General features: G+C 39.5%; 3 protein-coding genes across 6 annotated transcripts in view; 2 read left to right on the forward strand and 1 right to left on the reverse strand.

The window, feature by feature from the left end:
- The first annotated feature begins 19,389 nt into the window (after window positions 1–19,389).
- Window positions 19,390–24,301, forward strand: LOC117500304 (cathepsin Z). Its single transcript, XM_034153125.1, has 6 exons — window positions 19,390–19,526; window positions 20,655–20,818; window positions 21,377–21,556; window positions 22,234–22,381; window positions 23,687–23,852; window positions 24,149–24,301. Exons 1-6 carry the CDS (start codon window positions 19,396–19,398, stop codon window positions 24,260–24,262), a joined length of 903 nt encoding a protein of 300 aa, XP_034009016.1. The 5' UTR covers window positions 19,390–19,395; the 3' UTR covers window positions 24,263–24,301.
- Window positions 24,302–27,443: 3,142 nt separating this feature from the next.
- mppe1 (metallophosphoesterase 1) lies at window positions 27,444–40,122 on the forward strand. Of its 3 annotated transcripts, XM_034153176.1 has the most exons (11): window positions 27,444–27,551; window positions 27,689–27,750; window positions 28,776–29,177; window positions 29,308–29,416; window positions 31,103–31,206; window positions 32,158–32,238; window positions 33,528–33,636; window positions 33,924–33,983; window positions 37,480–37,602; window positions 37,991–38,131; window positions 39,169–40,122. In XM_034153176.1, exons 3-11 carry the CDS (start codon window positions 28,924–28,926, stop codon window positions 39,346–39,348), a joined length of 1,161 nt encoding a protein of 386 aa, XP_034009067.1. In that variant the 5' UTR covers window positions 27,444–27,551; window positions 27,689–27,750; window positions 28,776–28,923; the 3' UTR covers window positions 39,349–40,122. The 3 variants fall into 3 exon arrangements, with proteins under 3 accessions (XP_034009067.1, XP_034009066.1, XP_034009065.1); XM_034153175.1 differs by lacking the exon at window positions 27,444–27,551 and having other exon boundaries at window positions 27,622–27,750; window positions 37,959–38,131; XM_034153174.1 differs by lacking the exon at window positions 27,444–27,551 and having other exon boundaries at window positions 27,626–27,750.
- Window positions 40,123–42,799: 2,677 nt separating this feature from the next.
- The window catches only part of gnal (guanine nucleotide binding protein (G protein), alpha activating activity polypeptide, olfactory type), a 48,054-nt gene continuing 18,764 nt past the window's right edge, over window positions 42,800–72,089 (reverse strand). For both annotated transcript variants that reach the window (XM_034153078.1, XM_034153079.1), the window contains exons 5-12: window positions 68,150–68,247; window positions 50,559–50,613; window positions 50,395–50,468; window positions 49,143–49,201; window positions 48,858–48,978; window positions 47,554–47,684; window positions 47,400–47,467; window positions 42,800–45,247 (exon numbers count right to left, since the gene is read on the reverse strand). In XM_034153078.1, coding sequence (XP_034008969.1) covers window positions 45,101–45,247; window positions 47,400–47,467; window positions 47,554–47,684; window positions 48,858–48,978; window positions 49,143–49,201; window positions 50,395–50,468; window positions 50,559–50,613; window positions 68,150–68,247 — 753 coding nt within the window. In that variant the 3' untranslated portion in view covers window positions 42,800–45,100. The remainder of the gene's footprint in view (window positions 45,248–47,399; window positions 47,468–47,553; window positions 47,685–48,857; window positions 48,979–49,142; window positions 49,202–50,394; window positions 50,469–50,558; window positions 50,614–68,149; window positions 68,248–72,089) is intronic.

Here is a 72,089-nt window from a genome sequence, read left to right on the forward strand (position 1 = left end):
CTTAAAATAATCAATTTAACTTTTGGTAACTTTGTTTAATTGTAAATACTGAATCTTTGACAATAATATTAACTTTAACAGACACTTGATTTATTGTTAAGCAGTCTGTTTTATCAAAAGGTGTGTGAATCTGGTGCCTTCTTGGAGATTTCAATTAAGTTAAAGGTCCCATGTCATGGCCATTTCTACTGATCATATTTCCATTGTTGAGGTATACTAAAATAGATTTATACTGTGCAATTTCCCAAACTCACATTGGTTTCTCATACAGCATCTCTGTAAAGTATGTGTATTCACCAGGTATTCACTCTCTGTCCTAAACGGCTTGTTGGAGCTCCTGCCCCCCCCTCACTGTGAGCCCAGTGTGCTCTGATTGGTCGGGACGTTGCGGGGGTCGCTGCTCAGTGAGCTGGCTTACTGGTGTGGTTTCCGGGTCGGCGATACAGCGAGACAGCGCAAAACTCATCCTGAGCACACACAAACACTCACAGCCGAAGTAAAAACAATAAGTGTGGCTTGATATTGAGTAAGAAAAAGGTTTATAAACGCTGTGAGAATGGGCCTGCGATCCCAACTCGTCTATTACCAACCAGGGAGCTCTATGCAAGTCAATGGGACTCCCTGTTAGTTGAAAATGTACGCTAAAGGTCCTGGTGTGTGAGGAGCTCCGCGGATTGGTCCATTTTGGTTCCGGGAACCGCATGACGTCACTTGGTTCCCGGAAGAAACAAATGGAAAAAGAGAAATCTCCAACGAGGCGTTCTGGGGCAGCCTAGACAGGTCTTTTCTGTGTTAGAGTTTTACTCGCTACAGGGTGTACTTTGAGGGTTTGTGACTCTGCAGACCGTTTACATGCATAAAAACCTTCATAACACACAAGGGGACGGGTAATAACCGGAAAAGCATGACATGGGACCTTTAATTTAATTCGTTTTTTTATGACATATTGAAAATGTTGTTTGCACACCAAACCATTTTAACATGGTGTAAAAAATAAAGATAAATATATATTAGTCAAATCTACCCATGAAGCAAAACCTCATGGTGCAATTGTATACGTTCAACTACTTAAATCTAAATAGTCAGTAAATGAACTGGTTTTTTAAATATTAAAGGGGACCTATCATGCGAAATGCACTTTTGTACGTCTTTTATACATGAATATGTGTCCCCGGTGTTCCAGGGAACTCACCAAGTGTCAGAAAACACAACCCTCTCTATTTTCCTCCATACCCAAATCTCTAAAAAAGGGGCTGATAAAAGACTGATCCAGATTTGAACACTTCACTGACGTCACAGAAGTGGCGCTACGGCTATTGGGCCAACTCTCCACCTATCAGGGGAATGTGGGGTTGGGCCACGGCCGGCCATTGCCGCTCGAAAGCGCTGGAGACGCTGTAGTACATATGCCAGGCCTGTAAGTGGCGCTGTAGTCTGCCACAAAAGCAGCGAAGAAGACTTCCCGCCCATAGTTACCATGGTTACCCTTCTGTTTATTCTCCGCTGTGGCTTTTTTTCTCCCTCCCCGAGGCAAGCGTTTGCTCCCGCTGCTTTAATTCAATGCAATCCCTCCCCGTCGAGGCAAGCACTGTAATTCTCTCCGGTTAGTCCACCAGCAGATGACAAACACCCACCTCTCCGCCTCTTCCAAGGAACGAGGGGACCGTGCGGCAGAGTTTCAGTTTCAGTTTCTTTCGCCGGTCAAGATGTCCATTAAAGTTTAAATCTTCCGGACAAAATTAGAAAGGTGCCGGTCAAAGGTCTTCTTTGTTATTTATTGAGCTTTAAAACAAATGAATAACGACTCTATAGGCCTATAATAATTAGAGATGTCCCGATCCGATCACGTGATCGGGGATCGGAGCCGATCACGTGATTTTCAAAAGATCGGAATCGGGAGAAAAAAATCGGGGATCGGGAATTTTTTTTTTTTTTTTTCTTTTTTTTATAAAATATTTTTATTATTTTATTTAATGTTACAAAACAAAAATGACCATGTTCATGTCTTAAAGTCATCCTGAGGCCTTAGTTTTGGTTTAAAATTACACAACATCATGTATGTGTTGCTTCTTTTGGGCTTGTTTTCATAGACCTGGTTGCTTATTTCTTTCAAATCTGGCAACAGAGTGGGCAGGGCGCAGTGTCTAATAGTAGCAGTAAGCTAACAAGAGGCTACGTTCAGCTGGTGACTCGGGAGTCGGGACAGAGAAAATGTCAGTAGTTTGGAAGTATTATAAAATTGAAAGCGAAGGCAGTGTAACAGCCAGATGCAATGTTTGCAAGGCGGAGGTTCCGCGTGGTGGAAAGAACAGAGCTACGTTCAACACGACCAATCTAATACGCCACCTGAGAAACAAACACCAACAACAACACAACGAGTACACAGCGGCCATGCAGGTAACGGCACTGAAACAACCAACACTTTCAGAGACTTTTAAAAGGAAAGAGAAACTGCCCCAGAACAGTGAAAAGGCCAAAAAAATAACAGCCAAGATAGCTGAATTCATCGCGTTGGATGACCAGCCGTTATCTGTGGTGGAGAACGTGGGGTTTAAGGGACAACTTGAATGCTTTTCTCCTTTTTTTTCTCTTAATGCATTGCATAAAGATCGGATCGGGAAAAATCGGTATCGGCAGATTGTCAAAATCAAATGATCGGAATCGGATCTGGAGCAAAAAAAGGTGATCGGGACATCCCTAATAATAATAATATAATAAAACACGGAGGACGGAGATCTTTTTTTCTCCCCCTCTTGACTTGATCAGAGCACGGCTCCCCTCTCCTGCAGGGGGGCGTGGTCAGCAGAATCAGACCCGTAGACAGCAAACAGCACATAGAGCGAAATGAGGCATGGCTAAAATGCATGATCTGTTTGGTATTTTGAAAACAGAAACGTATAAATATACCTTATATAGGTATGGCCCTACAATATATCATTTAAATATAGCATGACAGGTCCACTTTAAGCACCCAGCTGCCTTAGTTAATGGCAGTCAGAGTGTTGTTGATGTTGAAGTATCTTAAAGCACAACACTGCATTACCTTAAATGGAGAGACCGGACACTTAGGTTTCATGTTTTACACTAATGAGTAACCACTAAAGGTTGACCCACGTTTGAAGTCAACAGCTATCAGACACACATGAACGCTTGAGCTTTACTAGAAGACTTCTCTCTTTAACTATTGATGAGAGTGTAAGTGGTCCACTTTCTCCTCTTCCTCCTTCACTTCCTGACTGTTATTTCAGCTGGAGACGGCTCTTCGGACTGGATGTTGTTCCTGCCGCCAATATAGGTTTATGTATAATTAAACACTGCATGTGGTCTCCTACAGAAACCCACATTATGTGCAGTGTTTTGCGGTGAGTGGAATGAATAAAGGCGACCGCAATCCCACATCCATCACCCGTAAGGAGAACAGTCACCTCGCTCTCATAAACCTCAGCCTGTGATTTACAGTATATTTCTTTAGAGGACAAGGCGCCGCTGAAGAGACGTGGAAGATCGTTCGCCCGCTTTAAAGATGGTTTCCATTTTTACTGAACTCATATCTAAACCAAAATACCAAATACCATTGTCTGAATTAACTAATAACGCTTGTAAAAAAGCAGGCAGATCATGCTGTTGTGAAATAAACCCATCTAAGGAATCAGTGAAGCCTTAGGAGCAACTTTTATATCCCTGTGTAATAATAAAAGTGGTTAGCCATTATCAAAAACAGACTTCATCTCAATTTTCTTTTCTCTTCTGGGTCTTTTTCTCCAACAGCATAGCTTGTTTGTTTAGTATGTTATCATTTTGATGGACATTATCTGTCAAAATAAACCAACTCCAAGCCTAAAATGTTCATTATCATCTAGTGGACGTTAGATCTGACCCTGATGGATCACGTCTTCCTATCTCAGATCTTACTGGCTTGTGGATCATTTTATATTTTTACAGATGGACTCCTACCCGTACTAACCGATATTACCTTTCATGGGCTGAACTATGTGCCAAATCTATCCTCCTCTCAAGGAAATTCAAGTCCCCTCGAGAAGGGCTGGTTTACATTACAGAGAACAATAACGCAAGTCAAACTGGAGGCTTTTTGGGAAACAGACAAGCGTCTCCAGGCGATGGACGAAGCCCAAGCCATCGATGTGTCAAAGTATCAAAGAGAGTTGAACTGAAGAGCTCACCTTGCATTGTTGTGCTTGTGGGCTCCGCGAAGAGTGGGATAAGCAGGAGATAGATGAGGTAGACGAAGGACAGGCCATTGTACCTGAACAGGCAAGCTGCAGGAACAAAAGGACACCAAGATACAGATTAAACAGCAAATCGATCCATTTCACGTCCACAAACTCTACCGTGTCATGAATGCTTTGCGTGCATACCGTAACGTTTAACAGTGAATCAACTCCAGAAGCTGGCAGAGGTGTAACAAGCTGCCTGATCAGGAGTCGTCATTGAAATCAACTTGACACAGATTTAAGAGAAACATGTGGTGAAAGCGTATTAAAATGTTCCTGGTGTAGAAAAGCTGCTTGCGGTCATTAAAGCCAGATCGTTCCTTTAACACTTTCTCACCAGCCTCCGAATCTGTTCATCTGGTCTGCATCACAAAATGAAACTGAGCTTAATTTACTCATTTAGGTAATTGATGTTTTTAAGGATCAGTAATCACCCAATAGTCCTTGGGTGTTACGATGGACAATTAACTAAATGAACCTCTCTCTGCTCTTTAGTGCTGCAGCTTTATATATCATACGGGAAGATTTCATTTAGCAAGAATCTCATGGTACCTAATGGACTGTGAGCATTATTGAAACTGGATGCTTTATTACCAAATCAGCAAGAACAAGATGTCTAAAAGTTTTGTAACAGAGTGGCTTCAGGCACCAGATGTTTAATACACATGTTGGGCCTCTGAGTTTGGAAAACAGGAAAACAACTTGGAGATGCCAAAGTATAAAAAGGAAACACATCCACATGCAGCGTGAAGAGTTTGAAATGTGACGACCAGTGTCTGAAAATAACTATGTACTTGGTATAAGTATTTTAGATCAAGACCTACTGTACTCTGCCCCTCCATGTGAGGTCGGCCCAGACCCTAGGGGTTTTTAAATCTAAACTAAAAACACACTTCTTCTCTCTGGCTTTCTAGTTAGAGCAGAGCACGACTACTGACTTTTCCGTGTGTTTTATTTTTATTTTGTTTTTAAGATATATCTGTTGTAATTTATTGTCGATTATTGTGATTGTAGTAATGTGTTTTTATTACATGTACAGCACTTTGGCTCGACCAAAAATCGCTTTTAAATGTGCTATATAAATAAAACCTGATTTGATTTGATTTGATTTACATAGAGATTTGATGTTGATTCATTTAAACTTTTACTTTGAATCACTTTTGATTCACTTAAATAAATGTCATTGATGATTGTTGATTTAATAAAGACACTAAAATAAACAGTTACCTCAGTGCTTAAGTCACTCCTTGTTTCAAATGACAACATAGCATTATTGTTTCCTTCAAAACTGAAACAATTAGAAAATCAATCAAATAATTATTTAAGAAACTGTTTTGGATATTTGTTGCAAAACATGTTGTGCTTCTCAAATGGAAGGATTTGCCAATTGTTCTCAGCTTTATTTAATTGTAAACTGCATATCCTTGGGTTGATCTAATCTATAATGAACAAAGCTTGTTGATTTAATGCATTGTTTTAGTATTTAGGATTGTGTCCCTCCACTTGACATTTTATTATGTAACTCCACACACCCCCCTACACACACACCCCCACACCCACACCCACACCCACACCCACACACACACACCCACACACACACACACACACACACACACACACACACACACACACACACACACACACACACACACACACACACACACACACACACACACACACACACACACACACACACACACACACACACACACACACACACACACACACACACACACACACACACACACACACACACACACACACACACACACACACACACACACACACACACACACACACACACACACACACACACACACACACACACACACACACACACAGGAAGTCTTTTAAGCACATGATGAAAGTTTAAACACATAAGTGCAAACATGACTTCAAAAAACCATTAATTGACGTATTGATCCTTAACACACCTCATTTCCCAGAGAGTGACCATCTGCTCTTTTACCAGTTAAACGGCTCACATAACCCGCTGACTGAACATCAATTAACGCGTCTAAAATGAACCACATTGTACTAAACACTTACCCATTTCCCCGCTGAAGCCTATGCAGAAAGCACAGCCTGAGTTTTTTTTTTAAACAACCGGAGATGTAAAATAATTTAATATTTCACATTTACAACCTAGAGTATTTTAGGTTTTCAGAATCCTACAGAAAAAATGTGATAAGTCCCTTCCTGTCTGACATTTCTTTGAAAATGTTTAGGTCAGGAGGTATCCAGGGAATGGAGGGAAGTACACAGTAACCTTGTAGAAAATGCGAGCACACATTCTGACCTCACAAATTTCTCTAAGCGGTTAAATCAACAAGCACAAAGTTTACAACCAGGTCGGCTGCGTGAGTTACCGTCACAGTCGCAGAGATCGGCCCGTCTGGGCTGCTACTTGTCTTGATCTACTGAAAAATTACACTTAACTGCTGAAAATTGAGCTTTTATTTATCTTTGGACACTCAATGGAGCTATTCATTGACATTTGACTTGGCTCCGACTTCTCCCTAGCTGGAGCTCTACGGTAAGTGAACCTTCAGGTTTTCTCTGTGCTCTGATACGGACCAATGAAAACTAACAAAAGTCAATAAATGTTATGGAGGACTATCATCTTTGAGAAAAAAACACTTACATCTGTAGATGATGTGATTAGGTTTCAAGTCTGCACGAATGCTTGATATGCATGATGGTCCAATCGTCAATATAACACCATAATAAAACACATATCATACTTTATCATTATCTTTAGTTGTTTTCTTTTCAAACATATTAGGCGAGGAACTTTTACAACCTAAGTTTCTAGTGGGAATGATTCACAATCTTTACTTTTTGGACGAACTCACTGCAACATTTCTTTCCACACCCACTTAATTATATCTTCGTTAAATGTAGCATTAAATCAGCTCCAAACCTGCCCAAGTTGGTAGCCCAGAGCCTGCTGCCAACATTATTAATCTGTTCGTAGTTACAAATCTAAAGAAGGCCTTGTGTATCTTTACAGATAATCTATTCGTATCTGCATGACTCTGCTCCCACTGTTACCCTGCAGACACTTGACCGCAGTCTTCCTGACCATTTGCCTTCGCTGTATGACTCACCATCTGAGGATTTTTTACACAAGGAATGAAAATAAACTGCCGTTGTTTTCAGACATCAGATTACTAAAAACCTCAAACACATGAGAGCAAGGCAGTCTTAAATGTGAAGTTCAAGCCAACTGATTTCAAAGTTTGAGCCTGAAAACATAAATGTCATGATAGAAGATAAGGAGGTGTGGTGCCTGGCCAGAGAAAGCACTGGGTGATAACAGAGGAATTTAAGCAGCACTGAAGCACATAAAGAGCACACCACATCAAGTATATTACCACTGTGCAGAGTTTAACTGCTTTCAGAAATGTATAAATGAGTAGTTGATAGATCCTTAAAAACAAGGGTAAATAATAATAGACAATCACTTCTGAGGCAGCTTTTAGTCCATTTAAGTCTATTCAAGATAAGACGTTTGTTTGTTTATTAGCTAAATACTCACTAGCCATAATAGCTAACTAACTGACACTAGAAGCTAGTGCTAACTCATTTATCAGAGCCATGTGGTGTTACTAACAAATAAAGAAGTACCAAATATTAAGCTTACAGTATAATGGTAAATGTTATAGCTACAGTATTATTTCAAAATAGAAGCACAAGTAGGAAAGAAGCTTACTGAAATGTGCTAACGTCAACTGAGCTAACATTAGCTAGCATAAGCTAGTTGTCATAAGAGAAATCGTTTACATCAGGCTGTTTTATTGTAGTATAGTATTTTAGTATAAAGTATACTATAGCAACATAAGTGTATTAAATTGAGCAAGAGGACAATTATTATTTTTTTGATTAAACTTGTCATTTGACACAGTAATATTTATTTAGGCTGCAGTTAGGTGTTCATTTTTATATTTCAGACGACTAACGCATAACTGAAATGTGAAACAATTAGTCCTTTATAAAACATTTACTTACATCCGTGACTCTTCTTCGTGTATCTCTTGTCCTTCATCCTGAATGTTGGTTTCACACCGCTGCATTTTTAATGAATTATCTTTCCTTTTGTTTACCTCTGGAAACATGTGGTTTGCCATGTTGGTTAACAGACTGAACTAACATGGTGACTGAAAATTATCCACTGTTTTTATGATTAAAAAGATGTCTCATTTGTCCCTGTTTTAAGCAGACTTGTTTTGTTTTTAAAAGAACACAGCTTTTTAGTAAAACAATAATACAATAACAGCTAAGTTGCTATTGTTGACACTACATGACATTTTAACTATATTAACTAAACCTGAACCAAATGACAGTTTTTTTCGGTGGATTTAAAGCATTATTTTAAGACCAAAACCTCTTCTCTAAAGTATCATGAAGGTGCCAAATGCTGCCAATTCTCCAAAACATGCCCAAAAACTGCCCAAGTGAGTAACAAGATATGCGTCAGCAGTATAATTGATGTATTATTAGGTAAACTTTGATTTACTGTTGAGTACATTTCAAGCATACATGTGATTTTTTCCAGAGCATCACAACTTGTGTAACAGGAACATTAGAGAGCAGTCATTCTTTTTAAAGATGTGCTTGTTGTCTGTCTTGTTTTAAAACGTGTATCACAATGGATCCCTTGTCTTTTAACTGTAAACCAAATCTTCCTATGCGTACAAATGAATAACCTAAACCTCAACCGGTTCTCACTTAATATCAACCAAATGGTTTTATAGTCTTAATTGGAATCAATGGACCGACACAATGATGGATTATATGATAAGAGTTTTCTTATGGTTCTCAAATTACATTTTTAACAATCTGTGGAAAAAACACGTTTTTATAATATGGAAAATATTGGTGACATTAAAAATATGAACACAGAGAAGAGAAATCATTTTCTTGTGTCACTTTCTGCATGATTAAGACCCAATGTTTTTTCATATCTATTTTGTCTTTTAAGTCCCAATTGAAACCTACAGCGTCATGATTCCAGTATTGTTCCCATCATCTGCATAACACCTCCAACCTCAGTTTGCTCCAGTGCTTTAATCTGCTTCAACCAGCTCTACTCAACACATCCTTCTGTAAAAGTCTCACCACGAGTTTGAATTCAGATCAGACATTTGGGAAATGGCATGCTCATAATCGTGTTCTCCTTCGAAACTATTCCAGTAAACACGTAAACAGCATCCTGTTTGATCAGCTAAACTGTAGCTGTGTGCAAGTTTTTGTGTGTGTGTGTGTGTGTGTGTGTGTGGTAAAGGAGACTGTGTACACATACAGCCCAGCAGTACTGTGCTTTTCAAAAGAGGTGCTGTCAGATGGCCAACAGGGAAACAGACTAGGTAACGTCAGCAGACAAGTCTTTCACTATAGGACATGAGAAAAGAGCGGGTTTGCATGCATATATTGCACTACAGAACATATACAGTAAGGGAGATGTTTGGAGTCGGATAACATCTGCTGTGCTGCAGTGTGTTTCCTCTCTGTTTATTCAGCAATGAGAAGCCAACAAATATTTTTTTTTAATTCAGTGTTGTCCCTCTAATGCATGGCATTACACCCTGAAGAATGAGACTTAACATTTATCACAGCCACAAGTGTTACAAATAAGAAAGGAACAAGGAATAGCTGACAGGTTGATGGTTATTGATTATTGATGGAAATCTAAACAATTCCTTTTCAATTAAGATGAGATTTTTGACTGTCAAACAGAAACAATAAAGACAAGTAAGCTGCTTTTATCTCCTAACCTGTTCCTGAATACTTTCCCTTTGTTCCCACTTTACATTTCCTTCATCCTGTCAGTTCTTCTGTGCACAGCTGCAGTGAATGACAAGCTCTCATTTGCACTTTGAAAAAACATCAAATATTAAAGGTATGTTTACGATAAAAGGGAAAGGCAATTCTTTCCTCCCTCACAACCACATTATTAATTCATACTGTTAAAACGACTTTCCACGAATTAATGGAGACAATGCATGGCCTCACGATTGCTTTTGGAAATAAAAGGGGCCGTCGGGCTGTCAAGTGATGCATTATGGCGGCTCTGAGTGGGTCTTATCTATAGAAAGCATGCTGTTAGCTTTAAAAGTACCTCAGCTCCATAAGTCTTACACAGACACCACAGTGGAACCTCAGTGGCAGTTAGACGCTAATCATGTTTCACTTGTGGCCTACCACAGAATCACAGCTTAAAACACAAAGTAAACTGCATTTAATAGAGTCTGCAAGGTGCCATCATGCCTCCAGCCACACATTCTAAATCAGTGTTTTGAGTGTGTGTCTCTTTCTCAGTGAAATTAGGGATATCTCAGACTTTTACCCTCTGTTTAAAGCTGCTAAAAGTCACTTCTAAATCCAAATAAGCTGCCAAGTTTGACTGTGACTCATCTTCAAAATCTGCAGTGAATCAAACAAAACTTTCACTAACACAGCAACAATAACTTCATCTGTGTAGAGTGCTTAGTAAACAAACCAAGAACTCACTGATTGAATCTCAAAATGTGGAAACATGACATAGCTCTAACACTGTCAAGGCAAGTTAAAAGTGAATAAACAGTATAAACACTACATTCATTTACTGGATATACAGTCAGCAGCTAAACAATCGATTAAAAGACAATTGATTCGTTATTAGGGAGGTTATCGAAACTCAGAAACCACACAAAAAAACTGCAGAAATTAATATATAATGTTATTAAGATATAAATAACACAGTCTAACGGCAAGTTGATGCCTTGTTTGACCCACATAGGAAACCTGATAGTGAGGAATAGTTTCTGTTCTTATTCTTATTATAGCAAAGTGGTTTGTGATTTGATTATTTCTGCATTTCAAACTTTGGTTAGAGAAAAATATGCACTTAATATGTCTGTATTTTAATATCCTACATTTCTAGAACACACAAACTGAGACATGGACGCTGTGCAGAGAGCATGGAGGTTGTTTCTGCAGTGACTGGACACTGTGTTGTCGGCTGTGTTTCCTTTACCAAATCCAATAAAATGTGACAGCCAGGTAGAGAGTGTTGCTGGTACACCTCTCTTTTATTGTTCTTAATTGTAAGATAATGTGTGATATCTATTGCTTTTGTTTTGTCACAGTTTTAAAGCACACAGCAGTGAAGATGAATTAACTGTGACCTCCAGCATCATGAGGTCAATCACACATCATTATAAAAGCCTATTCAATGTTCACACAATCATTCATTTGATTTCTGCTGTTAAGTTTTTACATGCTCATATACTTCAGGTATGTACTATTGTAGCTCAGAATTAGAATTAATGTGACAGATTATTTCAAAAAGTGCCAAAAAGTAGAGAATTTGCCACAAAAAAACAGTCATAACGTTACAAATAAGCTACATCCTTCCTTAAATGTTAATGAATTACTCTAAAAGGATAAGATCCGATAAAATATAAGAGGTATTCATTAACCTGGCACATTAAGAGCATTATTGGCCAATTTAGGATGCGTAAAAAGTGTGAATAAAGGGGAAAACACTCACCAGCAACAAGACACAGAGGCAGCAGCAGCCTGAAGACCAGCCCGCACACCATCTCAGAAGCCATGGTTCCGTGTTGAATCCAGGTAAAAGTAGCCGGGAAATGTCTCTTTTTTTAAGGTTTCTCTTTCATCCCAAACTCCTGCGCTCTGTCAAATCCCAGCTGACATCAAACTGGCGCTCCTGCACACATCACTTTCCCCCGATGACACCTGGACTCCGCTGGTTATTCCACAGTGAGAGATTGCGCATTTACAGAGGTTCCCCACAGCAGGCATGTCACCGGTAGGTAATGTCACCATGATATAGTTTTTTGTTTCTCAGAAGCGTTGCAAAGTCATGTTGCACAAAACTGAGCAGCGGGCTCAGGTGCGCAAACAGAGAAATACCGGAGAAAAGGAACCAAGAAGTCCTGAAATCCAATTAACCGGATTTTTGTTTACCTTAAAACCACATTAAAAAGAAAGTTAACAATATATTAAAAAGTCTGGTAACTCTTCGTCTGTGAAGCGTGACAGAAACACGAAATATAACCGGCTAATGCACCCTTCCCTTTTCTGCCCCCTTGGTGAAATTTGACTTTCTGACTTCTGGTGTGGATTGTGTTCACCAACAGGAGGCTACAGGACGAGTTTGTGATTGGCAGCTGCTTCAGCCAATCAGAAGGCTGCTTCTAGTAACCGGTCCAGCCCACTAGGATAATTGGAAGCAAGAGGTGGGACGGGGAGATGGATAGAAATACCACAAGTATTAAAAGATAACGTGTCCAAAATCCACTGCTTCTTTTATTTCACAAAACTATTTCCCTATAGTTTAGTATTTAATCTGCATACTTAGGTGTGTAAACATTGAACATCCACGATAACCTCCAAGAAGGTTTTATAAATGTTACTAGCCTATAAGTGATTATTGCATCCCCTCAGGTCTGTCCAGCTGTTCATTAATAAGAAACAGCGACACCTACTGGATCTGCACAAAGCAGCACATCCACTTCATAGTACACAAGGCCTGTCAGATTTCTCCTTGAAGGAAGGAAAAGAAAATAGTTTGAACAAAGACGTTTTCAGTTCAGAGCATTGTAGCAAAAACATCTTCTCTGATTACATGTAATCTAATAATATGCTGAGTAAACAGACATCTATTGTGACTCAAACTTCAACTCCAGAACACTCGGATATATTTCCACAATGTCCAAAATGTTGGGGATATTTAAGGGGATTTACATCATTGTGGTCGTTGTCTTTTGGATAACGTGCACAAGTTTAATCCCTCTGACCGCTGCTGAAGTTTCCTTGAGCAATAACCTTTCTCTTTGTAAAAAGCAACCAAAAAAAAGTTTTTATTTACACTGTTTTAATTCTTTTTTATTTGGTTTTTCAGGTAATTTAAAGAAAATAATTAGAAATGTTTTGCAAAAATGCACATATTTAGTGAGAAAATTATGAACAAATGTTGTCATGAAGTACATTTTTATGAATCTCTTCATTAGAATAACATTACAGATGTTTGTAGTTACTACATAACAATGTTGATGTTTGATGACAATGTTTTACTGCTTCCTTTGGAACATAAATTACAATTAAAATGTACAAACTATCTGATTTGGATTGCTGTAAATAATAAAAAATGAGCATTGAACACAAAATATTGTAACAAGGGAATACATATATATAAGTTAAATTACTGTAACTAGTTTTTACATTATTTTCTAGATATCAAATCACGTGAAACTCCACTAATGTTTATTTATCACGGCTGTTTACATTCAAGCACAAACCAAGGAGCTGACCTTGTGTAACTCCTTCTATAGAGGAGGAGCCAAGTTTAAAGTATTTACATATGATAAAAACAAATCGATCGTGTATGCGTATGTTTAATGACTTTATTGACAAGGAAATTATTCATGCTGTTTCCTCTGTGTCTTCTGGAGTGCATTAGGCAGGAGGAAAAAAATGTATATGATAGGAGACGTCAGGACTGAGCCAAATGACCCTCTGTGTGGAAAACACTTAAAGCTGCAGAGGTCCTGCTTCGGGTTGAGATGAATCACCGTTTGGCGTGGTCACCAAAATGGATTTAATTTATTAAAAAAATTAAATAAACAGCTGAATTCTTCTGAGGGAAAAGCTGACTTTAAGAGATCATCAACATGCATCGCTTTCTGCCCTGCAGCCTCACTTTCCCCTGGAAATACAGAGGCTCTGCTGCAGCCGTCCAGGAGGTCCTGAACTGCAGCCAGCCATGATCAATAACCAACCTCAAAACATGGCAGCGCTTGATTTGTTTCTGCTGTTTGAAGTCGGGCCCTGCTGATCTAATCCCTCAGATGGATGGGAATCTTAAGTAACATTTGCCTTTGATCCATTATTCATCCAATTCTTGAGAGGTCGTCATTGACAAATCGGCTAAATGTACAAACCAGTTTCACAGAGAACACAGGGAAGGTTCAGGTCAGATGTTCCCGACTAACCTGCCTCACACTGACTGTATCAGCAACAGGAATGATGTATGTTGTACAGCAGTAACAGACCCCTGTTCTTTACTGCATGTCGTTTTTTGCACCTTTGGTCTTAATTCTCTTATTCTGTTGCTGCTGAAACACCTCAATATCTCATAGGGAATAATAGAGGTATTAATCAATCAATCAATCAATCAATGTTTGTTTATATAGCCCAATATCACAAATATTACATTTGTCTCAGTGGACTTCACAGTTTGTACAGAATATCAGTATGACAATACGACACCCTCTGTCCTTAGACCCTCACACCGTACAAGGAAAAACTTCCAGAGAAAAACCCCACAGTTTAAAGGGAAAATGGGAGAAACCTCAGGGAGAGCAACAGAGGAGGGATCCCTCTCCCAGGACGGACAGACGTGCAATAGATGCCGTTATCTTATCTTATCTTATCTTATCTTATCTTAACTTAACGTACCTTAAAGTATTGCCTACATTGTAGTGCTTGTAGTTAAAGGTTCAACATTACAATCCCCGGTGCATAAACCCTTAAATAAATAGCTTTTTGGTAAAAGTTCACTTGCCTCGCATTTGCTTTTTAAATGTATTTACCTGGTTATGGAACGTAGCATTTTGAGTGTCAAATTAATTTTGGTTCCTTTTGAGATTTGTCTCCTTTTGTGTATATTTCTTTGTGATGCTGCCTTTCTTGGCCAGGTGTCACTTGGAAAAGAGATTCTTAATCTCAGTCAGAGTCTCACAGAGAAAAATGTGCTCAATGTGATGTTCACAGTCACAAGGGTTTCATTTATAGATGTCTTAATACTTTTGACCATATAGTGTGCATCCTTGGGTAATATTTACAGCAGAAATTATGTATGCTTCATGAAATTAGAGTCATTATTTGCTTAAATATTGCAAGGAATAATCTTTTAGATTTAAGGAAACAGTTAACAAAGCATCTCAAAAGTCAGTCTATGTATTCACAACATCACACAATCCTCAGCAGCAGATTGATTGTTTTATTCTTTTCAAAAAAGGTCCTTTCTGTCTAGTCTATCACAGAAACCCTGCCAACATAAAATATTCATTACTTTTGTGAAAATCTTTCTAAACGCTGAGTTTATAGTAAATTCACTGGAGATCCCACACTGCCAGTCTGCAGCAGCTTCTGCCAAGAAGAAAACAGAAGTGCAAATGAGATTATCGTGCAGATTGCTTCAATATTGATCCGTGAGTGAAATCCACACTGTGTGTTTGTTCAATATTTACATGGATGCACTTTCCATGCACTCTAAAGGTGCCTCTGCTTTAAGTGGGCTTTTTAGTGTCCTCTGTGGTAGCTGCGGCTGCAGATCGCCTCTTCTGGAATTTAGACAGACATTTAGTGTATATCGCTGAATGGAAACTCCCAGATTTCAAGAGATGTGATTAAACCTCCTGTTCAGTAGTTTTTGCAGATGAGATCATGTCAACTATACATCCTTTTATGCTAAATGATTACATTAGCATGCTTAACTTATAATTGCAATGCCAACATGCTGATGTTTTGCATGCTTTTGAAAAATTAGCACTAAATACAAAGTACATCTAGGCTGACAGTAAGGCTGTGGAGTTAACGAGGCAACTCCATTTATTTTTCAGGTATTGTCTTTAAAAAGTACTCAGGAAATGTAAATCTCGGCCTCATGATGGCGTTCAATAAAAAGTCAAGGGAAAAGAGAAGAGAAACAATCAATGCTGAGGGAGACATGAATGAGTGCGCACAATTTTACCAAAAAACATCGATAGTGTACTGACATTTCACTCAAATCTACAAGTTAAACTCATGTCAAAATCACAAGGATTCATCTTCTGGGAGCCGTTATTGTATCTACAAATCAATTGACAATCAATGAAGTAGTTGTTGTGATTTCAGTCTGGACTACATTAGTGAAATGACCACCATTGGCAACCCATCTCATGATGCTATAAACTAAGATTTGTCCTTGATAAAGGGATCAATAAACAGGTTTGAATTGATCCTGAGGGGCGCATACATGTCTTTGATAAATGTCATTGTAATCCTTACCATTGTAGTTGAGACATTCCTCTCAAAATCACACTTTAAGCTAATTGTGGCACGTGAGGAAGAATCAGGGAATCACCAATGTCACTAGGATTCACCATCTGCGGATATTCCATTGAGCCAGGTTTTTAAATATTTTTCTGTGATGTGCTGGTGACGCTAAAAGTCAGGGGATCGACAAAGTCAGCGGTATTCATTCTATGGGAACCATGAATACCATAAAATAACTATTTATCCAGTAGTTGTTGAGATATTTCAGTCTAGAATGAAAGCCTGTGGCATCTGTAAATCCAGGCTGCTTACTGAAGAAACTCAAGCTTCAGCTATCACTATTAATTCGTAATACAAAATAGCTTTTAGACCTGGTTTCTTACGGCAGCACAATCATTTCAGTTCTGTTCATTTGTCCTGCATCCCTTAAAGATACAGCCTTATGCATCTGTGATTGATGCTCTTTGTGAGAATGGTTTAAAGAAGTATAATGGCATACATTATCCAAAGGTCTGTTAGTGGTGTCATCGCCTCGGCATTAGCTGGCAGGAAGATACTCATGTTAATGCACACATCCAGGATGTAGGCCTCGTCAGAAAGAACTGATATGTTGACAGATGCTCTTGTATTACCTCTGGGATGTCTGTAACATCACATTACAGCCCGAAAGAGTTACAGCACTCAGATTTAAAGAGCAGCCTTATGTTGTGAGGCCATGTATTATTGAGGACTGTTTGTGCGTCTGAAGAAGTGCCAAAGTGGGGAAAAGTTCGGCTTTCAACGCAGCGGCGATGATCTCAGAGGTCAAAGGTCGTCGGGACTTCATTCCTCTGGTCCTGCAGCAGACAACAGTCTCTGTGTGTCGCAGCACAATGGACGTCTCAAGAGGAGTCGGCGGTGTCTGCCGCACACACACACACACACACACACGCGCGCACACGCACACACACACACACACACACACACACACACACACACACACACACACACACACACACACACACACACACACACACACACACACACACACACACTCACACACACACACACACACACACACACACAGAGACGTGTCTGCTCTCAGAGAAAACACAGAGACAATGACTAAAAGATGAGGATGGTTTCAGACAGAGGGTGAAAAGAGGTGCTGCAGCACGGGCAGAATGAGAGAAATAAAGAGCTTTTTGAACATTAAAGCATGGAGACATGTCACAGTAGAGGCACTTAATACAAATATGAACCTGAAGATGATTATAATAGGGTTAGGCTTTAAATAATTTGAAAATGATGTTTCCTTGTACTCATTCACATGTGCATACCTTGCGTTCTGAATCTAGTGAAATGAAGTTTACTCGATTTGTTTGGTTTCAGTTTAGACTAAGCATGTTTACATTAAAAATGAACCTTCCATTTCATATATTTTAGTTACAAAAATATTATTTCATGTCCATGAGGACCAAGAAAGTTTTCTTTGTATTCATCCAGTCAGAGGTTGAGGTCGACTTGTCAGCCCAGAATTATAGCTGTTTACTTCATTTTCCGTATAGCAGAAGGTTTGTTTGCGAATGGTTCCATGAGCTTTGAGTGGAGACTAATAAATGATTTGAGGTGAGCGACTCCTTCTGGGAAAACACAACCTCCCCATCCTCACTGTCACATACATCATCATTTCCAGATGTTCAGAGTCATGGTTCAATGTTTGCTCTGTGATGAAGTGCTGTTTATATTTTCCTGGTACCTACTTTACTTCTGCAACTTGTACTGCTGTTGAAAGAGGCTGCGTGATTTCATACATTTCAAAATGACCTAAAACATCTCTATATTTAAAAACAAATCAATGGCAGACTAAGAGCCAGTTGTTAAATCGTTCGGGGTCCTGCTTTGAATGCGCCAAAAGTTAATGTACTCACTTCCCAGAAATATTGCATGTATATATATACTACAGAGATATTATCATTATGGTTGTTTGCATCGTATTACTTTTTTAGAGCCCATCTTCCACCTTTGACACCGACATTAACGCATGAACATACTTTCCTCTTACTACTCAGCAGATTTGATATGAACTGCTAAGCATCATCCCAACCTGAAGATGGATGTCACAACAAGAATAGCTGGTGAGTGATGTATCTCTACTCCTGCTGGGGGTTCATTAGGTAGCTAATGCACATCTAATCTGATTCTAGTGTAATCATTAAAAGCACAAACAATAGTGCTTCCCAGTCACAAAAACAAACCTTGATTGAAGTTGAGCCTCATCCTGTGATTTCATAACCTTGTTAGGAGCTGCATATGAAAACCAAACCAATCATCAGTCCCTGCATTAGTCCTAATGTGATTGTAACTGAGTATGTTATTTAAAGTTTTCTGCTGACGCTGCTAAACCTGCACTGCTGTAACACCTGTTTTTATTGACACATATAGACATTGATCACTGTGGTGAAAAGCAAAATAGAGATGTGTTAGATGAGACAGAAGTATAGAACACATTAGTAATAAACTACTTTTAAAAATACAAAAATGTACATAATAATTAAGCTATGGATTATTATTTAGTTGATTGACTCGTTTGATTGTTTAACATTTTGGTGAGCAACAAAGTAGACTTTTATATATGTGTATGTGTATGCATCTAAACAATATTTCATAAAATAATCGACAAAACAAACATCCCAAAAACTATTTTCATTTAATTTGGTCTAATAAAGGATTACTTTGTTGTTTTTGTTTTATTAAAATAACATTTCAATGTACAAATACTTCAGCCATGTACTTACCCAACTCATAAGGGATCATTAAAACCATTAACGGATAAATTAAGTTAATTAACTAATTTAACATAAAATTACAAATTACAAAAGGTAGGCCTATGAATGCTTGTTCAAAGATTTCGTTGTAATATTTGCCATTTGAATCCCTTGGGTTAGTATTAAAAAGGTAAATTAAGTGTAAAAATTACCATATATAATCAACAGCTTTAATATCAATGTAATAATAATACATGTATCGTGTTTACGATCAATTCAACTGCCTGTGGGACGCTGTTGTCATGGTAACAGGAGCCGGCAGGGGGCGCTGGCTGCGCGTGTGCGTCACATAACAGAGGAAATCCAACATGGCGTCTTCAATAACAAACATACCGCTGCTGCTTTGTTTATCTTCGTTTTCCATGCAAATCATCTCCTCAAGACTAATATCTGAACCGTGTTACAAACCCATCAGAGACGAGACTCCAGACTCTGTAAAGTAAGTGGAGAAATGATGTTCGTGTTGCTCTGACAGGGCACAGTTTAGGGATTTTGATTTGTTGTTGTGAGTAAACAAACGGAAATCTTCGTACGTTTTCTACAAAAAAGGTCTATGTTTGTGTTAAAGTTAATATAAAAAGTGGTACAATTGAATTTAAACATCCACTCTCATTCAGGTACTGTTTTAAGTAACGTTACCGTTTTGAAAGGTAGGCTTAATCCAAAAATAAAACGTCAACAACACATGTTAATCCACTAATACATAACGGTATGCTACCCAGCAGAATATACTGTTATTAATATGAGCTCCACATTTAACTAGCTGCACAATCCGTGATACTCGCATATCAATCACTTGTTGTAATTTAGTGGTATTTTATCATTCTAAAATGGGCCATCATGCATAATGAATTATTTTGGTAATTACAATGTTCTTTACATTTTAAACTGAATATCTTTACACTGTAGGATTACTACTTTTACTTAAGTGAACTATCTGAGAAATTCTACTGCTCTGCTATATTGTCTTGTTTATGCATTTTGCAATATTATGTTGTATGTCTCCCTTGATAATCACCATTTTAATGGTTATATGGTTAATCTGACCAAGTTTAGGTTTTACATATAGAAATTATTTACAGCAAAATGTGAAATGATATCAACATTTTACACAGATATGACATGTGAAGATATTACACGCTTGTAGCCTACTATATTCTTATAAATCATAACATGGTATTGATCTTGGAAATATCCCTTCAATTGAACAATCAACTGGCCTACATATTGAATAGCTATCATAGGGTTTGAATAGAGATATATTGATTGTTGCCCATTCCTGCATGGCTTGCAGAGTAATTATTATTATAATGGGAAGAGCATTGCCTGATTAACTGTCATTGTACCAAATTAGAGGCAACAATTTGTCAATGAAAGCATGCCAATTTCTGTAGAAACTGTATTACTTTATTTGGGGATTTTATGACAGTGATCATTACAACTTGATTTCTTATGGTACATTCATCTAAATGTACAAATTAGAACTGTGACTTTTTCTGATATAATGTCATGTGTTTCTATATTCTATCCACTATTTTGTATGACTTACCCTTTTTACATGTTTAAGGACAAAGGCCCGGCCACATGAGTATGTGAAAGTGTCGGACCTTCCTCCGTCCTGGGACTGGAGGAACATCGAGGGGAAGAACTATGTGAGCACCACCCGAAACCAGCACATCCCCCAGTACTGCGGCTCCTGCTGGGCCATGGGGGCCACCAGCGCACTGGCCGGTAACCAAGGGGGGGGGGGTGGATAAAAGATGGGATTAATGTAAAATATATTTTAGACAGACAGACAGACATACATTAATATATTTAGTACAATTATTTTCCACAATATATCATATAGATATCACTTTGAGCCACGATTTTAAAAAGGTCATTGTATAGTCTCTAAGGCTTACTTGAATTTCTAAAAAAACTGGGCGATGTGCTTTTAAATTTAAAGCTCTAGCCTACAAAACAACCTGTCCAGTTCACTCAGATCCTTTCTAAATCTCGAAAGCATCTTATCTTAAGAGATGGAAATAGTGTATACCTAATACAGGGGCATGTAAACAACTTTGTATTTCTATGTGTAGAGTGTAAGTAGGTTAGACCTAGAAGAGCTTTTGTGTGTGCAAATGTGTTGTTTTGTGTCATGTACTGAATTTCCCCCTTTGGAAACAAGATGGTTGATCTCAATGAATACCTGTCATCCTTAGTTGTGCTATAGTCAGCAACATGCAGTCTGACAAGATAAAATTGTTTTCCCATTTCAACATTTGTATTGTTATTGTTTTGTCCAAGACCGCATCAACATAAAGCGAGGAGGGGTGTGGCCGTCGGCCTACCTGTCGGTGCAGAACGTGATCGACTGCGGTCGGGCGGGCTCCTGTTACGGAGGAGATCACCTGAGAGTCTACGCCTACGCACACAGGAAGGGCATCCCTGATGAAACCTGCAACAACTACCAAGCCAAAGACCAAAGTACAAAAATAAACCATTTCTATCTTGTGATGGATCTGATCACCCTGCATACTGTTTCCACTATTTAGCCCAAAGTATATCGACAACCTGGTGCAAGGATTTTAATTTGTTTGTGTTTGACCTCTTAGTTTCAACGAGGGAAATCTTAATTTTAAAACTTTTTTATAATAGTCAAATATCGGTGTAATGGTTTGGAGTCCACTTATTTTTGGCAATTCTTTGTGTTTAGTCTAAAAAGTGTAGAGAAGTGTTATTATATTGTAAACTGATATCATCAGGTTGGTTGTAGTGTTTTAAAATGTATTTTTATTTTTCATTTTTAGGAACAGATGATGGCAGGTTTGTCATTTTGTAAAACAAATATATTATTTGGTCGATTTAAACAATATCATAGGTCTCCAGTTGTTCCTGAAAGCAGCTGTTTTGAGTCTCAAACAAAACAAATTAACAATATCATAGAGGGTGTCTTTAAATCCTATTTTTGAGTACAAAAATCTTCCAAAAATCTTTCATTTATTGTGATATAAAACTGAGAAAAAAGAAGGAAATCTGCATATTTGAGAGGGTGAAAACAGATTTTTTTGAACAGTTCATCGATTATCATACTCATCAAAATAAAAGTGAATTAGTTAACCGTTTGTGCGGCTCTTCATATTAAACTATCTGATTTGTTTCAGAGTGTGAGCAGTTTAACCAGTGTGGCACCTGCTCCTTCGAGTCGTGTGCTGTGGTGAAGAACTACACTTTGTGGAAAGTCGGCGACTACGGAGAAGTTTCTGGAAGAGACAAGATAAAAGCTGAGATTTACACCAACGGGCCCATCAGGTAGAGTAAGTCTTCCTCCCCCAGTTCCTTTGGATTTATCCAGACACCTCCAGGATTGGATCAAACTTTTGGAAATGTATGGAAATTATAGGATTGCGACTTAAAAAGCTTAAAATAAGATGAGAAATCTGAGTTTATATATCCAAATAAAACTTGTATACATATAATATCAATAAAAGACCTTGAAGGAGAAACTGCTTTAGAGAAGCTCTGACTGCAGACTCACTGCAGAAAACTGTGTTCGTGGAATTTGGCACTGACAGATCCCACAGTTGGTTACAAGGACGCTTTGTGTTCCTGCTTGAACAGCCGAAAGCACTTTGAAAGAAATGTGAAAATCTATTTGACTCCTTTTTTAACCCAAGTCTCTTTTCACATTTTTATTTATTAACATTTAAAAAGTTTCCCAATTTGAAATCGATAAAGAGTTTTTAATCTTATTGAAAAATAGTGTCAACAAAGGACTTTTTATATAAGGAAATAAAAACCAACAATAATCTTTTTAAACTGAATTTCCCCATGTGGGATTAACGAAGAGTCTTCCTCTTCTTCTTCTCAATTTGATGTTATGTTATAGCCTTATTTTTTAAGCTTGTGTTCTTGTTCATCATTTTGTATCCCTAGTGTTTATTTACTTCATTCTATTGACTTTCATTTATTGATTTTTGTTGGGAAATAATTTGCCCTGCATGTCCTCCTTCGCGCTCTGACGCAGCTGACCAGCCTTGAGCAGCCGCTATCTCCCTTAAGGAGTGGCTGCCCTAGCATATTGTTGATGTTGCCAGTTTATGACCGGGCAACTCTCTGTCAGAGATAGTTATTGTTGTGGGACACCTGGAACACATCCTTCTCGGGGTGTAGATGACCCCGAGCCATAAGCGACAACACATGTGATTCAGTGTCCTCAGCTGTTTAGTCTATCTATTGAAGAATGTTGATTATTACACTCTGAACTAGTTAAAACCTCGAGCTACAGGAGGGTTCTTGAGAATTGATTGTGGCATCTCATCTGTGTGGTCAGACCGTGGCCCGTGACATGTCTTGTGAATTCTCTGGCCGAAGCTCCGAATAAACCCTCAGTGTTTGCCATCAAAGCTCCAGCTCTCCTCGTGTCTCTCTGACTCCAATTGCTTCAGAAGTTTCCCCCACAATTTTAGCATTTCATTATTTTACTGTCATCCTTTTACAGTTTACAATATATTATTTCACTTTTTCTCTGAGAATCACAAAAGGCTGCATTTTCTTATTAAACTTGCTGCATAAGTAGACGAAGTCAGGTTGAACAACTCTCCTTCTTTCCTTCAGTTGTGCCCTGATGGCCACCGCCGGCCTGGTGGAATATTCGGGAGGGATATTCTCAGAGTTTCACCCGCTGTCTCTGTCCAATCACATCATCTCTGTGGCTGGGTGGGGCGTGGCGGAGGACGACACCGAGTACTGGATCGTCAGGAACTCCTGGGGAGAGTTCTGGGTTGGTCTCTTTCTCTCTTTGCACCACACCCAGTCAGGAATGAATGAAACACCTCTGAAGCTAAAACATGCACACCTAAATACTTTACTTGGAGGAGCCTGTGACAGAAGAATGTCATTGTCATAACTACACTGTAGCTATGTACATATGACAATAAAAGCCTTGAGCCTTTACTAGTCATGGATTTACTCTGTTATCCATTTAACTACCAGACAGTGTTTTTTCAGTACATGAAATTCATTGATTTGGGTTTTTGGCCCGCAGAATAACTAATGTATGCTTTGTTTTGTCTTCAGGGGGAACACGGCTGGGCGAGAATAGTCACCAGTTCCTTTAAAGGAGGAAAAGGAAATTTCTTCAACCTAGGTATCGAGAAACACTGTGCATATGGAGACCTTGTTGTAACATAAACATTCAACTTTTAATTAAAATTAAACATAAAGACTCTACTTAATGGCTTTGTTTTATTTTTTAAGTGATTCTTAACAATATTGGATTTTTTTTTTTCTTAGTTTTTATTTCAGATTCAGTTTCATTATACATACATGTTCACATTTTGGTCAACAGTTTTTCCATTTTCATTTAGCTGTATACTGTACATAGCCAACATAAGAGGGAAAACAAAAAAAGTACAAAAAGAGATCAATACAAATAATAACAATATAGACATATGAAAAGATAAATACATACAAATAATAATAATAATAATAATAAAATAAAACATCAAAGGGCTGGGGGGGTGTCATCAACAATATTGGACATTTAAAGGAATAGTTCAACATTTTAACACGTACTTCAAATTGTTTTTTTTATTGTAAACTATTTGTGTTACATCTGGGTTTTTGCCAAATATGTCTTGGACAAGAGCAGTAACATCCTGGATCCTCAGCTGGTTGCCAGGCAACTGTTTTGCACGCAACTTCCAGTAAAACCACAACCTGTAATTTTAAAATCTTTGGGTCTTGTACTTACAAATTAGAGGCAATTTGTTAATAAGTAGGGACCTTCAGACAGAGCCAGGCTAGCGGCTCCCTACTGTTTCCAATCTGTATGCTAAGCTAAGCTAACAGGCTGCTGGTTGTGGCAACATGTTAACCAGACATGAGGTGACCTGCTCCTTGAAATGTTCATTTAAGTTTGAAATAACATATTCTCCGGGGGGTAAAACATCGGAGAACAAACAACTGCATGTCCTTCTCTTCAGATCCAAAATGAAATGTTTCTAAAGGAAAGATTATTCCCTCACATGACAGGCAGCCTGAGTCACACATTTAAATTCAGCCGTGGTGAAACAGCGTTGGCAGGTCTCAGGAAAGGGGGGGGGGATCACAGCTACATTTTCTCTTTTGACCAGCGCTGCATAACATCTGCACGAACAGCTTCTAATGAGTGCCGAGCAGTCAGAGTCATTTAATATGAACACATTCTGGTTTGGACTCGTGTTTAAAAGGGACGAGCAAATACTTTACCTAATGGACTTTAATACGAGCAGGGTGGCCTTTTACTGTAAAGTAAAACCTGACTCAGGGAAATGTTGTCTTTGTCGCATTCAGGTGTTACGTAAACGATAGCATTGCCTACACATATCAGGCCATTAAGGACTCAGAGTTTTTTATTTGATAGACCTTCTTGTTAATTTCTCTTGTCATATGGATTTTTCTTTATTGCTCAAACATCCTGGGTCTTTACAGTATTCTGCAGGTATCAAAGTACACAAACACACACAGAAAACACAACAGCACGACAGGTCACATGATCCTCCCCAGCAACCCACGGTATTAAGGCCTTTTTTCATTTCATTTTTTCAAATTACTGTCCAATAATACCCCTCCATTAATGAATCTGAGGCAGCTACCCAACATTTTAGTGAATTTCCACTCTGATGTTTCAGTTTGAGGCTTTAATCACCCAGAGTTTGATTCAGTCCTCATATTAAGGCAGTCTTCCATATTATAATCCTGGCTGCGTTAAGGAAGCCTGAGAGAATCAACCCACACTGAGCCAGCTGGGAGAACAGATGTATAATAACGTGGCTAATCCGACAACTATGTTTAATTTTATTGATCACAATTTTTATTTCTCAACATAAAAATCTAAAAACGACCTCCCCACAATAACAGGAATACACTTATCATGTGTGTTACTTGATTTTTTTTAATTATTAGTAACGGTTTGTTAAGGGGCAGGTGAGTTGTTGTTGTTTTTGGCAACTAATCCAAGGACAATAAAAGTACTGTATCCTAGAGAAGTTAGATATAGCCTGATATGTTTTTACTCTGTGCCATAGTGCTCCAGTTAATTACATTGCATGACATGTCACTTGTTAGACACTTTTATCCAAAGCGACTTACATACTCAATACTGTGGGCAATCCCCACAGGAGCAATTTGGGGTGAAGTGTCTTGCCCAGGGACACAACGACATGCTGACTGCAGTGGGGTTTGAACCTGTGACCCCCTGATTCGAACACCAACGCACAACCCACTGCGCCACACGCCTCCTTAATTATAGTATACTTAGTTAATCCAAAAACACATCGATATGTATTAATCCACAGCTGAAATTAGTCCACTATAAGTATTTTCTTAACATAAAATGTTCTACAGTGCCCGGCTGTTTTAATGTTTTTTGTTTGTGTGTGGGTTACACTGTAGCCTTGTAATTAACAAACTCTCACATTTTGTTTTTTAAGTGTAACCAACCTTTTAACTCCTGACTAAAAGCTCTAAATGACGATTCAAATGAGTTTTTACTTTGGGAATTAAATAAATGTGGAGAAATACTGAATGCTATAGCCTTAAAACTGACTTCAGCCAAAGAATTCTGCCATTTGTATCTAGATTTTGAGCTTCCCTTAGGTTAACGACCCCCTATAAAGCTCCAGAAATCTACTGAGTATCTCATTGTCCCCAGTAATAACTGACTGTGAATTAAAGGATTTTTAGCATAAAAGAGTGCATTTCTTGCTTCTTTCCAAGGAGTCACTCCAAATTACTCATGGATGTGTGTTTATTGGTATTTCTGAATCTCTCAGCACTTTCTCTTTCACACTTAAAGCTGAGGGTCTCCGTTTGAGGCTTTAAAATAAAGCTGTACATTTGAAGGACAGTTTAGAATAAATATACTCCTCATGTCCTCAACGCCTGTTGGGAGTGTGGACCAAAGCACGTTTGAACATCTGGAGTGGATCAGAGATCGTTAGGCTCCACACCCTTTTCTATAATGGTTTTCTTGAGACAAAAATGCTCATTCTCGATCATAAGTCTTCATTGTCCTTTAATCACTCTGTCATGTGTCAGCTTCCCCCCCCCCCCCCCCCCTCCTGGGATGTTGCTGTGCACTGCTCTACTTTTCACTCCTGCAGCTTCCTCATTCTGCATGACTCAAATCTTGCACAAAAAGTCTGTTTTTCTGCAGCTGCGAGGAATGTTTTAGAAGCAAAGGGAGAACGACAGTGGCCTGTTAGGCATGTGTGGGAAGAACATACATGACTGACTGAGTCTTTAAATCAGAACTGGTTAAGCAGGTAACCGTGGGCTGTGATTAGTGAGTTTCGTCAGAGAGACTTCCTGTGAGCTTCAAACTACTCTGGTTTTAGTTTCAGAGCTGCGAACACAAAGGAGGCTCAGGCTGATTAGATTGTCTCTTAATCACTTAATCCCATTTGTCCCATAGTTGTTGGATCATTTCCATCTAAAGGTATTTTTGTTGACAAACGCAATTTTTCTTCTTACATTTATCAATAGTTTTATAGTTTACAGACAGCTGATAGCTTGGCTTTTTAATAAATGACTTTCTCCCCTGCCAACCATCTCTCCTCTTCTCCACAAACACAGTCAAGCTCGCAGGTGTCAGCAAGAGAGAAACCGGAAGTGAGCTGTTTTGCCTTTGTGTTGAGGTATGTGTGTTTATTTCATTGTTTTTTATTCATTCTGTTGGCTTGTGGTTGTGTGTTGCTTTTATTGGTTTACTCTGTGTGCTTTTTTGCTTGAATTATTTGTATTGCCTTTTATTGTATGTTCGTTTTTTACCTTTTAATATTTGTCAATTACTTTGGGTTGCCTTTGGTTATGAAATGTGTTGATTGAATACATTTGCCCTATTTTGCATTTGGAAAACAACTATAGGATCTCGTAAATGAAACAAAATAAGCTTAGATTCAGAACGTTTTTGTATTATAATGAAATTACCCATTTTGCATAAAGAGTACTTTTACTGCTGATACTTTAATAGTGTGCTACTTATGTGATTTTATTTAAGTACACAGGATTTTACACTTTGATTTTGCTATTTTAACTTAAGTAAAACTCAACTTTGCTCTTCTTTCATCACTGCTCAAACACATATTTGTATAGTTAGATTTAGATTAGATCAAATGTACTTATTTGATCCTAAATTAGGATTTATTTTTGTAACGGTAGCATGTAAACAGAAAAATAAACAAAGAGACAGCTAATTTACTGTATGTACAAATTAACAATACAAAAAATACATATCTAAAGAGTATTTCCAGATTACACAACATACAAATATACAGAATAAATTAGTAATACACTATTATAGAATAACCTACTATTAAATACACTATAAACAAAAATATACATACATAATAACGTGTGCAAAGTAGTTGCCGTTTTAAATACAATTGTTCTTTAAATGCATTGAGGCACAATGTTTATTGTAAACTATAAACAGTTTTATTTTGAAAGCCCATCACCGGAAGTGTTGTTTCCAGCTTGACATTTAAAAGCGGAGAGGAGATCTTTGGTTTCGAAACAGCGGCAGACTGACAGCTCCTCTCGGCTGCCACGAGCAGAGGAATTTATTTTTTTACTTTGTATCCAATATATTTTTTAATCACCAGCTCTCCACACGGATATATTATTGTATTTTATTTATTTATTTGTTGTTTATCCGGCGCAGCCTCAGAGCGGCTCTCCATGATGAGCATCACTCGGCTGGAGACCTGAGCAGTGTTCGGGTCTGGAGAGAAGAAGATGCCTCATGGACCGCTCCATCACCGCCGCCAGTGCGCAAAGTCAGGGCATCCCAGCCTCAGAATAACGCAGAAATGCCGAGGTTTAGCGCCAGATGGGTGGTGTTGCTGGTGCTGATTCTCCTGGTCGGTGCTTTCTTCTACTGCGAGTATCTCATCTACTTCCCCACCATACTCAAGTGTGCCTGGCCGAAGATCAGCCATGCTCGAGGCGGTGGAGAGGGCATCGACGGCCGGCCGCTGGACTCCACATCTGTCCGCGCCATGGTGCTGTCTGACACCCACCTCCTGGGAGCCGTGGGGGGACACTGGTTTGACAAGCTGAGGAGGTAGGGGTTGTCATTTTTTTTTTCTCCATGCAATCCATCACTCTTCTTTTATCGTCTGTGCTCAGGGCTCTGCAGGAGTGTAAACAAAAACAAGCCATAACGCTTACTTGTTGTCTCCAAACACGCACAGGGAATGGCAGATGGAGAGGGCTTTCCAGACCGCTTTGTGGCTGCTCAAGCCCGAAATAGTGTTTATTCTCGGGGATATTTTCGACGAAGGCAAGTGGAGCTCGCAGAAGGTAAGCTTTTTCTCTTTGTGCTTTGTCTGCAAACCCACTGTGCTTATGATGAGGATGAGGATGATGATGGTGGTGGTGGTGGAAGAGCAGAGGCCGATCATCATCATTTTGTAACATCCAGGCCTGCAGGTTTAAAAAGAAAACATTAACAACAACAGCATGAATCCTCTCATCCCAACATGCATCAGGCTTTGTGATTAAAAACCTCCTCTGGGAATTCTCACTCATTACTGGACTGTCAAATGGTGATCTGTCAACTCAGAGGAAAGCCTCATTAAAACAGAAAACAAAGCGTTCAGACTGTAAAATCTGCACTAATCTACTCTGTTTCCCTGTCAGCTTCCTCATTCATTTTCACTCTTGGCTGACAGCTCTTGTGTAATTTGTATTCTGGATGTTTTGCAAGAGGAAGGACACAAAGCTTTTGAATTTGCAGATGGGGAAATACATCAAGTGGTTCTGCTTCTAAATGTTTTCATCAGGGACCCATGTGTCAATTATATTCTAGACTGATTTGAAACAAATAAAGAAATGCTTGTTGAAAGTTACAAGAACAAGTTGCTTGTTTTGTTTGAAATCGGGCTGCAACTATCTTCATTGTCTATTAATCTGTCAGGTATTTTCTTGATTAATCATTAGTCCACACCTCATCAAATAGTGATACACACCTTCCAGGACCTTAAACAAACAGCTTCAAAGTGCTCTTGTCTCAGAAATTGTTCACAGAAAAAGCAGAAAATCCTCCTTAAAACCAACAAATACAAGACCTGTTTAAAAATGCATTTATTCTAACAGTGAGGGGACTAATCTTTGTTGATGTTTCCTCTTGGAGGAATCAAAGCTTTGAATTTGCAAAATTATGATTTGTACTTAAAGTAGGGCAACTCGCAACTCAGGATTATTTTTCAGTTTTGACTGAATTTGTCTGTTTGAATGTCTTCAAACTCGAAGGGTTGTCTTCAAATTGCCTTGACCAAAACCCAAATATAACGAGCCCTATTATGCTTTTTTGGTTTTCACTTTCCTGTAGTGTGTTATATAGTATAGGTTTTAGTGACTCCTTTGTTTACTTCTGTAACATAGTGACATCACTATGTAATATTAGGGCTTCTATTGGCTAGCACTCCAACACACTGTACGTGATAGGCTAAGGGGCGGGACATCTCTAAGCTCTTGACCAATCAGGGGGTTAAAAGAGGTGCTGCAGCTCAGGCAGTATGAGAATAATAAATACATGTTTGAACATTAAAGCATGGAGACAGGAGAGGCACAAAATACAAATACGAACCCTTTAAACATTTTACAAAAAAATAAGAAAATGCATATTACATAACGTAATTTACAATTTTGCCGGATAATTGACTTCAAAGATGACTCGATTATTATTAAAATAATGTAAATTAATCATCTGTCAGTCAGCCCTAATTAAAACCAGCCTCAGGAGTCATTTAGAGAAATCAGTATGAAAACATCTCGTAGCTCTGATGTAATTAAAGGCCTCCTGTGAGCGTCTTCAGCCCCTGAGGTTCAACACTGGCTCTGAATCAAAGCTAAGTCACCCATGGGGGCTGCGGGGTGACCCTCAGAGATCCCATTAACTCTCATGAGCTTCCCAGAGGACTGTTGTCTTATTAACGGCTTTGCTGAACCCGTGTGTTTGTGTTGTTGTTGTTTCTCTCTCTGCAGCACTGGGAGGACGACGTGCGGCGCTTCCATAGGATGTTCAGACACTCGGCTGAAACAGAACTGGTTGTGCTGGTTGGAAATCACGACATCGGCTTCCATTATGAGTAAGAGCAGTTTTTCCTATTGTTCAACCTTTAGTCTAATAAACCGCCTGATCAGGTTCAGGTTAATCAGGATAACAATGTGAAGAGTTCAGGGAGTGTGTCACGTTAGCTGCCAGAAAAATGTCAACAAAACCCTCCTCCTATTGCAGCGACTCAGCAAACAGTGAGAACAAAAGGACTGTCCATAACCTTCAAGGATATATTTGCTAATGATGCAATAAAGAGGTTCATAGATACCTCTGAGGTCACTGAGGTGTTTAGTTTTCGGACGTCATTATGTTTTGTATATTGTCAGAAAACCAAAAAGCAAGGAAAGTTAATTTACAAAGCACATTCCAGCAACAAAGCATTTTAAAAGTGTTCTATTAAAATATCTAAAGCATCAGGACAAAGTGCTAAAAAAACAACCCAAAGGACAAGAGAATACAAAAGGACTCAAGGTTACATAGCATAATACAGTTACACAATGCAAGACTAGACATCACAGTTGCAGTGTAAAAAATAAGTGATTGATTAAAAAGTCAGCTGCAAACACAAAGTATTCATCTTTGGTTTACTCTAAGAAGATTGTTTATTTTAAGGGAGTTGGTTCCAGATATACGTTGCCTATGTAAAAATAAAAGCTTCACCTGACATTATAATGCTTTACTTGTACCACAGAGGTCTTTATTATACATTATGCTTATTTTAGAGCCTGTATTGGATGTCATATTGTGCCCCCCCCTCCCCCTCTGTATGTAGTGGCAAAAGTAAATACCAAAGGACTCATAAAAACATCCTGCAGTTCAGTATTCGATGCCTGGTTTTCAGAAATGTGGGAAAATGCAGACATACAGTATGTGCTCTGATCAGACTCTGTTGGAACGAGAAGACGTGAAAGACTGAGCAGCAGGTTCCTTGTATTGTTGTTGTTTGTTTACGTTGTGACGAGCGTGTTGTGTCTCCCTGCAGGATGGACTGGTTCAAGCTGCAGCGCTTCGAGAAGGTCTTCAACGCCTCCTCCACCAGGATCGTCACCAAAAAGGGAGTCAAGTGAGTGACAAGAGGATGCAATTCACACGATAACCCTGCAGGAATTTAACTCAGAAGGCTTGAAGGTCACAGGTTTAATCCACTGAGTCAGTCTATTATAGAACAACGTGATTTAATAAAAGAAAACAGGCCGTGAAGTGTTCTACTTACAGGTACATGACAAATTGCATCACTGTGTTCACACTGTGCTGCTGCAGCAAACCTACTTTTTATCAAGACACTTATTTTTGTCACAGTCCTGAAAGTCCTTCAAGTTTGTCCTTGATTTCCTGAAAGCAATTTAATTAGGTTTCTATTGCGAATAAAGTAGTTTGAAGGATTTCTCCAGTTTGGAAACAGATGGAGAAAAGCAGTGTCTTACTGTGAACGTGGGCAGCAGCAACATGCATTTAATCCTCCTAAAAAAATGCCCATCTAAAAAGAATCTGCTGAGGTGTACACTATATTTATCATATTTTCACTGCCTTACATCACGTCAGCCATCCCTAACTGACAGGGACCTGGAACCCTTACCTATGCACCAGACTCCTTGGAGAAAAACAGTCCTTTTACTTTGTCAAAAACTGAAGTTGCCGGACTTTCCAGCATCGATGACTTAGCGTGTTTGTGTTATTGTGCGATTTAGTTGAATCTAAACTAACCCTTTGAAACACCAAAGTAAGACAAACACACTAACTGATCAAGACAGCAGTACAAAAGCATCTCCCATGATCTGTGAAGTCAAATTGTTGATTTTGTCAATGGAGTCATGGTGTTTGTTAAGAAAACATACATGGATATAAAGGCTTCTCTTCCCCGTCGGAAAGGGCTGTCTGACGGGGAGATGAAGTGGTGAAAATATTTGAAATACAAACTGATATTGATTTATTTATGTGGCCAGAAAGCATCCCCCTGCTGCCCCTGTCCATAGCAATACAATGCATAATTTAGTATCGACTGTACTTGAATTTTTTGTGGAAATATTGCCTTATTTTTTCATTGTTACAATAGTCTTTTAAAAAAGATATGTCCTCTTTCTTTGTCTGTATGCACCAGTTATACTAAGAACATTCCTCGTATGTTTAACCAACCTGGTTATAAACCCAATTCTGATTTTGATGTGTGCTAGTACTCCTGAGCTACCTAATCTCATACTGACTCTGGATAAGTACCTCATATAACCCCTCCTAAAAACATCCGAACCAGCTCTTTAAAGCACCCAGAATTAAAACAGCATAATATGATTAATCTCTGCAGCTCTTTTGGACTTTGTGCCAGAGTTACTGAGTTTATTTCCTCCCTTTGCTCAGCTTCCTGCTGGTGAACAGCGTGGCGCTGCACGGCGACGGGTGTCCCATCTGCCAGTCTGTGGAGAAGGAGCTGATCAAACTCTCCAGAGACCTCAACTGTTCTCTTCAGGTGAGGAGGAAACATCTCTCACACACTGTTACGCTGTCAGCACCTGCAACACACTCGTGAAAAAACACACTTATATCCAAAGCTATACGCCGTACCTGCAGCAGGTGTTGAGTCCTTTTTAAAGACACCTTAAAGCGGAGGCTAAACGCTTTTCTGTCGTCCTGCAAACAGCACAAATCTTAAAATAGAAAGAATGGGGAGATGTGAAATAAGAGGGATTTTTGAGGACGCATGGTGAGTTTGTGTACAAGACAAACGATGAATTGTTTATGTCGTCTTTTCTGCAGAACTCGGGCAGCTGTGAGGGATCGCAGACGTACCCGCCCACCCCCCCCATCATGTTGCAGGTAAACTGCAGCTTCACTTTACTTACTGCATGTACTCAGACTCAGATCCTGTGCTCAAGTCAAAGTAGAACCATCAAGTCCTTTCACACTGTTTTATCATATCATATTATTATTTTCTGTATCATCAACAATTACAATTAAGAGCATTTCAATGTTGTTATTCAACATAGAACTAATGTGAGATACATACACTAGTATACCAAATCCTTTACTCAAGTAGAAGTAGAAATACCATAATTTGGATACAATTTGGGATGGATACAATCTTTAAAATACTCCATTACAAGTCAAATTCCTGCATTTTTTTTTTACTTAAAGGTGGGGTAGGTAAGTTTGAGAAACCGGCTCGAGATACACTTTTTGTTATATTCCATGGAATGCTCTTAACATCCCGATAGCAATGAATATCTTAAGTGCTTTGACAAAAAATCCATAAAAAAATGTTATCTGTGGAAGCCGTAGTACTGTAAAAAGCACGACCAATCATTTTAGCCGGCCCAGCTAAAATAACTGGATGGCCTACCTGCCTGTCAGCCTTCCATCTGTGCACAAACTTATCTCGTGCCCTCATTGGTCATGTGCGCGTTCGTGTGTGTTGGAGGAGGGGCTCTGTAAGGAAGTGGCAGATTTTTTCCGGTTGTGTATTTTCAAATTCTAGCGATCTCGAGCTGGTTTCTCCAAAATGACCTACCCCACCTTTAAGTAAGAATACAGAAGTATTATCAGCAAAATGTTCTTTAATTATAAAATGTAAAAGTACCAACTCTGCAGCATGTCTCCTTTCTCATTTATATATTAAAACATATCTTTACTTTCTTCATAATTAACAATTACACATCAAGGCATGTGTAAAGTAAGGGTACAAAGTAGCACACAATGGAAATACTCAAGTAACGTACCAGTTTGTCAAAATCGTACAGCAGAGTAAATGTACTGTCACCACTGCATGTGTGTCTGTAGATTAGTGCTGAATTAATGAAAGGATTAATGAAATCTTGATATAATACTCACAAACTCTGTGAATCAAATGCTTCACTGGTCACTGGATTGTTCCTCATTAACTGTTTTACAAATTCATTTACTTCTGAATCCAAATTCCCTTTATTCCCAGGCTGTTTCCTTTGCTTGTCGTCATAAACTCCCACTGCTGAAGCTCCATATTGTCTTTAAGGCATGTGGATTCTGTCTCACATTGTTTTCACTAGAGAGGCTTCCTTCATAGCCAGAATAAACATTGCAGCGACCAGCAGCTGTTTTAATGTACACACACACACACACACACACACACACACACACACACACACACACACACACACACACACACACACACGCACACACACACACACACACATACACACACACACACACACGCACACGCACACGCACACACACACACACACGCACACGCACACGCACACACACACGCACGCACGCACGCACACACATGTGAATATTGTGTTAAGACAAATTCAAACATTTCCAAACCAACCCTGTAAACATTTACTCAACTGAGCAAAGACAATGTGAGCAGCTGATTTATTGTGTGCATTAATTTGTTGAGTAGAAATGTGTTCCTGTTTCTCTAATGTGGATCCATCTGTTTGTTGTCTCTGTAAATCAAATCCCTTCTGGTTTCCACAGCTCCATCTCCTGGCAGGTTTAGTTCAGACAAGCTGAAGCAATGACGTTCAAATCAATCGTTGACAACTCAATTTCTGTTGATTGACTCATTTATTATTTTACTCATTTAGCACAAAAGCTTTTCCAGATCTGGACGTTTTTCCGAACAGTTTCTCTGCTGCTTCTTTTTGTGTGAGAATCAGAAATCACTAAGTTTACACATACCAGGAATTTGTCTTGGTGTACACGGTGAACACATAAACACAGTTAAAGAAGATAAAGATTTTTTCAACTTGTATACCTTAAAGGTGGGGTAGGTAAGTTTGAGAAACCGGCTCGAGATACACTTTTTGTTATATTCCATGGAATGCTCTTAACATCCCGATAGCAATGAATATCTTAAGTGCTTTGACAACAAATCCATAAAAAAATGTCATCTGTGGAAGCCGTAGTACTGTAAAAAGCACGACCAATCATTTTAGCCGGCCCGGCTAAAATAACTGGATGGCCTACCTGCCTGTCAGCCTTCCATCTGTGCACAAACTTATCTCGTGCCCTCATTGGTCATGTGCGCGATCGTGTGTGTTGGAGGAGGGGCTCTATAAGGAAGTGGCAGATTTTTTCCGGTTGTGTATTTTCAAATTCTAGCGCACTCGAGCTGGTTTCTCCAAAATTACCTACCCCACCTTTAAGATATAGAAAATGATTTGTAGCACTTCATAGAGCACATGTGTCAAACTCAAGGCCCGGGGGCCAAATCAGGCCCTTGGTGGATTTAATTTCGGCCCGCAGGATAATTTTTAATTACTATTAGATCTGGCCCGCCGGTATATTGCACGCACACCTTCACTCAATCCTGAGGGTTTCCTCATCTCAGAGCCTGAGCCCAAACATTGATGAACTTGCACCCAAGATGAGATGCCAAGTATCTGGCTTCAACTAGCATCACAGAGCAGCACACTGAGTTTACATGGATGCACTTTTTTTTCTAGTGGCAACAGGGCAGGTTTGTTTTTTTCTTTGAGGGAAATTGTTTTTTTGAAGCTGTTGGCCTGTGGAAAAATGTAATCATAAGAAATGACTCTGGAAAAGCTGCAGATAGAGCCATAAGAAATGAATGCAACTGATTATTTAATGTTTAATGTTGTTTTTATAGGCAATAATTTAAGCTTTGTTAGTTCCAGGTTTAATATGTGCAATAAGTTCATTTCAATAAGTTCTGCAATAAACATTGAACCAGTCCGGCCCTCGACTAGTACCGATTTTTTTATTTTGGCCCACTGTGTATTTGAGCTTGACAACCCTGCATTAGAGTTTTGCTAATGAAAACATAATATAAGACAAATGTAGAATACAAAATAAAAAACAAAAGTAGTCATTTGTACATATGTTTGCTGTTGTCCCGCTCTTTTTGGAATAAAATAGCCCACTTAGTCTTCTCTCTAACTCTGGGATGTCACCCTTGCATAACAAAATAACATGATTTTTAATTTTCAATATTTATGTTTTTAATGAATGTTGCCCCTCTTTCCTATCCTTATTACTTTTTGTGTTATTTTCATGCCTTGTTTTTCTATATTTGACATGTCTTTTAGTTCTTAGCATACTGTACCTGTTGTTATTATTATTATTATTATTATTATTATTATTATTATTATTATTATTATTGTTATTAATATGATTGCTCAGTTTTATCTTGGAATATTTATTCTGTTATTTATTGTTGTTTTCTTTGTAATTTATTTTATTTTACATTTTTTAATTTCTTATAATTTGTTTAATTTCATCTTATATTTCTTTACTGTAATATAACGCCTTCTGAACTAGACCACATATACTGTATGGAGTATTATAATCAATGCTCCTCTGTCTGCAGCACTACCCTCTGTTCAGAGTGAGCGATGCCGGCTGCACGGGGCAGGACGCGGCTCCTCCTGAAGAGCGCCACCTGCTGTTCAGAGAGAAGTACGACGTGTTGTCTAAAGAGGCGTCCCAGAGGGTGAGGGTCTGCAGACACACAACATTATCCCTCCTTCTCTTACAGCACACATCTCCTCTGAAGCGGTTTTATCCAATTAAAACTCATTTTCAACATCCATAACATGCATCTGTTTGCAACTTATATATATCAATATTCCAATTACTTGTATGTAGACTATTCTGCACTATTTATATCCTATTTTATTTTATTTACTTGAAACTATTATCTGATTTATTGAGTTGCACTGTTGGAGGAGCCTGTGAACTAAGACCTTTAATTGTCATAACTACACTGTAGCTATGCACACATGACAATAAAAGCCTTGAACCTTGAATGCTTGAATGTTCATGTCAGAAATGTTCCCGTGTGATCAGATGATGAGCCGCGATGTGTTTTCTGTGCTCAGCTGCTGCAGTGGTTCAAGCCTCGCCTCATCCTCAGTGGACACACACACAGCGGATGTGAGGTTCTCCATGACAACAAGTACCCTGAAATCAGCGTGCCGTCCTTCAGCTGGAGGAACAGAAACAACCCCAGTTTCATCCTGGTGAGCAAAAAAAACACTCACCTCTCCATTCCCGAGTTCTCCTGATAAACTCCTTCCCTCATTTCATGACTTATGAGTTTGATCTGATCTCTGTAGTTATGCAAGTGTCTTGGATTACTTAGAAAAGATCTTTATAAATTCCTTATATTATTGTTATAGTAGAGAGTCAGTGAGGCAGGAGTAGTTTTAGGCTATGATATTTCTATGATCTCTGAGTTCTCTTTTGTCTTCTCCGAATATTAACCCCCTCTCCTGGCTCCTTACATTTGTGCCTACCATGGCCCCCCATACAGCAACATAACATTGCAATATGAATATCTACAATAAATAAACATGATGTGATTTAATGTTAAATAGTGTGGTGAGATTTCCTTTTTTTAAATATATTCTTGTGTCCTCCAAAATGTGTAACTATATCTGCAAAATGTCAAACCAACCTATCAAGCTCTGTTATAGGGGCAATACAAAATCAGAGATTGTATGTTTGAATAGTCAGATTAATATGAAAATGTGCAGCAAGGGAACCATAAGAAGTGTGTTTGGGACGCCCCCTGGTGGCCAAGGCCCTTTAAGCACCAAACAAATTGAAAAGCCAAACATTAAGTAGTGTGCGTTATAATTAGTATGTCTAAAATGTGGTTATTCTGATGTAGTGATAGTTTAATTTATCATGTAATTGTAAAGTATTATAAGGCTGTAGTCCTTAGTTTCTCAAATGCCAGGATTCTGATTTTATTTCAGCTTAATCACTTAAACATAACTAAAAATGAATATCATATATATACATGTAAATTGTTTTGGGCTCTGAGAAATTGAGAAATACATTTTCATATTTGTGTGCTGTTTTTATAGACTGAAAATGAATCAATAGATCAATTGAAAATAATGTTTTCTTTAGTTGCGTCCCATTTCTTCAAAATTCCAAGCAAATCTTAATATTGATGCAAAAATCTTGTAAACATCGACTCTTTGTTTTGCACTGCTTATCACCTCTAACTTCTATTATCTCCCTGTCTCCCCCCCCCCTCTCCTCTCAGGCCTCGGTGTCCCCCGGCAGCTTCGCCATGTCCAAGTGTTTCCTCCCGGAGGAGAGCACGGTGATCGGGGTGTACTGCTCGGCCGGCGGCTGCCTGCTGCTGCTGCTCCTCGCCCACTGTGTGTGGATGAAGGGCCTGCTGCAGTGCCTCAGCCTGCTGGGGAAGCACAAGTCTCTGTGAACTACATTTCCCAGAGTGCACCAGGAGAGCTCACTGGACTTAAATGTGAAGTTCCTCTACAAAGCTGTTTGTCCAAATGTTTTACGGCACTGTGAAGGACACTTATATATGTTTTAAATGTCTTAAAAAGACGTGTGATATTTATGAGAAAGCAGATGATTTTTGTGCCAAATTGTTGTTAAAAATCATATAGTGTTGGTTTTATATTCCTTGGGAGTGCCAAACGGGTAGAGATTATTGTAGCACAAGAAGCACAGAAAAGTAAAATATTGACTTTACAGTTAAACTGTGAGTATAAGGAAGCACAAATGTGCCATAAAGTAAGAACAAAAGGAACACAAAGTACATGTGTAAATGCTCACGGTCTGATTTCAGGTGGTAAAGTCAGTTTTTGTCTCTTCACTTTAATGTAAAAGCACATCTCACCTTTCCTCTCTGTCGTCTGATGATCTCCTCCCAGGTTCCTCGTTGTTTTTACTATGAAGCATATCTGAAAATATTTATTGCTGACTTTCTGTGCCAAATGTTTGTGAAGGTTTTTGCCAAATTTGTTGAAACTGTAAATAACAAATGAGAATCTTAAGGTCTGTTTTTAGCGATGTAATCTATCACCTGAAGCCATGTCACTTTATGGAAGAGAGATTATTTTGAGATGTTCTACACCAGCTGATGGATGTGATTGAAACACAAACCTGTATTTGTAACGCCAAATCATGTGAAATGAGAAAAATATTAAAATATTATTGGGCAAATGTCCCTGATATTGAGATATGATTCCTGCTTCCATTTGTCTCTTAGTGTTTGTATTAGAGCTGGATAATATGAGCTGGGAACTTATACATTTGTCAAAGGTTGGAAACATTGTGTCGCGAACTGTGAAATATCTTTGTGAGGTCATTATGTGTCAATTTAGCAAAAACAAAAAGCAGATTTTTTATAAGATTTTTGCATCAATATGAAGATTTACCTGGAATGTTCAAGAAATGGGAAGCAAGTACAAATAAAGTATTTTCAATTCATCTATTGATTCATCGTTAGTCTATAAAAAGTGCTAAAAAATATGAAATATGTATGTCACAATTTCTCAGAGCCCAAAATAATATCTTTACATTTGTGTTAGTTTTAAGTGATTAAGCTGACATAGAATTAATAAATGAATGAATCCTGGCGTTTGAGAAACTAAGGATTTCAACAATTCTGCCTTATAATACTTAAAGGTAGGGTAGGTAAGTTTGAGAAACCGGCTCGAGATTGTGTTATATTCCATGGAATGCTCTTAACATCCCGATAGCAATGAATATCTTAAGTGCTTTGACAAAAAATCCATAAAAAAATGTCATCTGTGGAAGCCGTAATACTGTAAAAAGCACGACCAATCACTTTAGCCGGCCCGGCTAAAATAACTGGATGGCCTACCTGCCTGTCAGCCTTCCATCTGTGCACAAACTTATCTCGTGCCCTCATTGGTCATGTGCGCGTTCGTGTGTGTTGGAGGAGGGGCTCTGTAAGGAAGTGGCAGATTTTCTCCGGTTGTGTATTTTCAAATTCTAGCGATCTCGAGCCGGTTTCTCAAACTTACCTACCCTACCTTTAACAATTAAATTATGAATGAAATTATCACTAAATGATCAGAATAACCAAATTAAGACATAGCCTACTCATTAAAACTGGCACTTCTTAATGTTTGGCTTTTCAATTTCTATGTGATCATTTAATATGTTTTTTTAACTTAAATAACGTAAATATATTTAATTAGCATTGTTGGTGGAGGCCTTAGATTTAAGACTGACTCATTCTATGTAATTGTTGTTGGGCATATGATGAAAACATTTCTTGTATTTCAGTACAATTTGTAATATATATCAATGGGCCTTTTTCACAGCAGCCACTAGAAAAAGCATAAGGGTCAATAATCAAATGAATGAGTTAAATTCCTTTTAGCTGCTTTAGTTTTAGGGTTCTGTTGTTTTGCACTTTGATTCCCTGTCTTTGCTGTCCGGGACACTTGAGCCTTCTCTAATGTGGTCAGTAACACCTGTACTTTTCCTCATACAAGTTCAAATGTGAGGTGTGAAAACCACCTGTATTTACACCAAAACACTCTGCTGTAACCCATGCCCCTCGGATACTGTAACCCCTCATAACAACCCTCGAGCCTCAACAGGGACATTTTCAGATCATTTTAGCTTTGTTCATGCGTATCTCTTACATTTTAGCTAGGGTGCTAGGGGGAAGTTTAACCCCAGCTCCTATAATAAGTCCATGATAAATCAGGGTATAGGCAGGAATCCTGAAGTCAGATGTAATACCTTTTAAGACCTTTTTTAAGACCCTTCCCATACATTTTAAGACCTCATCGCCACTTGGAGTTTTAACCGGTTACATTGGCGACACACTTTACCTCACATTTACTATATACAGTATTGATTGTCCTTCCTCCTTATCTTCCAACCATTTAGACGCAAACTTGCATTTCCCCATAACGATGTTGTTTAACAACCGGCGTAAACGGACCTGCGCGCGCTATCAAGCAGTGAGCGTGCGATGTCCTGTTCAGATGACGTCAAATCCAACGGGATGCCATAAATAAACTACACAGAATCACACTACACACCTACGCAATGATTACATTCAGGCACACTGTAGAATACAACCTCTTTGGACAATTTATATACTTATTGAAAACAAGCTACAAAATTTAATACCTTGGAAAATGCCGTTTAATACTTTTTAATAGCCTTAATTTTCGCTAAATTGATTTATCAACTTTTAATACTTTTTAAGACCCCGCGGAGACCCTGTAAATGGTGTTTTTAAATGCCATTTCCAAGTCTTTCATTTTTGTAAAGCACTTTGAATTGCCTTGTGTTGAAAGGTGCTATATATATACTTGCCTTGCCTTGCCAAAATTAATACTCTAGTTTACAGGATAAGTGTAATATTTGTGGGCTTTTTTTTTATTAAAAAAACTAGAATGACGACTTGTTTGTGGTGATTATGGATGATCTTGCTTAACATTTAAATATATTAAAAATCATATTAAATTAGATTTTCTAAATATTCTTTGTCACCTTATGAAGTAAAAAGTGTTTGTTTTGTTTTAAACACCGACATAAGAAATGCATCAAAATCCACACTCTACCCAATCATTGACATATGTTTGTCTACTGTAAAGAAAGTATAAATCCCCTTCCATTAATTATACAGAAAATGATAAAAGGTTTTCTTTTCATAACAACAATGGCCTTGTGTAAACAATCTGTCATTTAAATGGTTAAAATTATGAAATAATCACATTTCTGTATTTAAAATGAGAACTAAAGTAAAATATTAAAAATACTAATCTAACATTTTTTGATGCAGACATTTTTCTTCCTCTCGGGAAATCAGAATAACTTTTTTTTAAATGACACTTAAACCCTTCTGCAACATCCACAAAGAAAACAACAAATCTGGACACAACTGGACACCAAGATGGAAATAAAGCAAAGTCCTCTAATGTGCCTCTTTATTTAAAGAAAATAAAAATGTCATTTAATCATCCTCCCAGGCCAAACAAGGTTTTTGCACCTCCAGTCAGTTCACTCTCTTTTGGGGATAGACGTGTACTGTAGCAGAAGAAAAGGCTGATGCTGTTTGTACAAGGAGAAGAGCTTGTCTTGTTGGGTGCTGCTCACACATTCATAGTGCCTGTGCCATTGGGTATGGCTCCAAAGGACCAAAGAATTACTAATATTGCACGCTCTCATTTATTCATCTCCATTCTAAACATGCTTTCCTATGTGTGTATGTATACATATTTACCGTATACATACATAGGTATGTACACCTAGGCACACACATAATTAAACATGTATAATTGTACATATATATTTATATAGACCTATAAATTTACATGTACATACATTTATAAAATTTTACACACAACGCACACTCGCCCTCGCACGCTCACGCACACACACAATGCGTCTGTGAGTCTATGTTTGTTTTATGTACACATGCGCACAGGCACGCACATCAGTACAGATCTCAGACACACTTCATATCGAAAAAACGTTGGTTCCTATTAAAACAACACCAGGTTGCAATTTGGACACTTTCAATGGATTTCCAATGTTTGTTTAAAGCTGTGAAATTCAAAATAAAATTAAAATCAAAAAGGAGGAAAAATAAAACCAACAAAAGAACGAAAGAAAAAAAGGCATGGCGCTGCAACATCTGGTCTTCACTGCAGGTAAGTGGTTAATTTGCATAATGTATACAGGTTTTTAGGATTTTTTCCCTATTTTTTATTTTTTACTAAACAGCATTTCCTTTTTTTTTTATAAACCAGAAAAAACTAAACTCTACAGAGAAAGTCCCCTACCCGCAGTCTTCCGCTGCTGATAGAGATTGACATCAAGCTGTACAGCGCAGTCGAAAACATACTTACATCTGAGCTCATTTACAGGTACAGCCATAATCAAGGCACAAAGATCTACAAGTAGATTTGTTTTTCTTTCAATTAAGTTGTACAAAATAATATTACATTTTACAGTCTGTACAGGATAATTCAACCTTGCACAGTGTACAAGTTAACAAAAAAAAGAAAGAAAAAAAAAAAGAGAACAATACATTTTTCTCTCCCGTCCCTCCACCCCTCCCGCCCCCCCCCCCCCTCCCATCAGTATCTCTAAGCTAAAAGGGTGGTTTGTGTGGAAAAAGGAGGCAGGTCCGAGTCCGTGGAGGCAGCAGGGCTAAGGTGCAGAGAGCTCAGTCCCTTTTCCTTCATTTAAATCCTTCTTCTTCGTGTTTCCTGCCCCCCCCCCACCCCTCACACTCTCCGCTCCACTCGTCTCTCGGCCGCTCGGCAAGCTAACATCGTGACGGGGTAATAAATATTGTGATGCTACATTGTGTGTATGCTTCCTCTGGAGAAAAAACAACAACAACAACCAAAAAAAATAAAAATATTAAGGAACCTGATGCAAAGTGCATTTATCTCTTCATCCACTCGGTTCCCCTCCCCCATCTCTCTCTCCGGGGGGTGTCGTCCCGAGGAGAGGAGACGCAGGGCAGAGGGGGTGACGGGGCAAAACAAATAAAATAGAAGGGGTGGGGAAGGGGGGGGGGGGGGGGGGGCAAAGGTCATGGTGGTGATGCCAGCTTTACCCAGCAGGTGACACACAAACATAAACACATGCGCTCGCTCACATGGCATTCCTCCTTCACACACACTTGAACACACACACACTGCCTCTACACTGAGGTCCTGTAGGTGTGTTTTTATGTATCCACACCCACCAGTCCAGGTCCAATGACAAAGCCACAAAAAAAAAACAGGACACAAAGGGGCAAAAAAAAAAAAAAAAAAAAAAAATAGGAGGTAGCCCAAGGCTTAGTGGAATGACAAAAATCAAGGCATTCAAAAGGGATTAAAAGAAAAGGAAGGAAAGAAACGGCACGCAACAACTTTGTTCCCAAACCTTCCTTTCACATCGGTGAAAACGGGGAGGAATCGGTCTCAGAGAGAAAAAAAAAAAATTAACGTACAAAAAGCTAAGAAGTTAAGAAGAGGAAGAGGATTTGACACACTTCAGTAGTACTTCATAGTCCTCGACAGGAGGGGGTGGTCAGAGGGTTTCTTTCAGGGAGGAGGGGTGAGGAGTAAAGGAGGAGTAGAGGAGGAGGAGGAGGAGGAGGAGGAGGAAGGGTTCGTCAAGGATGCAGAATGGTGGAGAGAAACACAGAAGGCTGACGGAGGCGTCTCCCATCACAAGAGTTCGTACTGCCGCAGGTGCATTCTCTGGATGATGTCCCGGCAGTCGTTGAACACCCGCCGGATGTTCTCTGTGTCCACGGCGCAGGTGAAGTGGGGGTAGCAGTAATGTCGGCCGTCGCCACTCGCAGTGCTGATCCGCTGAGAGGAGAGAGAGGAAATATCATGTGATACTAGTTGAGCATAACATTTTGATATTTGTATGTGGGTTTTTTTTACCCTTAGATGCATAAGTGGGTATTTTTTGACCCGGTGAGGTGGTTTTCTTGAATATCTTTGTAATTACATTTTTTATCATTTCATTTTCCAGCTATTCCTCAAAAAACATGTTTTGGATATCATGCCATTCAAATTTTAAATTGATACATTTTAAGAAATTGTAGTTTTTGTATTTCTACCCCAAGCTTCCATAAGTGGGTCAAAAATGACCCGCATGGATTTCCTATGGCATCCTATAGGAACCTTTGATTCTCATCACCTGTTGCTGTCAGGAATACATTCACTGTAGAACACACAGACTACATCACAAGTGACATCTCTCAGGAAGATTATTGTACACAGCAAGATCTGATACCTGTCAGTATAATAATAATACATTATATTTTTATAGGGCTTTTCAAGGACTCAAATCGCTTTACAATATAAGGGAAGGTTAGGGTTAGGACTATCAAACTTGATCAACCGGCATGGATTGATGGGGGGTGGGCTATGATGAGTAGACAAGAGGAGAAGAGATGAGTTTTGAAAAAGGGACTGGAATACTGTGAGGGTCTCAGAATAGTGGAGATCGTTGCATCGATATGTTCAAAACGTTTTTTTTCAAAATGTAAAAAAAATGTCTAAAATTATAAATAGTGAAAAATTAAATACTAAATATTTCTAGTGTGAACCAAAATATAATACTAAATATTATACAAGTGATTTTTCTTAACCAAAATGACAAAAATGGCATAAAAACACATATTATTCTAATACGGGTCCTTTTTGACCCACTTATGGAAGAGTGTAGGGTCCAGGCACTCCAAGTGCATCGAAGGGTTAAAACGTTTTTATTAAGATTTCAAAACCTGAAAAATATACATTCTGTATGTGTTTTTATATGTTTTTATCTTGTTGTATTGTTTGACTCCTATTGTGTTGTTTTATATGTGTTCCCTGCACAGCACTTTGGTCAACTGAGATAGTTTTAAATGTGCTATATAAATAAATAAAGATTGAGATTGAGAGGTGAGGTCGTCTTTTGGACACTCTGAATTCCTTCCACCTTCCTGACCTTTGTCCTTAAGAAACTTCTGGAAAGTTCGCTTCCTTTCAAATATCACATTATTTCTATACTATAAGCTTTTTCCGCAGCCTCAGCACATACTGCAAGATCACTTCCTGTCCCTCTAACTTTGAGTGTGAGCCATCTGTCATTTACCGTCTGTGACACAAATCATCCGTCTGCTTTTCGAGTTTGATATCTGCTGTCTGTACGTTTTCCTGTGATTTTAAAAGTATTACTTCTTCGGAATATATACATTTATTTTCCATGGATTTAAAAAAGCCTTAAATGAAATTTGATTTAAAAAAAACAGAATGGCCATACAGAATCATTTCATCCACAGTCTGATTGGTCGTTTGGGAGCATCTTTAAAAGCTGACCTGATGCTAATCTGTTGCAACTATATAACAATTAACTAACTTAGGATAGGTGTGCCTTAGGATAGGTGTTTCTTTTAATACAAGTTGTATTAGGGTTAGAGCACATGTGTCAAACTCAAGGCCCGGGGGCCAAATCAGGCCCTTGGTGGATTTAATTTCGGCCCGCAGGATAATTTTTAATTACTATTAGATCTGGCCCGCCGGTATATTGCACGCACACCTTCACTCAACCCTGAGGACCGCCACCAGTCCAGGTCCAATGACAAAGCCATTGGGTTTTTATAGGCAATAAATTAAGCTTTGTTAGTTCCAGGTTTAATATGTGCAATAAGTTCATTTCAATAAGATTTGCAATAAACATTGAACCAGTCCGGCCCTCGACTAGTACCCATTTTTTTTTATTGTGGCCCACTGTGTGTTTGAGTTTGACACCCCTGGGTTAGGGTAAGTAATGCAATGCACAGACACACAAACACTTGATCTCACAGGTGTTTACCAGATTTAGAAAATTCCCTCTTTTCAACTCCTACTGTTCCTACTAATAAGTCACGTAACATACAATAACACTGACCAATGAATGAAAAGGAGGAAGTTATTCATGGCTGGACAGTCATCAACTTCAGCTCTCTACAAACAGAGAAATACTTACAAGAAACTCGTCTCGGATGAAGAACTTAGCTCTCGTCACTCTCGGGTCCTCACCAGGTTCAGGAGTTGCTAAAAGAAACACAGATTCTCATTCAAACACATACTGACGTAAAGAGGAACTGTAAAGTACTTGTTCATTTCAGCGGGGCACGAACCTTCATTTGGTATGGTGTAGCGAGCATATTCGGGGAAGTAGTCTTCAATTTTGGATTTTCCAGCTAATACTTTCTCAGCCAGCATGTCCTGCTTGTTCAGGAATAATATGACCGATATAGTGCGTAACCATCTGAAAAACAACGTCACAGAATGAGTATTTACACTGAATGAGAGTCAACATGGCTATCAAACCCCGTCAGTTCAAGTCAAAAGATGGAACGACTGGTCCTCTGAACATCTTGGTTTAGTTTTACGACATAAAAAGGTGTGATGATATTGAAACAAGTGTATTTTTTACTTTTAGGGGTGTTTTTTTATGCTTTCGTTAGCGACACACGACAGGATATTATAGGGGCAAAAGAGATGTGGACGTTGCATTAACCCCTAAACCCTTTAAATGTTTCAATGACCTTAAAGCAGCAGGTATTATAAGTCAAATTCTTGTTTTTAGACTAAATGTACTAACAGAACATGAAGGCTATGCATGTTTACAACTTCAAGTATATTCAGATGACTACTCCTAACTAGGGATGCTCCGATCGATATTCACTCTCGGCCGATCGATCGGTGCTCTCTATAAAGGCCGATCGGGAGAGCAGATCACATGACGTAAAATACATGACACTTTTCTCTGTGCGCGGCAAAACAAGCTCGCCAAAATGGCTTCACCGGTCTGGCAGTATTTTAAGGTGTCCGAAAATGACAGTAAAATAGCGGTATGCAACGTGTGTGAAGCAGAAATCCTGCAGCTCCGCCCGCTGTGACGGACCGGTGAGCGGAGCGAAACACACACTAAGAGTTAGACCTTACACACTTAGCTATTTTATCTACCTCTGGAACAAGCTAAACTAGTTATAAATATGTTTATTCTTCACTGTCGGGTCACTCATTACTGGATCAGTGAGCTGCAGGAGATAATGACAGGCTGTCAGGAGAGAGAGAGAGAGAGAGAGGGAGAGAGAGAGAGGGAAGGAGAGAGAGAGAGAGAGAGAGAGAGGGAGAGAGAGCGCTTCCGCTCATTTCTCCCGTGTTATTATCCAAATTAATGTAAACTTGAATAATGTACTTCATTTGAATGTAATAATTATGTTGGTTGTTGTTTGTGGAAGCTCCAGTGAATGAGCCCCATTAACTGAGTTTTAAACATCACTTTAAATGGAAGATCTCCATAGGCCCCGCCCACTCGAACGGATCGGTATCGGCCGATACTGATTCCGGCGATCGGCACCAAAATTGGCGATCGGAGCATCCCTACTCCTAACATCATTGAAGCCCCCTTAGATGCAAGTCTTTCCTGCCTCACCTGTTGTTCCAAATACTGCGGAAGAGGTCCAAGGCTTCCCGTAGCCTGTTGGTGTTATTGTCTTCCCTTATTACCATGTTGTAGCTGCTGCTGGCCACCACGAAGATGATAGCAGTGACGTCTGGAAGAAGAAGAAGTAGAAGAGAGGAACTACATGAGGACAGCTCTCGGACATCATGTGTGTAGAAACAACAACCCATAAGAGGTGGAGTGCTTAATGACAGATGAGATGTGATAGGAGGAGACTGTGTTGTAAGGTTCAAGATGAAGAAGGAAAAGTCTCACCGTTAAAGCACTGGATCCATTTTCTCCTTTCATCTCTCTGGCCTCCAACATCAAACATGCTAAGGAGGAGACAAAACACTGGGTTAGACTTAACAACACACATGTTGCTGCTCTGTATAATCAAAGAGTTCATGTCTGGACTTCAGGTTCATATTGTACTGTATTTTTAGCAAGCCTGAAAATCTTTTTTTGTCACATTATATTAAAAGTACAGTTTTTCAAATAATATATTTTTAGAGACCCTAAAATGACAAATGAAATAGCAAACAAAATTAGTCAAAATAAAATAAAAAGTACACAGGGGTTGTTTGAAATGGCAAATGTCTACACATGTACATATGCATACATATCAACATACATATATACATACAATACACACATACATGTGTCCATACATACACACCTATATATACATTCAATCGGTGTATAGAAACACAGTCAAACAAGGGATGGTCGTCTTTGGGATATGTAGATTCTCCATATTTCCTCGTGTTTTCCTGAAGCCTCATTGAGAAAGTGATTCTTTCCATGACATACATTTCATGGATTTTGTCGTACCAGTTGTCGAGGGAAGGGATGTCCGCTTTGAGACATTTTCTAGTTATTACTTTTTTTTGCTGCAACAGTAAGAATTCCAAATAATTGTTTTGTTTTGAGGTTTGTGGGGAATTGAATGTACGAGCCCAAACAGAAATTCGTCCCAGTTTAATGGAGGTTGTGTCCCTGAGCTTTTACATCAACCCTTCAGGATGATATCATTTGAAACAAAGGCTCGATTCAAATTGCAGAATAAGTCTGATGTGTCTACGGCGGCAGAAATGGGTCATCTCATCCGACATCATCAGAAACTGTTACAAAACATTGACTTTAACTTCTATTGGCTGCTTTTATAGCTGGGGAAATAACGTTCATCTTAGCCGTGAATAAAGGAACAAAAGTCACGCAAAAAGGAAGCAGATTTATGCTTTTGTAAAAAAATCGACGTGAAGTTTTGGTTGACCCCGTGTGTTTGTGGCATTTGAGTATTTTGGATTTCAAGATGGAAATAGTAAGTATGTTAAGATAAAAATTATGTTTTTCGGGCACATACTTGGTTACAAATGTATGTATTTTGTCAATTTAGTCTGCGTATATAATATATATTCCTAGTTGCTTGAATAAACCATTAATTAAAGAATAGACCAGGCGAAGAAAGCACCGTCTTTACCTTTACGTGTGTGTTATGTCTGAGTGAAAGCTGAGCAGCACTTACTGAAAGTTCACTTTGTCTACTTGGAACCTCGTCTCGAAAATCCCTGAAGTTAACACTCGGCAGCGTAGCAGGTCCTGGAAGAGAAGACGTATTGAGTTCAGTAACATTTCAGACAAGCTTTTGGAGGTTCCAAACTTTAGACTGTGCACAGTGATGGGACTGACCTGGTCCGTTGGTGTGTAGTCGTTCTGTCTTACAGAGTCAATTCTGTCCAGGAAACTGCAAAGAAACAAACAACACAGGCTTAATAAGTCTGCAGGAGTAAGATTTAAATAAATAAAACAATTCAAAGCAAACTAGTAAATGTATCAGATGAATCTCCATATTTACTGATTTCTACAGACAGAGATCCAGAGCTCATCTCACAGAGAAACCCCAGATATCTTTCACCACAATCGTGTCTCTTTACCAACAATCATCACTTCTGATCACACGTCACGACTTTCATATCATTCATGAAACCCGTTGTGCTGCGTCAGTTATTCATTCGCTCAAGTGAGATACACAGGAAGCTGCACAAGGCGGCCGCCATGTCTGCCTCCTCTGTCAGATACTCTCTGCAGGCCGGTGTTGAGGCGGCCGCTCGCCACAAGAGGGCAGGGCTGCTCAGTCTGGGCTATTTTGGTCTGTCTCTAGCCAGAGTGATTACATAAGGCGGTTATTGTGGAGGTTAGACAGCTTGCTTCACTACTGAGAGCATGTGCACAGCAGAGGCTCAGGACAGTGGGCCGGGGACACAGGGTCACTCAGCCCCTGGATCATCTGCATCACATCATCAAAAAGAACCATTTATTCACCTTATTCTTCACCTGAACTAGGGTGCTTCAACGTTGCCTTCTTTTCTGCTCCAACTTCCGTTTCAAGGCGGAAGTGCTATTAATATTGACTAAAAAAAGCTCCATTACTGCACTGCTGTGCAAAAAAGCACCAGACAGGATATATATTGCTTTTAGTTTCAAGCGACTGTACACCATTTCTTTTATGTATATAGTACACTATGTTTATATGTTTAGTAGATTGGTATATTAGATAGTATTCTAATTCATTCTCTATATTTTATAGTGTTTAGATACTACTCTAAATATATGCCCTTTTTTAATGAGAATAGGTATATTGTTTTTACATTTTTTATGTTTGTATTTTATTCTATTTTTAGTAAGGTTGTAATTTGTATAGATTGACAAAATGCTGCTGTGACAAAATAATTTCCCAACTTGGGATAAATAAAGTATCTCCCTACCTACCTACCTATCTATCTATCTATCTATCTATCTATCTACCTACCTACCTACCTACCTACCTACCTACCTACCTACCTACCGACCTACCTATCTATCTACCTACCTATCCATCTACCTACCTATCTACCTACCTACCTACCTACCTACCTACCTGTATCTGTATATGTATATTTTCCAAATCAGCCACCTTAAGGTTCAGCAGGTCTCCTCTTTAGGTATTCAATCTGTTTCCTGAAGTGTCTAACTACAGGAGCGGACCACACTCCAAATGATCTGAGGCCCAAAGCAAAATGCACTTGAAAATACTTTGGTATAAATATGTTTGTGAGCATGAAATGTAAAAGTGTTACTCCCCAAAAGGACCTTAAAAGTGAAGGAATAAACGTCTCTCTTGCTCTCTCTGTAGTTTATCAACTGAACTTCAAACATGTGCTGATAAATTGATTACTAGTCCAAAATAAATCGACAACCACTTAATACAAATATCTTTTGAGAATTAGCTGAATCTGTAAGTCTTAAATTATAGAAAATGTGTTATTTTGAATAAACCAAACACTGAATTGATCAGAAAATAAAATAAGCAAAAACCTGACAACTAATTACCCTGAACCCTTCATCACTAATCAGTAGTCCAGGCCACAGCCATCATTATGACAGTAATACTATTTAATATCAATAAACGATGGAGAGAATGATACAAATACTTCATCTGTAGCTTCAGGATGTCATAAGACACGGCTACAAGCAATCAGCGTTAGATCCATTAACAAAATCTATGACTACATACGCTCGTCAACAACCTTTTTTCATGACTAAGACAAGACGACTACGAGGCAGCGCAGACGTCTTTAAACACCGACGGTGACGATATCACTGGTAATATAAAAAAGACCACATTTCCACTTTTCATGGACTTTTCATTGAGAATAGTTAGAATTCTCTTTGACTAGGATAATATTAAATGCCCAGACTTTAAATCAACAAAATCTTGACTTAAAACAAAGAATTGAGTAAATATATCTAATTTAAAAAAGGGCATTTAAGTAAAACTGAAGACTTCCACTTAATCAAAACAAAAGAGCAGATACAATTAACACTTGATGCACATGTATGGTTGTCAGTTCATTTTTAATTCACCCCTAAAAGAAGCACATTTAATAGACTCATGTAGAATTAAATAAGCCGGGAATGAATGCTCCATTATGAAGCATTAGATAACAGAGACAGCGCTCATGTGCTCTGACAACAATGTTTTCATCACAGCGACTTCATTTCTGCCTCACAGTCTGCTAAAAAAGCAGAAGTGAGGCTATTTCTGAAGGAGAACTAGTCTGTCTTACACAAATAAGCTGTATCTGTATCAGCACACCTTTCAAATACATTTCCATAATGCACTATGACTCTTTTTATTGGCTTCTTAAATTAGCTTTTACAATGTCGCCAAAATGACAAATGCATGCCACATGTTACCACAGACTAAAGTGCTTATTTATTATTTTAGTGCACACTACAGTTTGTACTTATTAACCAGACGAGGTATGCCGAGTCATCTCTCCAGGCTGAACAGAGGTCTTATCGTATGAAAAAACTCCCACAATCCTCCACACCTCGTCTTAAACTAATTGACCTTCGGACAGTTGTTCTAAATAAGTTCAATTATGTAGCTTAAAATAACTTCATGACTGTAGGACAATGGACATCATGTGAATCATCACCTGAAGAGGTTAAGATTATGACTTTATCAGCTAGATTACCCGAGAAACTTCTTCTGGGCTTCCCCACACCTACAGGTTAGCGTGGTTTCCTACTCACTATAAAAGGGAACAGCAGTAATAGCTCATTCAAAGTTGTATAAGGTTCAAAATGCATGTTAGACCTTACTGAATTCTGGCATTAATCTGCTAAATATGAACATTTTAGATCGATGAAATATTTTAAACTATAACACAAATGTCCACGCAATTTGCTAATATCCAAGACATTGCTCTTATGCTTTCTTTTGTGTCCTTTATATAAGTCTCGGGTTCTTGACCTCTGTTGACACTATGTCGAATTTCTTCTTTATTCTCATCATTTAAAAGAAAACAAAGAAAACAATACCATGAAACACAGATAAGAACACAAATCTGTAGCCATGATCAGAACCAACGTTAGCATCATGCCGGGTTGAGATCAACATTTAACAAGTTACACAATAATCTATTTTTCAATCAGTGCTTCCCTGGAACCAAGGCGAACCAAACCAGCCAACCCATTGAACTGCACAAGACACACACATCTAAAAATACACACACACACACACACACACACACACACAAACACTCGTCTCCCCTGAGCAGACACTGTTTCACACACACAAAAACAAATGCAAAAACCTCAAGAAATCCAGCTTTTTACCCCATCACTGCAACAATGTGGGAGTATTTTTAGTCAGTCATCATGCAGAAACCTAGCAAGGTTATAATTACAGAGCGCTTTGTGACTGCCATGTGACAGAAGTACTATTGGCAGAGCGCTGGAGAGCCAAATATAGAGCTTCTACACAGTAAGGGAAAAATAAAACAAGGATCGAGGGGGGGGGAAAAAACAGAAAAAGATAACATCGATTACCAAGCAGACGTCCAGATAACGCTGTATCAAAAAGGTTTGGTGCAGTTTTTGGAGGCTGTTCTGGTCCAGCGCTACAAATAGACGAGCTGGATCTCATGTCCGGGGAAATCTGCGGCTTGTGTCGGTTTCTTCTATTTCCTCCCAGAACTATTCTCTGCTGGGATCGTTATGTGATGTGGTCGCTTTGTGTGTGGATTCAAGGGGACAACAGGCCACCAGTTGTTTTCCACTTTGTTCCTAGTATGCGTACAATACATGTATTATGGTTTATTTTTTGTTATGAATTTGTTGCTCTGCTTTTTCCACTTAAATCTAAACCATCAAACCACATTAATCCGGCACATCCAGTCTGTGACAGTTTGTTCTTAATAGGCATGTTGAATAAAATAAGGAACTTTACCACTATCTTGTCTATAACTGAGCCTCTCGTTCTGTCTGCGGGGCTGGGCTGTCTCTGTATTTAACCAAAACACACTGTACTCGTCCTGCGGGCCAGTCTGTGTTGCTATGTATAGTCTTTGTTGTGGACAATATCACTTGACTTGGCCTGGTCTTTTCCGTGTTGTTGGCCTCATCTTTCCATAAAACACAGAGACAGGCAGAAGCTCATTCACACACACCAACATGTTGAGGGACAGTTGATGCGGGGAGGGGGCCTCGGGCCTCAGATCCCACGTGGTTTCGAGTCACATGTGACAGTCCATTGAGCAGAAAAAGGGGGGGAAGAGGGAAGATGGTGGTAGTGGAGGGGCGGGGGCATTAAAACGCTTCACACCGGGGCTCGGGGACATGGGTCACACAGCTCCACGGGTCTTTCTAACCCAGAGCACCGATACAAGCTTAGGTATCTTTTTTTTAAAGCCACAACAAACAAATAAACAAATAGGCCTAAATGCAAATAAAACTACAGACAACAGAAAGAAGCGAACCAAATAGCAACCAAATCATTTAAACATTCAAAAATAAACTGTATGCATCAAGACAACACGTGTCCAAAAACAAAGAGCCGGTTGTTGTACAAAAGTTGAATAAAAGAAACTGTGAAAAGTTGTCACAACGCTGGAAAAAAGTCTGGAAAAAAGTCCCCGGCAACCTTCACAGCAGCCAACAGCTCCCAGCCTCATGTGCTCATTTGATAATTGGGTTGACTTTTTACAAATAGTGGAGCATCTTTAATTAGCAGTGCAGAGGACCCGATCAATAGTTTCCATATTTTGAGCCGCTCAGGCCAGCATAATGGACTTTCACTTTAGTCTCCAACTGACTGGTGACAGCGCTTTAAAGCTCAGTGTAAAACATGGCAGCACAGCCTCACTGACTCTAACTGGGAAAGTCATTTTTTTTAAGGGCCTTTACATATTTTCTGGTGCTGTATAATAACTGTAGCTCAGTTTTTGTTTATTCAGCTGTGAACAAGAAGAACGATAAAGTGACAATCCGTGACCTATACTGAACATTACTGAATTACAAAAGAAAAGAGAACCAACTTGAGTTCATTGACGGAAATGATACAGCAAACGGCACCACTGATCTCTTAAAGGTGTTAATATGACAGTGATAACAATAACTGCACAATATTAAACAGGACACTATATAAAGTGTTTTTAAAATGGGATCACCAACCCACAAATCAATTATCAAACTTTGAGCAATCCTAAAACGATATGTCAGCCCAACTGTTATCTATGGAGTGAGTAGAAGCTGGTATATTCAGTGGGAAACAAACTCAGAGATGGAAAGCATTTCAACTTTGCTTCTCCTAGTGTTTCCAAGTGGTATCATTGGTGCTGCCGTCTACTTCTGTTTTCTCTTAGACCTACAGACAACACAGGACACACTGCTTTTGTTTGTTCGTGTATCGTTAGCAACATGGCTACCGCTAGCAGCCTGGCAGAGTTAAACACACAGTCGTTTTAATAAGTAGGCCGGTTTTAATACTTCCTGATCTAACGTGGAAGAAGAACAGGTACATATTTGACCTATAACGGCCTTAATACACTATGATATTATATTTCAACGTTTCCCATTAATGCTTTATTGTCACCAAAAACATACTTAGTAGACTGTAAATTGTGCAGGTTTGGCACACAGAGAAAGTGAAAGGTGGAGCTGTGCAGGATCCTGGTCACCTGGTGGAAAGATCTGAGCCTGGAGTTCAACTCGATCCATCCAAACAGGAACACTGTGCAGTTTGGAAGACAGATCTCAAACTAGACAAATCCATCAACGGCTCAGTGGGTACTTCCTAAATATAGGAGCAAGAACGGAGACACTCCTGAAAGTCAAACCAAATCTTGTGTAAACAAAAGTGCCTGCTTAATCTCAAGGCCGCCAATTCGCCTTCCAGGGCCGCCGCATCAAGTCATGGTTTTGAAAGGTGTTGTATAAAAATGTGAAATACATTGAAATGCCATTTTCATCTCTGTTTAATGTCTATGTGGACCATTACCTCTGCTTATAAAGACTCCTAAATTCACGCTGCAGTGGGAACACAGAGATCATGTCAGGCCTGAACCGTATCCCTGTGGAGCTCCCAGCTACAGTTCTCATAGTGAAATTGACTTATGGGTTTCTCTAAATAATGTTGAGGCCCAACATCAATACACTATCTGTCAGCTACTGAATTAGTCTGTGCCAAAAATAGAAAACAAAAACAAAAATAGTCTAATCAACAATATCGAGTAGGTTTCAATTCTCTCGCCCGTAAACAACCACAGCCTCCATGTCAAATTAAATTAGTTGTTCCGCTTCTAAGTCAACCGGTGACCCAGTGAAAATGAGCTTTTCCTCTTTTCCTCTAATCAGAAGTCAATAACCAATGACTAATATCAGACAGGGGAGTCTACAGTGTCAGCGCTGATTGCATAAGCCTGAACCGAGCTGCCATTATCAATTCACCAAATCCACAGAGTACAGTCTCCATGCAAAGTATAAGTTCATTTCCTTTTCAACTGTCTGTTCTTTTTTTTTTTTTATTCAAAGTTTCTTGCTTCCATTGTTGATACATGCCAGGACATAGTTTTAACATTGAAATACATGTCTTGTTTTTAAAATACTTGTAGTATCAGTAGCATACGAGACAAAAATACAAAATAAAAGGCAATAGAATAAAGTGATATACTCATAATATTTAATAATATTAATTGATATTTAGGAAACAACATTCACGCTACAGGCTTATATATAAGTGCGTTATAAATCCAAAAAGGATCCGAAGCAGGTGCCTTACTCTTGTTTCTGTTATTCATCCTGCGAGGCATAAACTCAGATACTGTAATGCCGTTTTTATTTATTTTAATTCTGGAGGTTTTTAGTGTTCTCCTGTATTTAAGTTGTCTTATCAGCAACTGCGATGCTTACCATAATTAACTAAATGTCCCCACTTTATATGTTGTTCATTTGGGTTTTGTCTCCTCATAAAATCAATCCTGGACATAACTGTAAAAAAAACTCCAAAGAAGGGACGGGTGATCCCAAACAGAGTGTACATAAGGGCCTGGGTCTTTCTGTCATTTCCTTTTTCACTCTTTTTCTAAAAGATTTTGCACATTCTCTGCCAGGACTCGAGCTGTCAGCTGTGTGTTTGTGTAGTTCCCAAAGCGGCCTCCGGGTGGCATCCCTTTGCTCCTGCTGCACACAGCCTCTCTTCCACACTGACCCTGCCTGCTTTTAGCAGCTGGGTTCCCATGGCAACCCCAGTCGGTCCATACCACTCCTCTCTCGTTCTCTTTCTATCCCCCCGTCTCTTCCTAAGCCAGGCCGCACTTGTATCCTTCCATTCCCAGACTCTCCCATACATCAACACAAAGCAGAACCGTGCTCTGTGCTAGCGTTACACTGTATGTGTGTCACTGAGTGTGTGTCACTGTGAGTGTGTGTCACTGTGAGTGTGTGTGTGTGTGTGTGTGTCTTCGGTGGGAGGGCACAGCAAATGAGGACTACCGTCTCACGCACACAACCAAAAATAAGTCACATTTTCAGTCAGATGTAATGTGTGTAGTCTGTATTACAGTTAGTGAAGAGACTCAAAGTGTGTCACAACATGACAGACACAGTGTCAGTTGTGATAAATTAGACGCACACAAGGTTATAAGAGTTGAGAGCTGGACCGTGGGGATAATTGATAAGGATGTTACAAGTTACGGAGCAGTCAATAGGAGTCCCATGAGATGGGCCTGGTTACGGTAATGCACACTGTAAAATGACTCTTTATGGCCAAGAGGTAACTGCGGACTGTGGTGATGTTGTGAGAGCTTTGTAACAAGAAACACATCCTCGGTTCAATCACCAAAAAATAAAATGGAAATCACAGTGACTTTAATGCTTGCTGGGATGTTGCTGGCAAACAAATGACCAAGGTAGTTTCTGCTGTCATGTTCAGTGAGGTCACACACACAAGTCATTTTGGGCAACTTGCTTTTCAGTAAAATGTTATCCCCATAACTTATACAGTACAAGCTACATTCCACCTTTTCACACAGCTGTCAAATATGCTAGATATAATGTATTACATATCAAAATATTCAGATTAAATTGCAAATGATTATTTTAACTTAAAATAAAAGTGATTGCTACTTTCTGAATTTACTGGGCTACAAATGGCCACTAAGTTGACGAGAGATACAGCTGGTGTGAGTTTCGTGTGTTAGGAAAATGCCAGGGGAATCCAGTGAAAACACACTTAGCATCTTAAAAGTCGACAACGCTGTTATTTTAGACCATGAGAGCTGTTTGTATTTACAGGGTTAAAACATATGTATGCTGCTGATTTGTGTATTTTATTGTTACAATATACACTCTTAGTCAGATTAAGTATATTTATAGAAATACAAATAGTTTCCATCGTTTTCTTTTTGATCAATCGGACAACTACTTTCTTAAGTTGTCTGGAAAATACAAACAGATACTTAACTCAATTTCCTAAAACCCAAGGTCATTAAAGTCCTCTTTTTGTCAACCAACACTCAAAATATATGACATGCTAGTGACATATCTAAGTGGGTGGTAGAGCTTTACTACCCAGCCAATAAATATATCTAACATCTTTACTTACATTTGAAGATTTACTTTCCATTTGGCCCGTGAACTAAACAGTTCATTTTGCACCCTGCATCACTAAAGAAAAACAGCAAAACCTGAAAATCTAAATGATGGCACAACGGGATGTTGGCATTTACTTGAGAACTAAAATGAAAGGATTTGCAACCAAAATATTTGCAGATTAATTTTCCTGTTGATGAACTGATCCATTTTTAATCTAAAGTTTCCGGTGTTTATGCCTCAGCAGACACCGAAGGACAAATGTAGTGTAGCAGCTTACACAAGGCAACATGTAACTACATTACGCCTTTGTTTAACCTAGCAGCTGTAAAAACACAATAGGTGTGGACTGGAATTACATTTCTAAATAAATATTGTTTTAGGGTACAGTATTACTCTGAAGAACCACTATGGCATAAGAAGAGGAACCGGATGTTGCCCTGACATAATGTATTGTTACGTCAGGAGTCAGGACACTTATCTCCTTATCTTATCTATCTGGTCAGTATGTAGAAGCTGCAGAATCTCAGGTTAAGAATGCCTTCAACAATGAATCAACCAACCAAACCACCCAACCATGGCTTGTGCTGGAGCCAAATGTTTACTTAAGTTAGCTTCCGAGCTACCTCCTTTAGCCAGGCCTGATGAAACAGCCAACAGCTCAAACTGTCTAGGCAAACAAACCGCTGTGACAGAGAAATATAAAAGCTTTCTATTAATAGCTCTGTGCCCCCCTCTGACCACATTCCACAGAAGGTGAAAGTTGAGTCTTGTTTGACTAGTGGTCGAGGTGGAAGGAGACCTTATTCCTGGGTGTGGCTGGACACGGCTAACTGCTAGCCTCGATGCTAACCAGCCAGGCTTAACAGGCTACACGACCTGGAATAGAGCAGCACACAAACAGGCCAAACCCAGAGCAGGCGCTGGGGGTTTGAAAGGCCCCATGTGATAGAAAACATGCTAATGTCAATGCTAAACACACGTGGTCATGTGCTTTTTGATGGATTTTGCACGGCTCCAAGTCTGCTGCTGCTGCTCACTGTGATAGGCCGGCTCAGCAGCAACAGGGAGAGTGTGGAGCTGGGAGCCCCTGTCATGATTAGACAGCAAAATGTCTCCTCGCGTGTCAAACCCTGCTTTGATCAATTCACCCCCACCCTCGCTGTCTCTAGCAGTGGCAGAAATGGTTGAGCTGTGTGTTTGTGTGTAGTAGGGGGAGACAGAGGGAGCAGGAAAGCGTATGGGTGCATTCATACAATCGCAATGATTTGTTTTATGTCAGGGCATTAAGAGGAGAGAAGGTATGGCTGGGCGGTGAGTAGTTCCTCTCACACACACACACTCTCGCACACAAAACCAACACAGAGGCGTTTTGTGTCTCACCTTCTGCTACTGACCTTCCCTTTGTTTACAGCGCATTGCCGGGATACTCCCTTTGATTCGGCTGCGCACACGTGACCCTCCGCCAGTTTCTGCTCTGCAGTGCTGCTGCTAAAAATAGCCTCAGCTTGCCCTGGCTCCACAGCTAGTTTACATAAGCTCTAAGGGGGGTGGAAGGGGAGGGGGAGAAAAGGGAGCGACAGAGGGGGGAGAGAGAGGAGGGGGAGCCTCAGTGAAGAGAGAGAGAGAAAGAGAGAGGAGAGAGAGAGGAGAGAGAGAGAGAGAGAGAGAGAGAGAGAGAGAGAGAGAGAGAGAGAGAGAGAGAGAGAGAGAGAGGAGGAAGAGGAGGAGGAGGAGGAGGGGGGGGTGTATGGACGACCATTCCACAATCTCTGAGCAGGGAACCTGCAGCGCCACTGCTGTCCTCCAGCAGTCTGTGCCTTTACACTCCTGGTCAACAGCAGGGTGTGTATATGCGTGTGTGTGAGAGAGAGAGAGAAAGGTATGTGTGTGTGTACTGTATGCGTGTCTGTAGTCAGCACACAGTAACAGACTCGCAGATATCCGCCATTCACAAGCCTCGCTCTGTGTCTCTGTCTGTCCTTTAAAATGGACGCACATTTTAACCCAAAAATAAAAATCTATTTATAGATACAATTCCCCTTCTTTAAGTGGAACATAAACTCCCATTTCTCTCTGCAGCACTGCTCATATCAAACATTCAGAGAGACAAAACTAACAATTAAAACAAACAAACTAAAGATGACATACATTTGCTAATTTGATATGTTAACTGAGATGAAAGTGACTCAACATGTTCACAGGAATCAAGGCAATTTTTGTCATTTATTTGAATATCTTCAAAAAATGTGTATCGTTTTTGTATTAATAGAGCAATGCCCGCTTTCAAATGTGATCCAACTCATAGACGAACTAAATACAGTCTGTCACAGCCTCTGGTCTCTAGAAACAAAATAAAAACACAGTGGCAGTGTAGCTAATCTTGTGACATGTAGCATGCTATGCTGGGCAGCTTTAGGCTCTCTTAACTGTTTCCAAATGCCCAGGCAGACTGAGAGCTTTCTTAAAACTACAACTTTAAAACTTCAAACAACATTCAAGGTACTTCAACCACAGAAAAGAGCCATTCATATTACTAGTTTTCAGACGTTAAACGTTGGGTTTACACACACTGTGGAAATGGCTTCATATAGGGAACAACATGTGTTCTACAACATCCTCTCTGCTGTCGCTTTCGGGCCTCAAGAGAGGACTGGATAGATAGACCGAGAGAGAGCGAGAGCATGAGGGAAAGTGGGAGAAAGAGAGAGAACGAGTCCCACAGGGGGCTCTAACAACCTTAAGGACAGTGGTTTGTGTAGATGGAGTCCCACTGAGCTTCCAGTAGATCAGATTCTACGGTTCAGCTCAAAACCACTCCTTCTTTTTCCTCAGAGAACACACACACACACACACACACACACACACACACACACACACACACACACACACACACACACACACACACACACACACACACACACACACACACACACACACACACACACACACACACACACACACACACACACACACACACACCACACACACACACACACACACACACACACACACACACACTACACACACACACACACACACACACCACACACACACACACACACACACACACACACACACACACACACACACACACACACACACATCACACACACACACAACACACACACACACACACACACACACACACACACACACACACACACACACACACACACACACACACACACACACACACACACACACACACACACACACACACACACACACACACACACACACACACACACACACACACACTTCCATAGTGCCCTCTTTGATTATTCCTCCTCAGTCAGCTGACAGCAGGGTCATCTGATTTTAGCAAGCGACACAAAGGTTTTTGTTAATCTGGATTAAGGCACTTTATGATTCTTCACATAAAGACAGTATTTATGTATTAAGCGTTTGGTGTAGTCATAGTTATGATGAAAAAAAAAAGGAAGCAATTTACTAGAAAGATATGGGAGATGAAATACATTGAACTGAAACCTTTGAGGCTATCTTTAAAAGATGTGTTTACTGGAAGTGGCTTCAGCCCTGAACAAACAATAACATGAGGATACCAAAATATAGATATACATCATCATCCATCATTTATATAACAGGACCAAAGCATAAAACACACCAAACAAATTCTATGTTGTTTTTATTCTTTCTTTAAACTACTGAAAAAATCCTATTTATCTATTTACCTCCTCTTCTCTCTAGATGTTAACGTGTATGGATTATTCAGATGTAACCCTTAAGACAGTGATTGTTTAGATATGGTCTATACATTTCACAATATAGACCACAAAGGTTTAACAAAATCTCAAATGATGCTCTGACTGCAGTGAGACAAACATCCAAGCATAAAGAAATCCATGTTTTTAAAATACAACTAATGTGAAACAAGTCATTACATTCAAACGTGTAAGAAGAGCCCTGTCAGAATCAGCCTCTTCTGCTGGTGTTATACTGAGTAACATCAAAGCCACTAAAACATTATGAAATGAAGCAACTTATTGGTGACAGGAAAAAGCAGCAGTGACATGCAGCCGGTGTATAAATATCGCTCTCTCGGGCTCTTCCATGAACAGAAGAGGCTCCTTATTGAGGAGATCCACTGTTTGCGAAGCGTAGCCCCTCTGTTTCTGTAGGCCCTTCAGGGGCCGGGGCTGGCTGACAATGCCGGCCATTCTTAGCACTTTACTGCCCCAGATGACTGTGTCAGCGGCCCCCAGGCTGGTGACAGAGTCCCGTGACCAGCACTACACCCCAGCCCCAGCTCCAGCCTCAGCACTACACCCCAGCCCCAGCACTACACCCCAGCCCCAGCCCCAGCACAACACCCCAGCCCCAGCACAACACCCCAGCCCCAGCACTACACCCCAGCCCCTTTTTTTTTTAAAGTTCTTCATTTGATATTCAGACATTAAAGTAGCAGGAGGGGGGTACAATGATCCATATATCCATATTAATCCATCAATTCAATGAGCAACGATACAATAGCATCGATGCGATGGGAAAACATTGATACATATCGCTGTTAGCTAGCGGTGCTATTTTGTGTCCAGTTAATTTGTCAGTAGATTAATGCTTCAACTCCTCAAGACTCAAGCCAAGCTCCAGTGTCTTGCTAGCCACCTGCTGATAAAAGTGAAGGGGGTTAGCCCTGAAGCTAGCAACAACAACAGTCCAGCCTCACTCTAGATGGACCAGCTATTCCTTTACTCACAAGTTGCTCACCAGCTTTGACCAGCAACCAGAACTCCATCAACGGGTCTTTATCAATTATTTCAATGAAAAAGTATGTATATAATATCATACCGTAAAACTTGTGAGTCGCACTCCTAGTAGCAAAAGACTATTGGCTAGGTAAAGATGTATAGGAGTAAAGTCTACCTGGGCTTGTGTGTGTGGTAATCCGAGCTTCTCTGTGCTTTGTTTACACAGCAGGTCCGGCCGCGTGTGCATGTTAGTGCATGTTAGTGCATGTTAGTACTGTGTGTGGCTAGCTAATGCACTGCACTGCGCTCATTCCCGGCCCACAACATTGTAGCACAAATGTAGCAGCCGTCCTGTGGTTCCCCCTCAGGTTAGCACTGTTAGCTCTGTTAGCTCTGCCAAAACACTGAAAGCATTCTGGTAAAGTACCATGACCACAATGCAATGTGCATGCATTGACTCAAGCTATTCCAAGAAATAGGGGATACAATACCACTTCCTCATAGCGCACCCTCCTGTCCCTATCATAGCATCAGCGCCATCTCTGTCCTAGGCCTCATTCTCACTGCAGGATAAACCAGCTGTATCGCTCAGCTGTCTTTCAGAGCAACATTTCTGCAGTTACATTCTCAGAGTCCAGCTCCATCCAGGGCAGCTCTCCTCTGGCCCAGCACACCGACACAGGAAGAGCTCCATACCAGGCAAAACAGCATCTAACACCCAATAACAATCATCCTATAGTATGAAATACCTTAGTGTATGAAGCATGTCATACATTGTGTCATATTTGCTGTGGGACTGCAACAAACACTCACAACAGCAACCATTTAAAAGAGCAGGGCGCCTGGGAGTTCAGATTTGCGTGTGAAAAAGTGTTTGATTTTGCCGTTGACACATCCAAGGCATTGCAATGGAACCAGCCTGCCGCCGCTGAAAATAGCTCGTAATCAATCAACTGGCAGACACATATCTGTGCTCTTAAAACGTATAAATGTGCAATGCAGAGGGCCGATCAATGGGTGACAGGATTCCACAAGCATCGATATGGACATGCTCTTTGGCATAACAAGCGCTCGCCATCGGCCCATACTTATTTCCTGTGCCTCTGTCCAATGGGCCAGGCCTGCTGGAAAAAATATCTGCCAGTGTAGCAAGGTCTGTGAAGGACAACACAGACGAGGTGGCACAAGAGTATTATCTGCCTTCACAAAATCTATAGCTATAAATCTAACCATACTTTAATCCCTTGTGAAGTTATTTGGTGATTTTTTACGACCATTTATCTAGTGTGTTTGACTGTAGGCATGCAAGCTTGCAGCCTTTCAATCTGTTCCTACCCACAAACATGTCGGACAACTTCCTCTTTAATTTACTCTCTGTGAAAGAAAGCACTCTTATGACATCTGTGATCAAAGACATAGCCTATAACAAAAATCTAAATAAATAGAGGTCAGAAAAAGCTTCCTGGGACGACTAAGGATCTAAGAGCAGGTCGGGTCGGTGCAAAGTTCAAATGGAGCGAGCACTAGGAAGAAAGGACAAGCTAACAGGCAGACCCTTATAGTCTTTAACTTAGAGAAATAGCCAAAACAACACAACGGACGTTCTCCTAACAGTATAAAGTTTGTTTAAATACAGCCCGAGTCCAAAGTTATGACCGCTGCTCCCTTCCTTTCAACCCAGTTGGCTGCTGGAGCTGTCTGCCAGCGTTTCACTACTTCCAGGATAGTCGCTGAGAACAGTTATTGTAGTTTGGTGGTCATAACAACAATAGGTGTGTGTGTGTGTGTGTGTGTGTGTGTGCACGTGTGTGTAGGCCTTTACACATAGACAGGTCTGCTGCCATGTAGGACAGAGTATCTATGAATGCCCTCCGTCCACATAGTTCATGCTGAGGTTAAAACAGAGAGGAAGTAAGTGAGAGGCCACGCAGCCTGACAAATTCCAGACATTAATCAAACACACTGACAATAGAGCATATTGTGATGCTTCTACTGAACACGGAGATTTCCAAATCATCTGCAAATGTGAAAACTGATCATTCCAGTTAAGTGAATTCACATCAATGAAAATGCAAGGAAAAGTGAGAAGAACACAAACACCTCTGACATGAAACAAGAGCCACCACAACAGAACTACAAGACAAATGAACCACAGCTTAACTGAAATCACAGTGTGTTTAACGGTATAGTTAACCACATAAAGCTGTAACTTATTATCATTTTTATCTCCTCTAGACACGAGTAATATAAATGTGTTAGCTTGATGGAAATGTATTGGCCAAACATGCAACTGCTCACCAGCTGTTAACCAATCAGAAGCAGCAGTGTAACAGCCAGAGAGGCCGTGATAGGAGGACAGCAAAAAAAGGGGGCAGGAGAGAGAAGCAATCACAATGAATGATATTGAAGAGGAGGAGGTTGGAAACACGGAGGACAGGCAACTGGGACCTAGAATAACTAATAAAGCATCAGTCATTTTGTATTTGTGTTGTTTTAGAGTAGATGTATAATCACTTTAATGCACAACAATGCAAAGCCACTCACAACATAAGGACAAAAAGCCTAGTTCAAAACCAGTAAATGCACTCCAACACAAGAACAGTCGCATACAAGACACTTTTAACATACTGTATGTCTTAAAATGTATTTCATTCACTCTGTTAATGCTTACTGTCCATTTCAACTTACAGCTGTCTGTGCTAGAAGCAAGGCTCAATGGTTTCAGTGTTGAAAAAACAAAACAGAATAACAACAACATAAAGAGGGCCACCTCATGTTCAGAGTTGTAACAAAATGATTAAGAAAGTAGATTTTAAATGTTGATGATATTACATGATACTGGAATATTGACTAAAATAAACACAAGATGCTTTTTTTATATAATATTGTTCAGTCGTACTGCACACAGACACATACTGACTCAGAGCAGCAAAGACAAACACAGGCCTTGGACTGTAACAGCTCCACCTTACAGATTCATGTGACTCTCCAACCATCACCTGACTATCTCTCTCCTTTCTATGGAAGCTGCTTTCAGGCAGGGCAACCAGGGGAAGACTTGACCCGAAGTCAAATTTATGTTCAAGGAACGGAAGATATTCAGGAAGAGAGTACAGAGACTGTTTGTCTACGTGCTCTACCATCTTTAAAACATTTCAGCTCTACATCCATGTACCGCGGCAGGCTCACACAGATCGCTGACAACAACACAATATCTCCAGCCACTGATAAAGTGTGACTTCGACTGAACCCTGAGAGATAAAGGGAAGCCAACCTTTGGGACGGGAGGGGACAACTTCCAGTGGGCTGCACTCCAGAGTCTGTACCATGAACATGTCCTCATATTTACATGTGAATCCAGAGGTGAGTCAGAGAGGAAGCAGAAGGAGAACACTGTAATCAGTGAGTCACTTTGCATATCCAAACTTCCTTTTACAGGCAAGACAGGGGCCCTCCACTGTGTGCGACTAGCACCCTATGGTGGCCCAAGGTAAAGTGGGAGCCTCCCAAACAATATGGGGCACCGTGCAAAGAAGCATCAGTTTCTGCGCCTTGACACACTGCAGTTTTCAGAGTGCAATTGGATTAACTACACAGATTGATACCAAAAATCATAGCATTTCTGAAGCCCATTGGTCCCTTAAAATTAGTATTTTACCAAGTACACAATCACCAACATTACATTCCCAAATTTAAATGCAGCATTATTACATATTAACTTGGGGTTACAGACAAATATTACATCCAAACAATTCCAAATGCAACAGCTGGGCATTTTAATTCAGGCCTGGCCAGGCTTTGCATATTGCCATGGTGAGATGTCAACACGCTGACATGAGACGATATAAGTATCATTTTCCAAAGGACATATTCAACTGCCGCTTGTCTTGCCACACCCAGAGTAAACATATATCAGCCATATTCATATATGACATGACACCAGCACACACACCGCAGAGCGCTTACCTCAAACATGATACAGAGAGGAAGGGATGTGGACAAAAAACACAACAAGAACAGCTAATGCGTCTTGTTCTTACTATAATAGCTCTACTAGTAACTGATTAAACAATGCATCTAGTTACATACAAACCTGCAAGTATCGTAAGCTCCAGATCACACCACAAAATGTCTTAAAGTGTTTGAACTCACTATTGTGCACAGTCGATGAGCTGGTACTCATTGGACCTCTCAAAGCATGCCTTCACTCCTTCGTCGTCCCACAGCTTCTTTGCGTGATCAAAGAACTCCTGAGGAAAGAAAAAGAAAAAAGCGTTAAGGATCAGACATTTACAAATGACAACAAAATTAACGTACTATGTCTTGATGGGAAGGTCAGCAGATTTCAATTCATTCATACATGCATTATATGGTTCAAGCAGAATGCACGATCTTAGTCTAAAGTTATGAACGTCTTCCTCTGTGAGCTAATCTAAGTCCTTGTGCTTTACACGTAAAGCCCACTTTTATTTATGCAAAGACATTTTAACATGATCCCTTCAAGAGTGTTAAAATATAATTTTAAGGAAGTTCATTTAGACCTGCTAACAAAGGCCATATCCATGCCCACTAAGCAGACTATGTATTTTAGAAATGTTGGTGCATACAGTTAAGTATATCTTGTGATGAGTAACCTACGATTAACTAGTGTGCAGACATTTGAAAATCTGAACTTGTTGTTTAAAATGTGACTTAAAGTGGGTGAAACTCGTGCTGCCATGAAAACTGAGAAGCTCTATAACGAAAAGTCACAGAATGGTTTGCTAGTGCATTTATACAAAGATTTCTAAATGGTCTTACAGTTTTTCAACAACAGCTCTCAGTTGCACACAATACAAACAGAGCATACACACACACATCAGAGTTCCCGTTAGCCGGTAATTACCGGACAATGACCGGTAAAATATGCTGAAGTCCGGCAAATCTAAATCTCTCCGGTCAAAATGTCCGGTCAAAATAATTTTCCCTTAGCGCAATACCGCATCAGTTGCGCCACTTATGTGACAGACAAGAATAGTATGTGACAGACAAAAGAGTATGTGACAGACAAAAATTGTCAATTCTAATGTCTAACACTTAATGTGGAGAAAGAGATGTCCTGTATGGGTTGATTGTGCGTTGATCTGTTGGTAATGCCTCGGGGTTCCGGTGGGCATGTAAACAAATGCATAATGCTGCGCTATACTTTGTGGCCTCATCCGGTTGCATAGCGACGCTTATTGTTTAGGTGTCTTTTAACAAGCAGGTAGTCATATCATTAGCTAGAACTAGCTAGATCTGATCGATATGGACATAAATGCGAGTAAAGTCTAATCTGACAGGAGAGAGAGATCGGCTGCTGCTGACGAGTCGACACGCAGCTCTGCATGATCCCCTGCAGCGGCGAGCAGAGCAAAACACACTTCAGGTTAGAAAATCACACGTAGCTATTTTAATTACCTCTCAAACTACCTAAACTAGTTATAGATATGTTTAGTTTTACTGTCGGGTCACTCATTACTGGATCCGCGAGCTGCATGATACTGACGGGCTGTCAGGAGAAGGAGAGAGCGCTCCGTTTATTATTCCCGCGTTTTTGTAAATTACTGTACACTTTTGAATAATGTAGTTAATCTACTATAATTAGTTTGTTTAATGTCGAATCATATCAATTTGTTTTAAAGCTCAATAAATAACAAAGAAGACCTTTAACCGGCACTTATCTAATTTTGTCCGGAAGATTTCAACTTTAACGGACATGTTGACCGGCAAAAAAATATTCTAACGGGAACTCTGACACACATACATACAGAGCATACACACACACATACAAACAGAGCATACACACACACACACATACAGAGCATACACACACACATACATACAGTGCATACACACATCTGCCCGGCACAACCACTGTCTTGCACTGTTTGGTCAATGAGCCGTTTAACTAAAGCAACTTGGTGCCAAGGACTGCCGTTCATTATAAGGAGCAACGAGTGCATTAGAATATCTTTAGAATAGCATACGAACACTTTTAGCATTTCCTTAAAGGCATGGATCCACATTTTGGGAAACATGCTTATTTGTTTTCTTAACAGGATGTTCGTGTCTGTACCAACAGGCGTCATTCATAAAGTTGACATTCCAATAATAAATCAACATTTGAATGCTGCGCGGCTTTTTTGCTTTTTCTTTTATTGCATGTCTATGTATTTTGTCTAAGCCTTGTAGATCTGCACAGTCGCAGATAAAGATTAGGCTAAACCAGGGGTCTCCAACCTTTTTTAGGATGAGAGCTACTTTCAAAAAATAAAACAAGTCGTGAGCTACTGTTACTCCTCTTTTTTTTGTTTTTTGCAGTGTATATATTTAGCACATTTTAACATTATGATATGCTGACCTTTAACCTTTGTGTGCTGTTTGGGTCTGTGGGACCCGTTTTCAGTGTTTACTAAAAGAACATGTATTCAATTTAATTATTTTAACCTGCTTTATTTGGGGGTGGACCTCACCTCCTCTAGGGGGGTCCTCACCTCCTCTAGGGGGGTCCGGGGGCATGCAGCCCCGTGAAGATTTATTTTAAATGTTGAAGTGAAATGCATCAATCTGGAGCACTTTGAGCACAACATGAATTGATGGATACAGCTCTCAACACTCAGATGAAAGGGAGCTGTATACTTTTCAATAATCCAAACATCTTTAGAATATGATCACAACCAATAACAAACATTTCAACTTGATTATTCTTATCTTATGTTACCTAGTTAGCATTCTTTCTTTTTATTTATGCATATTTTACTAATCACTCCCCTTTTAAACAGTTTTTTTTTTTTTGCTGTCCTATAGTACACATTGGAATGATTTCTTACTTTATTTTTTACAACTATATTAAATAGATAAAGGTGTGCTCTCTCTAGCTCTCTCTAGCTCTCTCTAGCTCTCCCTGCCTCCCTCCCTAGCTCTCTCTCTCTCTCTCTCTGTCTCGCTCGCTCACAGAGGCTGTGTGCTCCTCCGTGGCGATGACGGCTTGCATTAAAAAATAATAATAAACATATTTGTAAAGTGGGGGGACACAAACAGGATTTTGAAAAGTGGGGGGGACATGTCCCCCCTGTCCCCAGTGGAAATTACGCCATGCGTGTGTGTGCGTCAAGTGCAATAAATATATATGCAAGTTGCAGCACACACACAGTAAAGCTCTGCCCCTCATGTGCTGTATAGGCTGGCACGACTAGGCTGTTCAATGGGGCTGATGTGTAGATTCTGCCTGAAGGAAAGGTCAAACTCCTTATGAAGCGGTGAGGTCCCGCTCCACATTGCTTTTCTTCCCGACTGCAACGCTGGTCCCGCAAATCAAGCAAGAACGTGATTGGTCGATATTCATTGTGGGGGGAGGAGGGGTGTTAGATAGATATAGAGTTGTAGTAAGTAGATAGAGTTCGCTATGATTGAGGTTTCGTTTATGCATAGGGTAGATTCTTTTAATTACATTTCCTTTTTTTTGTTTTGTGTATTTTTTACATTTTGGGTTTGCTTGACGAGCTACTTATTGAGGGCTTGCGAGATACCGGTAGCTCGCGATTGACGTGTTGGAGACCCCTGGGCTAACCTAATCATTGAATATTATAATCTTTGAAAATTCTACTTGTAGGATTGTTTCTGGCTCTTCTGATCCAAACATTTCCAAAAGCTTCAGAGCGTTTCAAGTCAAAATGTATAAAACAAAAATAGATGTATTCATTTGCAAAAATCACAACATGTTCTTATCTAACTAAATATATTGTGCTTCAATTCATATATTTATATCGGAGTGTTGCATTTAAAAAACAACATTTAACATTTGCTCTTGGTGTTTGTCGCACACAAAAAGAGGCAAGCACCTACGAGCTGTATTCATTGTAGGAAGTTGATTTCAATCAAAAAGATCGCAATTAATCAGTAAAATCCCTTTATTCAAATTGAGGATTTTGTTTTGGATGGAGTGATAGAGAGTGAAAATAAAGTGACATTCATTACACCGCTTGTACTATACACATGTAGCTGGAGTAGTAATATGATTAGCTTAGCTTAGCATAGCATACAGAGTGGAAGCAGGAAGAAACATGTAGCC

The sequence above is a fragment of the Trematomus bernacchii genome, unplaced genomic scaffold, assembly GCF_902827165.1.
Source record: "Trematomus bernacchii unplaced genomic scaffold, fTreBer1.1, whole genome shotgun sequence".
Taxonomy (NCBI): domain Eukaryota; kingdom Metazoa; phylum Chordata; class Actinopteri; order Perciformes; family Nototheniidae; genus Trematomus; species Trematomus bernacchii.

Excerpts from the sequence above, each read along its gene's own strand:
- LOC117500304 (XM_034153125.1), top strand. The coding sequence starts at position 19,396 with ATGGCGTCTTCAATAACAAACATACCGCTGCTGCTTTGTTTATCTTCG. Across the intron at positions 22,382-23,686 it reads TACACCAACGGGCCCATCAG|TTGTGCCCTGATGGCCACCG; the intron begins GTAGAGTAAGTC and ends TCTTTCCTTCAG. Across the intron at positions 23,853-24,148 it reads ACTCCTGGGGAGAGTTCTGG|GGGGAACACGGCTGGGCGAG; the intron begins GTTGGTCTCTTT and ends TTTTGTCTTCAG.
- mppe1 (XM_034153174.1), top strand. The coding sequence starts at position 27,641 with ATGACTTTCTCCCCTGCCAACCATCTCTCCTCTTCTCCACAAACACAG. Across the intron at positions 29,417-31,102 it reads GCAAGTGGAGCTCGCAGAAG|CACTGGGAGGACGACGTGCG; the intron begins GTAAGCTTTTTC and ends CTCTCTCTGCAG. Across the intron at positions 31,207-32,157 it reads GACATCGGCTTCCATTATGA|GATGGACTGGTTCAAGCTGC; the intron begins GTAAGAGCAGTT and ends GTCTCCCTGCAG.